Source organism: Nicotiana tomentosiformis, chromosome 1 (genome assembly GCF_000390325.3).
Source record: "Nicotiana tomentosiformis chromosome 1, ASM39032v3, whole genome shotgun sequence".
NCBI classification, from domain to species: Eukaryota; Viridiplantae; Streptophyta; class Magnoliopsida; order Solanales; family Solanaceae; genus Nicotiana; species Nicotiana tomentosiformis.
In genome coordinates, this window is record NC_090812.1 from 27,017,749 (window position 1) to 27,078,696 (window position 60,948).

The 60,948-nt window shown below is 39.1% G+C and overlaps 5 protein-coding genes and 1 non-coding gene across 7 annotated transcripts; 4 read left to right on the forward strand and 2 right to left on the reverse strand.

Annotated features, from left to right (window-relative positions):
• The first annotated feature begins 22,843 nt into the window (after window positions 1-22,843).
• On the forward strand, window positions 22,844-23,910 carry LOC138904877 (uncharacterized). Its single transcript, XM_070193378.1, has 3 exons — window positions 22,844-23,043; window positions 23,268-23,499; window positions 23,596-23,910. Exons 1-3 carry the CDS (start codon window positions 22,844-22,846, stop codon window positions 23,908-23,910), a joined length of 747 nt encoding a protein of 248 aa, XP_070049479.1.
• Window positions 23,911-33,563: 9,653 nt separating this feature from the next.
• On the reverse strand, window positions 33,564-43,032 carry LOC104085590 (ABC transporter I family member 20). Its single transcript, XM_009589662.4, has 7 exons — window positions 42,637-43,032; window positions 41,992-42,125; window positions 41,414-41,533; window positions 41,075-41,170; window positions 40,820-40,972; window positions 40,660-40,737; window positions 33,564-33,939 (listed from the first exon to the last, which is right to left on the reverse strand). Exons 1-7 carry the CDS (start codon window positions 42,803-42,805, stop codon window positions 33,703-33,705), a joined length of 987 nt encoding a protein of 328 aa, XP_009587957.1. The 5' UTR covers window positions 42,806-43,032; the 3' UTR covers window positions 33,564-33,702.
• A 612-nt stretch (window positions 43,033-43,644) lies between these two features.
• On the forward strand, window positions 43,645-43,717 carry TRNAF-GAA (transfer RNA phenylalanine (anticodon GAA)). Its single transcript has one exon. It is a non-coding gene; the product is annotated as a tRNA-Phe (tRNA).
• Window positions 43,718-43,752: 35 nt separating this feature from the next.
• Window positions 43,753-47,598, forward strand: LOC104085589 (uncharacterized). The gene is made up of 4 exons (XM_009589661.4): window positions 43,753-43,878; window positions 44,334-44,438; window positions 44,523-44,691; window positions 47,018-47,598. Exons 2-4 carry the CDS (start codon window positions 44,379-44,381, stop codon window positions 47,212-47,214), a joined length of 426 nt encoding a protein of 141 aa, XP_009587956.1. The 5' UTR covers window positions 43,753-43,878; window positions 44,334-44,378; the 3' UTR covers window positions 47,215-47,598.
• A 452-nt stretch (window positions 47,599-48,050) lies between these two features.
• LOC104085587 (galactinol synthase 1) lies at window positions 48,051-50,099 on the reverse strand. Its single transcript, XM_009589659.4, has 3 exons — window positions 49,670-50,099; window positions 48,951-49,238; window positions 48,051-48,572 (listed from the first exon to the last, which is right to left on the reverse strand). The coding sequence occupies exons 1-3, from the start codon at window positions 49,976-49,978 to the stop codon at window positions 48,204-48,206; spliced, it is 966 nt and encodes a 321-aa protein (XP_009587954.1). The 5' UTR covers window positions 49,979-50,099; the 3' UTR covers window positions 48,051-48,203.
• Window positions 50,100-52,352: 2,253 nt separating this feature from the next.
• Window positions 52,353-59,624, forward strand: LOC104085586 (AP-3 complex subunit mu). Of its 2 annotated transcripts, XR_001967171.3 has the most exons (9): window positions 52,353-52,573; window positions 52,715-52,814; window positions 52,981-53,091; window positions 53,964-54,053; window positions 55,251-55,498; window positions 57,507-57,716; window positions 58,522-58,729; window positions 59,042-59,457; window positions 59,517-59,624. XR_001967171.3 is itself a non-coding variant. In XM_009589658.4 (8 exons), exons 1-8 carry the CDS (start codon window positions 52,539-52,541, stop codon window positions 59,285-59,287), a joined length of 1,248 nt encoding a protein of 415 aa, XP_009587953.1. In that variant the 5' UTR covers window positions 52,353-52,538; the 3' UTR covers window positions 59,288-59,592. The 2 variants fall into 2 exon arrangements, 1 of the variants encoding a protein (XP_009587953.1); XM_009589658.4 differs by having other exon boundaries at window positions 59,042-59,592.
• Window positions 59,625-60,948: the final 1,324 nt, after the last annotated feature.

Consider the following 60,948-nt stretch of genomic DNA (forward strand, 5'->3'; position numbering starts at 1 on the left):
AATATCTCGTGGAATCAAAAAAGAATTCCTTTCAACTTTAAGAAAATCACAACAAATAATCAAAAGCAACCATGACCATAAATCAATGTCAACAAGGACACTCACGAGATACTGCCTCGTAGTCCCAAATCATAAATAAATTCACAAAATCTCATTTCCTTATCTCACCGCGGGAGCCTTAACAATTTATTTTAAAGAAAATAATTTTTTCGAAATAGCTTTCCACATTTTAGCCATCCTTATCACACCGCATGACTTCTAGTAGTTCCCCCTACTAGCCACGCGTATCAAGCCACCCTTATCTCACCGCATGCGTTTCAATACCCAGACCTTATACCACCGCATGCGTATCAACATCACAATATATCACAATTTGTACCTCAAGTGATCAAATAATTTAACTTGTCAAAATAATTCAACAACAATATTTTTTCACAATAAAGAGCTGACGGCTCATGCCAACATAAATCATCAATAATATTTTTTTCACAATAAAGAGCTCACGGCTCCATCATAATGAGTACGAAAATCTTACAAAAATATTCAGGAATAAATAATTCAGCAAAATAATATTTCAAAATCTTTAATACGTTGCTTCAATACCAAATTTAAAAATATCAAATACTTCATATTAATAATATTTAATTTAAAGAAAATCAACTTCAAATAATGCACAGAATAAAAAAAACCAAGTTTCAACTAAACATGTAAAACAATTAGCAGGAAAAGGTCAAGTCCCTTTAACATATAAACATTAAATCAATGATGAAGAATATATTAGAATAAAATAATTTAATTAATGCGCAACAATGATCTACACAATTTAAAAATATAATCTTTCACATTTAGCCCGTGTACACACTTGTCACCTCATGTACACGACTTTCAACACATTATAATTTATCACTTCAATACCAATCCTAGGGGAAATTTCCCCCACACAAGGTTAGACAAGTCACTTACCTCGACTTGCTCCAATTTAACCAAGTATTATGCCTTTTCCTCGATTTTTCGACTCTGATCGACTCGTATCTAGTAATAATTAATTCGATATAGTCAAATAAAATTATAGGAATCAATTTCATAAGAAAATATTATATTTTTCAATAAAATCTAAAATTAGTTCAAAAATCGCCCGTGGGGCCTATGTCTCGGAATCCGGCAAAGCTTACAAAATCCGACAACCCATTGAATTACGAGTCCAACTATACTAGTTTCACTCAAATCCGACTCTGAATAGACAGAGAAATCTCAAAAATATGTTTTTATGAGATTTCTAAAATTTTCCCAAATTTCCATCTCAATACATTAAATAAATGGTGAAAACAATGATATATTCATGTATATTGACCAAATCCGAGTTAGAATCACTTACCCCAATGTCTTTCCTTGAAAATCTATCAAAAATCGCCTCTGCTCAAGCTCTAGTTTGTTAAAAATAGCGAATGGGACGAATGCCCTCTTTTATAAATCTGCCCAGGCAGCATTCGGAACTGGGCCTCGATCGTGGCTTCGATCACAGGCTCGAGCCTGGGCCTTCGGTCATGGCATCGAGCCTGGGCCTTCAATCATGGCCTCGATCCTGGAATCAAGCCTAGGCCTTCGATCATAGCCTCGAGCCTGCCTTCGATTATGGCTCTCGAGCCTTGACTTCGATCCTCAGCTCGATTTCTGGCCTTCGATTTTTGGGCTCGATTTTTCAGCAGAAGAAAATTTGCAGCAGCTGTTTAAGTCCATATTTTGATCCATTAACCAACCAAAACTCACCTGAGGCCCTCGGGACCTCAACCAAATACACCAACAAGTCCTAAAATATCATACGAACTTATTTGAAACCTCAAATCACATCAAACAACGCTAAAATCACAAATCACACCCCAATTCAAGCTTAATGAAACTTAAAAATTTCCAACTTCTACATTCGATGTCGAAACCTATCAAATCAAGTTCGATTTACCTCAAATTTTGCACACCAGTCATAAATGGTATGCAAACTTTTGGAACTGAATTCCGACCCCGATATCAAAAAGTCAATTCCCCCGTCAAACTTCCAAACTTTAAATTCCTATTTTAGCCATTTCAAGCCTAATTTCACTACGGACTTCCAAATAAAATTCCGATCATGCTCCTAAGTCCAAAATCACCATACAGAGCTGTTGGAATCATCAAAATTCTATTTCGGGGTCATTTGCACATAATTTGACATCCGGTCACTATTTGAACTTAAACTTTTAATTTTTCATCAAAATTCCATATCTCGGGCTAGAGACCTCAAAATTTAATTTCGGGCATACGCCCAAGTCCCAAATCACGATACGGACCTACCGAAACTATCAAAACACTGATCCGAGTCTGTTTGCTCAAAATGTTGACCAAAGTCAACTCAGTTGAGTCTTAAAGCTCTAATTCACATTTTAATTCATTTTTCACATAAAAACTTTCCGGAAAATTTTACGGATTGCGCACGCAAGTCGAGTAATGATAAATAGTGCTTTTCGAGGTCTTAGAATACAGAATTAATTATTAACTTTAAAGATGATATTTTGGGTCATCACATTCTCCATTTCTAAAACAAACGTTCGTCCTCGAAAGGAGTTAGAAAAAGTACCTGAGCTAGTGAATAAGTGTAGATAGCAGCTGCGCATATCATGCTTGGTTTCCCAAGTCGCCTCCTCGACCGGATGACCCCTCCACTGAACCTTCACGGAAGCAATGTTCTTTGACCTCAGCTTTCGAACCTACCTATCTAAAATAGCCATTGGTTCCTCAACATAAGATAGATCCTTGTCCAAATGAACTGAACTGAAGTCTAACACATGAGACAGATCGCAGTGATATTTCCGAAGCATAGAAACATGGAGTACCGGATGAACTGCAGAGAGACTAGGTGGTAGTGCAAGTCTGTAAGCCACCTCTCCAACTCTTTCAAAAATCTCAAAAGGTCCAATATACCTAGGGCTCATCTTGCCCTTACTCCCGAACCTCATCACACCCTTCATAGGCGAAACTCGGAGCAGGACCCGCTCACCAACCATGAATGTAACATCATGAACCTTCCGATCCGCATAACTCTTCTGTCTAGATTGGGCTATACGAAGTCGATCCTGAATCAACTTAACCTTTTCCAGGGCATCTTGAACCAAGTCTGTACCCAATAGCCTAGCCTCGCCCGGTTCAAACCAACCCACTAGAGACCGGCACCGCCTACCATACAAGGCCTTATACGGAGCTATCTGAATGCTCGATTGGTAACTGTTGTTGTAAGAAAACTCAGCAAGTAGTAAGAACTGGTCTAAAGCACCCCCAAAATCTATCACACACACACGAAGCATATCCTTCAGTATCTGAATAGTGCGTTCGGACTGCCCGTCTGTTTAAGGGTGAAATGTTGTACTCAACTCTACTCGAGTACCCAAATCTCTCTGTACACCCCTCCAAACCGTGAAGTAAACTGTGTACCCCTGTCAGAGATGATAGATACCGGTATACCGTGAAGTCTGATAATCTCGCGAATATAGATTTGAGCCAATTGCTCGGATGAGTAGGTAGTCATCACAGGAACGAAATGAGCTGACTTGGTCAACCTATCCATAATCACCCAAACTGCATCGAACTTCCTCTAAGTCCGTGGCAGCCCAACAACGAAATCCATAGTGATCCGCTCCCATTTCCATTCTGGAATCTCTAACTTCTGAAGCAATCCACCCGGTCGCTGATGCTCATATTTCACCTGTTGACAATTTAGACACCGAGCTACATACTCCACTATGTCTTTCTTCATCCGCCTCCACCAATAGTGCAGTCTCAAGTCCTGATACATCTTTGCAGCAACCAGATGAATAGAGTACCACGAACTGTGAGCCTCCTGGAGAATCAACTCATGCAAACCATCTATATTAGGCACACATAGCCTGCCCTGCATCTGTAATACATCATCATCTCTAATAGTGACTTCCTTGGCATCATCGTGCTTAACTATATCCTTAAGGAAAAGCAGATGGGGGTCATCATACTGACGTTCCCTGATACGATCATAAAGAAAAGACTGAGAAACCACACAAGCCAAAACTCGGCTCGACTCGAAAATATCCAGTCTAACAAACTGGTTGGCCAAGGCCTGAACATTCAAGGCTAAAGGCCTCTCTGCTACCGATAAATATGCTAAGCTGCCCAAACTCTCCGCCTTACGACTCAAGGCATCGGCCACTACCTTGGCCTTATCAGGATGATAGAGAATGGTGATATCATAATCCTTAAGCAACTCCAACCATCTCCTCTGCCGCAAATTAAGATCCTTCTATTTAAACAGATGTTGTAGACTCCAGTGATCGGTATAGACCTCACAATGGACACCGTATAAATAATGCCGCCAAATCTTCAAGGCATGAACAATAGCTGCTAACTCAAGGTCGTGGACCGGATAATTCTTCTCATGTACCTTTAACTGTCTGGACGCGTAGGTAATCACCCTACCATCTTGCATCAACACTGCGCCGAGACCAATACGTAACGCGTCACAATACACAGTATAAGACCCTGAACCTGTAGGTAATACCAATATTGGAGCCGTAGTCAAAGCTGTCTTGAGCTTCTGAAAGCTCTCCTCACATTCCTCTGTCCACTTGAACGGAGCACCCTTCTGGGTTAGCCTGGTCATAGGTGCTGCAATAGATGAGAATCCCTCTACAAAGCGACGGTAATATCGCGCCAAACCAAGAAAACTTCGGATCTCTGTAGCTGAGGACAATATGGACCAACTCTGCACTGCATCAATCTTCTTCGGATCTACCTTGGTTCCCTTGCACGAAACCATATGACCTAAAACTCCCACTGAATCAAGCCAGAATTCACACTTTGAAAATTTTGCATATAACTTCTTTTCTCTCAAAGTTTGAAGCACAGTCCTCAGGCTGTTCATGATCTTCCCGACTCCGGGAATACACCAGAATGTCGTCAATAAATACAATGATGAAAGAATCAAGATAGGGCTGAAATACACTATTCATTAAGTGCATAAATGTTGTTGGGGCGTTGGTTAGCCCAAATGACATTACAAGGAATTCATAATGACCATACCGAGTCCTAAAAGCAGTCTTCGGGATATCTGGTTCCTGAATCTTCAACTGATAATAGCCTGAACGCAAGTCGATCTTAGAAAACACTCTGGCACCCTGAAGCTGATCAAATAGGTCATTAATATGTGGCAAAGGATACCTGTTCTTCACTGTAACCTTGTTCAACTGGCGGTAATCAATACACATCCGCATAGAACCATCCTTCTTCTTCACAAATAAGACAGGAGCACCCCAAGGCGATATAATAAGTAGAGATTTTAGCCTATTATTTGTTCTCTTTTACTTAGGTTTTGGGCCAAAAATGTGTGAAGGTACTCCCGGAAACTAACTTAATGTGCTTGCTTGTAGGATTTTGTTCAAAATGAGCCAAAGAAGCCATAACCAACTCATAAAGGAGTCAAACTTGAACAAAAGCCAAGTCTGGACAATTACTGTGGAACGCAGACCGCGATAGAAAAGGGCGGCCACAAAATTATCATCGCTGAGGCGGCCATTATTCTGCGGACCGCGAAATAGAGATTCAGAAAGGCTGTTTTGAGCGCTAAAATTGAGCACTGAGAGCGGCAGAAAGACGCGACCGCAAAGTGACTGGCGCGGCCGCAGTTGGCATTTAGCGAACAGTGTTTGTCGAGGTTTAGAGACTTTACAAGATGGGTATAAATAAAGAAGGCAGTCCGCATCCAAATTATGCGGCCGCAAAGGAATCTCTCGCGGATGCGGTAAACATTATGTGGTCTGTGAAACGAAGATCTACCCAGGCCCAGATATGAAGAAACGCAGACCGCGCTCACTATTACAAGGCCGCAAAAGCCCAAGCGCGGACGCAGTCAGAATTACGTGTCCGCGAAACCTCCCAGGGGTATTTTTGTCCGAAATTTTTAGCCTAGTATAAATAGATCCTTTTATCCATTTTAGGTTAAGTTGTTTTTAGTAGAGCACTTGAACGACTGGTTTTTTCCCTTTTTGGCAATTTAGAGTAGATTTACCTTCAAACTTTAGATTTTCATCTTGTACTTTAATATTATGGCTTATATTTCATCTTTATCTTTAATTTCTGCTGTAATTATGAGTAGCTAGACCCCATAGCTAGGGTTGTGACCCAACCCTAGTATGGGTATTTAATGGGTCTTGAATTTTAGGTCTTAATTGTTGATGAGTTAGTAATATTTAGCCTAATTCTTGCTAAAATTGTAGATTTAGTGGTTGCAAACACTGACTCATGCCTTTATGACTTAAGCTCTTCTTAAGAAAGGGGGACTAAGTCTAGGAAAATCAGGCTAACAAGGAATTGGGGTGAACTCAAGAGATTGATAGCCCAAATTAAAGAGTTAAACCTAGAGATAGTAATACCGACTTGAGCCAATTTCACTTGTATTATATGAACACCCATTTGGGCTTGAGAAAGCCAAATCGGGCAAAGTTACTCAAACTACCGAGAGGTATAGAGTGAGCACTTATGTGTGATGGTTGTATCACGACCCCAATCCTAAAAAGCTTGTCCTAGATTCTTGATACCCATTAGATACTCACCTAGGCGGAAGTCACTTCCCTAGTGCCTTTTAACACTTGAAAACTTTCACCAAATATTGTACTTAGCTTACACTCAGCATACAATAGTATAAAATTAGAATAGAATCAATCGCAAAAATGTTTGGAAGTGCAATTAGGAACAACACACATATCTAGATTAGTTAGATACCCAATTCCAAGCCAAATTAACTCCCTGTGGAAATCAATCCCGACCTCGTTGGGTAAAACTGCATTGATCATCCTCGCTACTCTATAGTGGTGTAGGTTTGGCCTCGATCATGACACACTAGGCCGTTGCCGGGGAGTTAGACGGTGTTGGCTATCTATCTAACTATTTGTGTGTCTTGTTTTTCTTTCCTTTTGTTTTTCTAACTTTTGTGTATCAATCGCTTTAGGTACCAAATGGCTCATAATGATGCTCTCGGACATGTTCTTCCGGGGGAGGAGGTAGATGACAATGGTAAGGAAGAGGTTAATCTAGAACCTCAAGTTCAAAGAAGAGGCCGCCAGGCTAATGACAACATTCCAAACCCTCCCCCACATCCTCCATGTGAAGCACACCAGGTGCTACCCAATGAAGGTTACGCAAGTGCAATTGTCCTGCCCCGGATTCGGGCAAGAAATTTTCAAATTACAAATGTCATGCTGACCCTATTGGAGCAAAGGGGATTTTTCACTGGAGATCCTCATCAAAACGCATACAAGCATCTAAAGGGTTTTGTAGACACATGCTGGGGGAGCAAGCAGACGAACGTGTCGGAGGACGCTCTGAGATTGAGACTTTTCCCATTTTCACTTCGAGGGAAAGCTTTATCTAGGCTCAAGAGGCTACCCAACCACTCCATACACACGTGGGATGAGTTGGCAGAAAAGTTTATAGCCAAGTTTTTCTCACTGGGTCATATGGCAGCATTGAAGGATGAGATCTTAGCCTTTAAACAAGAACCTAATGAACCCCTACATGAAATCTGGGAGCGATACTGGACAATGGTCAAGGAATGCCCAAACTATGATATGAATGAAGCAATGATTCAGCAGACATTCTATAGGGGCATCAACACGACCAACCAGTGTGTGGTGAATCAACTAGCTGAGGGAAATTTTATGAAAATGCCTAATGCCGATGCTTGTGACATACTTGATGAGATGGCTGACACATCCTCAGCTTGGCAGAGTCGGGCAAATGTTCCTTAGGGTGACCCTAATGTCATCCATCTTCACACAGAACTTCATGATCACAGACAAGCCATAGCCGAGTTGACAACTACTATGAATCAGTTAGAAAAGGCCCAGCTTTAGCAAGTTCAAGGGACAAACCAAGTAAATGCCATAGAAGGGGTAAATGTCATGGTCAACAAGAGGAGACAGCGTGGTCAACAAGTGCAAAACAATCAAGATCAATATGAGCAAAGTGGTAGTGGTTACAATCAAGACGATTTTTATGATGATCAAAGTGAGGAAGTGTTATATGCAAATAACTACCAAGGTCAACGGAGCAATGCTCCAAATCAACAATGGAGATCGCAAGGGAACAATCAAAATTGGGGCAACCAAGGCTAAGGGAATTGGAACAATGGAAAAAACAACAACTCGAACAATTGGGGGACCACAATCAGAATTGGGGGAACAACAATAACAATTGGGGCATCAATGGAAACCAAGGGGGTAGGAATAATAATAATCAAGGCAACCGGGGGTCGGGCTTTCAAAGGCCCCCGATGTATCAACAACCCAACAATCCGCCTCCATATTCATCTCAAGGGCAAAGTTCTTCAAACAATGAGATTAGGCGGAAAGAGAGTATGTTCAAACAAATGATGGAAAGGAATGTTGACTCCGATGCCCAAATAGCCTCCCATACTACCTCTATTCGAAACTTGGAAGTACAAATGGGTCAAATTTCTCAAGCATTGAATACTCTCCCTAAGGGGGCACTACCAAGTGATACGGTAGTAAACCCGAAGGGTAGGAACAATACAGGCCATGCTATGGCGGTGACCACAAGAAGCGGTAGAGGTGAAGATGCAAGTACCTCTAATCCAAATAAGATTGTGAGTGAAGATGTTGTGTTGCAAGAAGATGATAAGAATGTGAATGATGAAGTGAGGATCGATATTGATAACAACATGGAGGAGACTCAAAATGATGTGAACCCGTCTAGAGAACACGTGATAGACATACAGAAAATGGTAGTGCCTAAAGCCAAGGCCCCTTTGCCAAGGCCTCCTCCACTGTATCCTCAAAGGCTTGCAAAGAAAAATAATGAAATCCAATTCAAGAAGTTTATTGAGATGATGAAAAGTTTGTCAATCAATGTGCCCTTGGTGGAAGCTCTCGAACAAATGCCGGGATATGCCAAATTCATGAAGGACTTGGTAACTAAGAAGTGATCTATGATTGTGAGACCATCAAAATGACTCATTAAGTGAGTGCCATTGTGCACTCGATGGCTCCAAAGCTTAAAGATCCCGGTGCCTTTATAATTCTATTCACCATTGGTAGCGCCGATTTTGCAAAAGCCTTGTGTGATTTGGGAGCAAGTATTAATTTGATGCCATATTCCGTGTTCAAGACACTAGGTATTGAGATTACAAATGGCGGATCGGACAATGAAAAGGCCACTCGGTTTATTGATGATGTTCTAGTCCGGGTTGACAAGTTTATTTTGCCTGCTGATTTTGTGATTCTCGACTGCAAAGTCGACTATAAGGTGCCTATAATATCGAGGAGACCTTTCCTAGAAACATGGAAGGCATTGGTTGATGTGGAAGCATAGGAACTCACCTTCCGAGTGGGCGATGAAAAAGTTGTATTCCACGTGTGCAAATAAATGAGGCAACCAAATAGCAATGAAATTTGCTCTTTTGTGAATCTTGTGACTGAGGTGATAGTTGATAACACGAGTGCCATGATCAATGTGGAAGACCCTTTGGAAGCTATGTTGTTAAACCATGAGGATGATGAAAAGGAAGGCTTGGTTGAATGTGCAAATGCGTTGCAAGGAATGAGATCCTACTCATATGGGCCCCATAAACTTTCCTTGGACTTGGAAAACCGGAAGACTCCACCAACAAAGCTCTTAATCGAGGAGCCACCAACATTGGAGTTGAAGACTTTTCCTTCACACCTCAGGTATGAATTCTTAGGCCTTTCTTCCACATTACCTGTTATTTTTTCTGCTTGCCTAACTAACGTGCGGGTAGACTCCACCCTTGCGGTGCTTCAAAGAAGGAAAAAGGCAATTGGATGGACTTTGGCTGACATTCGGGGTATAAGCCCCGCCTTTTACATGCACAAAATTATACTAAAGGATGATTCCAAACCCTCCGTGGAACATCAAATAAGGTTGAACGAGGCTATGCAAGAGGTCGTCAAGAAGGAAATTATCAAGTAGCTTGATGCAGGGGTTGAGTACCCTATTTAGGATTGTTCATGGACTTCACCAGTACAATGTGTGCCGAAGAAGGGGGGTATGACTGTGGTCACAAATGAGAAAAAAGATTTGATCCCCACTTGTACTGTCACCGGATGGAGGGTATGTATGGACTACAAAAAACTGAACAAAGTGACTTGCCGGGCGTGCCTACTATTGCTTTTTGGATGGGTACTCAGGGTGCAACCAGATTCTCATTGCACCGGAAGACCAAGAAAAAACCACCTTCACATGTCCGTATGGCACATTTGCATTCTCGCGAATGCCGTTTGTTTTGTGTGATGCACCGACTACCTTTTAGCGGTGTATGATGGCAATATTTATGGATATGGTGGAGGACTTCCTTGAAGTGTTCATGGATGATTTTAGTGTTGTGGGGGACTCATTTGAAGAATTCTTAGATAATCTTGACAAAGTGTTGGCCCGATGTGAAGAGACCAACCTAGTGCTTAATTGAGAAAAATGCTACTTTATGGTCGAGGAGGGCATTGTCCTCAGCCATAAGATCTCAAAGAATGGTATTGAAGTGGACAAAGCGAAGATTGAATTTATTTCAAAACTCCCTCCTCCTACTTCCGTCAAGGGAGTTAGGAGCTTTCTTGGGCACGCGGGGTTCTACCGAAGATTCATCAAAGATTTCTCAAAAGTGGTGAACCCCTTGTGCAAGCTGCTAGAAAAAGATGCAAAGTTTGTGTTCAATGAAGATTGCATGAAAGCTTTTGAGATTCTCAAGTATAAATTGAAAACCAGTCCCATCATTACCGCACCTAATTGGAGCTTACCATTTGAACTCATGTGCGATGCTAGTGACGTTGCGGTAGGAGCAGTTTTGGGGCAAAGGGTCAACAAGATATTTCATCCGGTCTATTATTCAAGCAAGACGATGAATGTCGCCCAAGTCAATTATACGGTGACCGAGAAAGAGTTATTAGCCATTGTCTTAGCCATGTAAAAGTTCAGGCCATATCTCATGAGTGCCAAAGTGATTGTGCACACCGATCACGCGGCACTCCGTTACTTGATGACCAAAAAGGACTCAAAGGCTAGGTTGATGAGATGGGTTCTTCTGCTTCAAGAGTTTGACCTTGAAATCATTGATAGAAAAGAAAGTGATAATCAAGTGGCAGACTACTTGTCCCTCTTAGAAGAGGAGGGGAGGCCCTACGATGGCCTCGAAATTAATGATTCGTTCCCGGATGAACATCTCCTCTCCGTGTCTTTGAATGGTATGCCTTGGTTCTCCGATGTGGCTAACTTTCTTGTGACCGGCATTGTCTCGAGTGAGCTCTCTTCTAACCAAAGGAAGAAACTCAAACGGGACAACTTGGATTATTATTGGGACTAGCCCTATCTTTTCAAGATTTTCAATGATCGTGTGATTCGGAGATGTATCCCGGAAGAGGAGCAAATGAATATTCTTGATGCTTGCCATTCCTCACCCTACGGTGGTCATCATGGTGGGGGGAGAACTACTTCAAAGGTTCTTAGCTGTGGATTTTATTGGCCTATCATGTATAAAGATGAAAGTGAGCTTATTAAGAGGTGTGATGAATGCCAAAGAGCTGGTGGAATTTCCAAAAAGGATGAAATGCCTCTCACCACTATTCTTGAGATCGATATTTTTGACGTGTGGGGCATAGACTTTATGGGGCCATTTATGAGTTCATGTGGTAACACTTACATTCTGGTTGTTGTTGATTATGTTTCCAAGTGGGTTGAAGCTGTAGCTTTCCCAACAATGAGGCACGGAGTGTGGTGGCGTTCTAAAAGAAAAATATCTTCACAAGGTTTGGCACTCCTAGGGCGATCATCTGTGATGTGGGTTCTCATTTCTGCAACAAGGCCTTTGACACTTTACTTTCCAAGTATGGTGTCAATCATAAGGTGTCAACCCCTTATCATCCCCAGGCTAATGGACAAGTTGAGGTCTCCAACAGGGAGATAAAGAGCATATTATCAAAAACTATCAATGCAAACCGGATGGATTGGTCAAGGAAACTTGACGATGCTTTGTGGGCTTATAGAACTGCGTACAAGACTCCAATCGGTATGTCTCCATACCGGTTGGTATTTGGGAAAGCATGCCATCTTCCGGTTGAGTTAGAGAACAAGGCCATGTGGGCGCTCAAGAAGTTAAACCTTGAATAGGATGTAGCAGCCAATCTCCAGGTAGAGCAACTCAATGAACTTGATGAATTCCGGTTTCATGCCTATTCCAGCTCGTCCTTGTATAAGGACAAGATGAAGTACTTACATGACAAATATGCCCGGAACAAAGAATTCAAGGAGGGTGACTTGGTTCTTCTATTCAACTCTCGGTTATGACTGTTTCCGAGAAAGCTCAAGTCAAAATGGAGTGGCCCTTTTGAAGTGGTGCAGGTAACTCCGTTTGGTACTCTTGATTTGAAAAAAAAAATGGTGAAATCTTCAGAGTTAATGGGCACCGAGTGAAGCACTACCTCGACAAGTTTGATGACAGCCACATGGTGGCCTTGATCAATTTCACATGATAATGGTAACATGCGTCGTGCCGCGACGTTAAATCAGGCGCTTCTTGGGAGGCAACCCATGTGACGTTTTCTTTTTTCTTTTCTTTCTTTTTAATTTTCTTCTTAGATTAGGCATTGTTTTAGACTAACTAGTTGCGAAGTTTGTGTAGGAATTGGTTGTGCATTGCAGGACTTTGACAGGGAAAAATCTGACTAAGTGTGGGAATTTCGCGGACCGCGCTCAAAATTCCACGGTCTGTGTTAGCATCTCGCGGTGGCACATTTTATCCGCGGATGCGTACTTGAAGAGCCCAAAATATCAACTCTCTGAAGTTGAGTTCGCGTCCGCATTTTTAATTTGGCGGACCGCGGTGACATTCGCGACCGCGCCCAGGATTTTGCAGCAGTTCTTTGAAAGGTAAAAAGCGCGGACCACGGTAGAATTCTGCGGACCGCGCTAAGGTAAGTCAGTGGGTCCCCATCGGTTTGATATAAATAGAAAGTCCTTAGGACTTTTATACTTTTCAAACCTCAAACTTTCACCACATTAGAGCATTGTTCATCTTCCTCTTATTTGACTGTCAATCTCATTTCATATCAATCAAGAATCCACTTTCCTCTACAATTTCACAACTGGTATGCTCAAATCTTTGCATTGATTTTATCTCTTTCTTTTCTTTTCTTCTAGTTTTAATTTTTCTTTTTAGTTAGGGTTTAATACATGCCACAATATCAAAATCATGCTTAATTGATGCTTAAATTCATGTGGGTAATTGTTTTACATGCCTAATGGGGGATAGGGTTATTAACTATGCATGTTGATTGCATTAATTTTTGCACTTAGTGAAAACCCTAGGTTTCTAATGTGCCAGTGCCCGTTTTGTTTGAACTCCGTGGACCGCGGTCCATTTTATGCAGTCCGCGTTCTTTAATTTGTAAGAGCTGAGTATATTGCATGTTTGCGGACACGGTGATTTTTTCGCGGTCCGCGTTTGAACTTACGCGGACGCGTCCAAAATTCGCGGTCCGCGCTCATGAGTTTCAGATAGTTTGGAAATTGCTTTCGCGTCCATTTTTACGTGGTCCGCGTTTGATCTTTCGCGGTCGCGTCCCAAATTTCACGATCCATAGAAGACCATGATCAGAGAGTTAGTAGTCTGAGTCTAACCTCCTCGCGGCCGTGCCCATTTTTATGCAGTCTGCGATGGCTCTTCCGCGGCCGCGCCAATTTTTTCGCGGTCCGCGGTGCACTGTTTTGGGAAGCACTATTTCATTTCATATACATTTATTTAAGCATTCATTGAACCACAATACTAATGATCTTTCACTAATTGTGTGTGCAGATAATGGTGCGATCTCGTGGTAGTCCCGACAAATCAAAAGGGAGGGGAGAATCCTCCTGAGGCCGAGGCAAAGGGAAGCAGACTGCACCCTTAGCACCTCATAAGATTGTTAGCAAAAAGGCCCCACATGTGTGACCTCAGGCTGACTACTCGGACACTAGTGAATACCTCTCTTCCCAGGAGATTTTCGAGGGAGAATCTGCACAATAACCCGAGTCTCAATCTCAACCTTTCCGTCTCGCCAATCAACCCACCTCCTCATCTGAGTCGTCTGATGGCTCAGAAGGAAGTAGTGAGACTTCAGCACCATCTCCCCTACCTGCTGCAACTCCAGCCTCAACAACTGCTCCTATTGATATTGATGATGAAGAAGAGGTTCTGGATGATAGGAGAGGAGGTGATACCTATGGGGGGGGGGGTTGATTAGATCAAGGAAGCCGGCATTGTGGCAAGATGGGTTCGTGAGTGAGAAGGCCTACCACAAATTCTGGAAATAGTGGCCAAAAAGGTCGCTCACCCTTGAGCGACAATTCATAGAAAGAGACCTTCTCCCTCACAACCCGAGTGTGAAGAGACAATTTGATGAAAGAGTGGGGTGGAAATTCTTCACTAGCAAGTTGCCGGAATCAAATGAGTACCTAGTCAAGGAATTCTACACCAATGTTGCCCACATCAAAAAGGGAACCTATGTGACTAATGTACGAAATAAGAAGATTCGATTCGATGAAAAACTTTGAATACATATGTCGGGTTTGATGATGAATACATTGTTCTATGCATACAGAAGTTGGAATTAGATGAAGCAGCCCGTCCATGGATAGCAGATGTGATATCCATACCAGGGACAACACCGGCATGATTTACACCGGGAGTCTCAATTGCCAGAAACACCCTTAGCTTTGAAGCCAAAGGGTGGTGCACCTTTATCTGCAGCTGCCTTGATCCGTGCCAGCATGACAGTGATATTCCACTCTCCCGGGCGATCCTCATAGCGTCCATCATGGTGGGGTACCCAATAAATATGGGGAACCTCATGGCCCAGAACATATCTAAGGCAACCGTGAAGGAAGAAAGGTCTTACCCTTACCCCAATTTCATCACTATGTACCTAGAGGACCAGGGGGTTAAAGGGAGACTCTTTGATATTAAGGTGAAGCCAAAACGGCCCTTCTCTTAGTACAACCTTCAGGGAGCAGACAACCCGAAGTCCAAAGGCAAAGCCACTACCTCCACTGACCAGTCCGAAGAGCCAAGGGTAGTGGCCACTAGTTCCGAGCCTTCCACAACGGAGGGTTCTTCCGCTGCTATGCCACCTCCCTCATACGGGCTATCTGTCACAACCCTATTATCTGTGCCCTCATCTTCCGTATATCCTTAGACTTCACTGCTAGTCTCGCAGATGCTATCCAGCATTAACAACTGGTTGCAGGCAGCTACATCAAACCTGTCTATCTTATCTAGTGCAGTCGCAGCACAGACAGCCCCAACACAGCTTCAGGTACCTCCATCAGTGGAGGATTCATTGAAGGAGCTTCTGGACAACTAGAAGAAGCTCCTGGACAACCAAAAGATAATCCTGTAGACATTAGATACTCATGGGAAGGTGATCAAGGAGCTGGGAAAGCAGGTCAAAAAGATGAAGAAGACTCAAGCTTCAAAAGAGTCAGTGGAGCTGCTGAAGAAGGAGGTAGAGAAGTTCACTTCTACCAGAGATATTCCACTGGACCTGCTTATGGAGGAGACTTCCCCTGCAGCACAGACATCACATGCATCAGAGTAGGAGGTTGACAGAGAGCCGGTGAGAGGATTTGTGGTGCCCCAGTCAGAGGACTTGGAGATACAGTTGGAGGACCCGGAGGGAGTTGATGATCCTATGCAGTCCGAGGTCCCCACTAGTGAGCCTGACCCCATGTAGACAGAGACCACATAGGGAGTTTTCTTTACTCTCCATCCCTTCCCTAATATTATTTTTGCTTTTAGCATTGAGGACAATGCTATCTTTTATTTGGGGGGGGGGGGGTGTGTCTTATTTTGATTTGATGACTAGCATGTAATAATTATGATACTATTTTGCTTTATTTTTACTTATCGTTATTTTCACTTTCGTTATTTTTCACTTTCGGTATGTATATAACTTTACCATTCCATGTATATATTCATCTCCAGTTTGTATATATTCGGTTCACTCCATTATTGTACATATTCATTTTACTTTCTGTAGTTTACTTTATAACTTATTTTGTATTTATCCTTAATAGCTTAGCTTCTTATTTCCTTTAGTAGCTTCTTTTTGAGTTTTTAGTTTCTTTTCACATTTTTGCATGATCAATAAGCCTTTGGTTTTCTTAATGTCACGGTTCTTTCCAAAGGTGGATATTGTGTGAACCGGGTGGCTCTTCCCAACGATGGATGGCGTGACAACCTTCTTAAGGGATTGAGTTTGTTTTTATTTTTGCTTTGATATGTAGTAGTAATGAATAAAAGTGTCTCAAGCAGGCTTCACTTGGTACTAACACATTTACCTTCTACCTCATGGTTAGAAACAAGTTGATTGACAAAGAATAACTCTAGTTGTGATCTTTAGACTCTTGAGTTGACTAAAACTATCATCAAGTGGTTTCTTTGATCCATCTGTGATCTTCAATCTTAGCTAGGGTTGTTGTGGGCCCTCGACTCTCTTTAACAATCCATTAGCTTGAGAGAGAGGTGAGATATTGAATTGCAAGTCCAAGTCCCATGCCAATAAGTCTAGAACTTGCCCTGAATGTTTGTCTAGGAGAAATTCTAAGTGTAGCACGACTTGAGAAGTGATTGTAGGCTCTCATTGGTCCCATTTGAACTGTGAAAGCTTCCGTAGCCTACCAATATGATATCTCTAGTCAACCCCTTTGAGCCTAAACTTTTTTCATTCAATAGCCACATTACAAGCTTTCATATGTTTTATAATGACCCTCTCTGGGCACCCAATCTTACCTTAACATTCATGATGAGCAATTAGCAAAAAAAAAACATAATTTTGGGGGAGAGACGAGGAATTTCAAAGTGATGAAAGGTACAAAGAACAAAAAGAATTGATGAAAAGGAAAGGCAAAGAAAAGGATGAAGAGTTAAAAAAAAAAGATGTCAAAAGAAAGAAAAGGTTGAAGGGATTCAAAGAAAACAATGTTGAAAGGCATGGAATGATGAGAAAAGGAGAAAAATGATTGTCATGAACAAGAAAGAGTGACAATGTGTCTCTCCAGTTCCCTGAGAAAGAAGAAAATGACTCAAAGAGTCAAGAAAGTATGAACCGAAATGAGAAAATGGAGTGCTTAAGGAAAGATGAAACCATCATAGTTCATTATATCCTACCTTGATCTAAAAAGCCTTCATTACATCCCGCTAAAGCCCTATATGATTTCAAGTTGAGTGATCTTATATTTAGTGGTGATTTACGTAAGGGGCAAGCTTATGGTACTTAGAGCCGGACTTGTGGCATTCTTTTGAGAGTGATGAGCGCACTTCTTTACAATCATTGTTTTGAGTGTCACATTCTATAAAGTGAGATTTGCTCATGGAGAGTAGAGGAGGAGGAGTTTGGGATCCACAATGATCTACGTGAGAGAGCGAGCTTCCTTGATGAATTGGGTCAACTCTTGATTCTTTTGAGTCATATTAGAACTATGGAACTCAAAAAGTCATAGCATGATGTTGTTGATAATGTATTTGTGTTGAGGGTAATTGTTAGTCCCAATTGATGCTTGATGAAGTCACCTTACGACAGCTGAAATTTTCATTTATTTTTCTTGTGGAGGTGGGAATTACCTTGTTTGCTTGAGGACAAGCAAAAGCTTTAGTTTGGGGGAGTTGATAAGTAGGGATTTTAGCCTATTATTTGTTCTCTTTTACTTAGGTTTTGGGCCAAAAATGCGTGAAGGTATTCCCGAAAACTAACTTAATGTTCTTGCTTCCAGGGTTTTGTTTGAAATGAGCTAAAGAAGCCATAACCAATTCATAAAGGAGTCAAACTTGAACAAAAACCAAGTCTGGACCAATACTGTGGAACGCGGACCGCGATAAAAAAGGGCGGCTGCGAAATTATCATCGCTGAGGTGGCCATTATTCTGCGGACCACGAAATAGAGATTCAGAGAGGCTGTTTTGAGCACTAAAATTGAGCGCTGAGAACGGTAGAAAGACGCGACTGTGAAGTGACTGGCGCGGCCGCAGTTGGAATTTAGCGGACAACGTTTGTCGAGGTTCAGAGACTTTGCATGATGGGCATAAATGAAGAAGGCGGTCCGCCTCCAAATTACGCGACCGCAAAGGAATCTTACGCGGACGCAGTGAACATTACGCGATCCGCGAAATGAAGATCTACCGAGGCCCAGATATGAAGAAACGTGGACCGCGCTCACTATTACGCGGCCGCAAAATCCCAAGCGCGGACGCGGTCAGAATTACGCGTCCGCGAAACCTCCGCAGGGGTATTTTTGTCCGGAATTTTCAGCCTAGTATAAATAGATCCTTTTATCAATTTTAGGTTAAGTATTTTTTAGCAGAGCACGTGAATGGTTGGTGTTTCCCTTTTTTGGCAATTTTAGAGTAGATTTACCTTCAAACTTTAGATTTTCATCTTGTACTTTAATATTATGGCTTATATTTCATCTTTATCTTTGATTTCTGTTGTTATTATGAGTAGCTAGACCCCATATCTAGGGTTGTGACCCAACCCTAGTGTGGGTATTTAATGGGTCTTGAATTTTAGGGCTTAATTGTTTATGGGTTAGTGATATTTAGCCTAATTCATATTAAAATTGTAGATTTAGTGGTTGGAAACACTAACTCATGCCTTTATGACTTAAGCTCTTCTTGATAAAGAGGGACTAAGTCTAGGAAAATTAGGCTAACAAGGAATTGGGGTGAACTCAAGATATTGATAGCCCCAATTAAAGGGTTAAACCTAGAGATAGTAATACCAACTTGAGCCAATTTCACTTGTATTGTATGAACACCCATTTGGGCTTGAGAAAGCTAAATCGGGCAAAGTCACTCAAACTACCGAGAGGTATAGAGTGAGCACTTATGTGTGATGGTTGTATCACGACCCCAATCCTAACAAGCTTATCCTAGATTCTTGATACCCATTAGATACTCACCTAGGCGGAAGTCACTTCCCTAGTGCCTTTTAACACTTGAAAACTTTCCCCAAAAATATTGTACTTAGCTTACACTCAGCATACAATAGTATAAAATTAGAATAGAATCAATCGCAACAATGTTTGGAAGTGCAATTAGGAATAACACGCACATCTAGATTAGTTATATACCCAACTCCAAGCCAAATTAACTCCCAGTGGAAATCGATCCCGACCTCGTTGGGTAAAACTACATCGACCATCCTCGCTACTCTATAGTGGTGTAGGTTTGGCCTCGATCACGATACACTGGGCCGAATGAAGCCTTTATCAAGTAATTCCTGTAACTGTTCTTTTAATTCTTTCAACTCTATTGGGGCCATGCGATATGGTGGAATAGAAATGGGCTGAGTACCCGGTAATAAATCAACGCCAAAGTCAATATCTCTATTGGGTGGCATACCCGGAAGATCTGCTAGAAATACATCAGGAAAATCTCTTACTACAGGAACTGACTCCACGGTATGAGTATCAACACTAACATCTCTCACATAGGCCAGATACGTATCACACCCCTTCTCAACCATTCGTTGAGCTTGATATGGCGACAACCAGTCTAGCCGCGGTAGACCTGGCATAGCCAACGTCACTGTTTTGGCGTAACAATCAAGAATAGCATGATATGGCGACTACCAGTCTCTAAGACTAGGTAAACCTATCAATGCAGAATAAATATTTAAATCTGAAATAAATAAACTACAATTCAAACGATTTCAACTCCCAAAATCCGGTTGAAATAAGTCACAAGCTTGTAAGAATTTATCCTCAATGTCTATATATACATATATCAAGGTCTAAAGAAAATAAGGAAGCAACACAATAATGATAGAAGGGGACTCTGGAGTCTGCGAACGCTGGCAGATATACCTCGAAGTCTCCGTGTACAGGTAACTCACTGATGTCGGGGCTGGTAAGGAGTACCTGGATCTGCACAAAAAGATGTGAAGAAGCGTAGTATGAGTACACCACAGCGGTACCCAGTAAGTGCCAAGCCTAACCTCGGTAGAGTAGTGACGAGGTCAGGTCAGGCCCTACTGAAAAATAATAATTGCATGGTAAAATGTTTAACAATATAATAAAATAAATTGACAATGGAAATGAATCAAGTAGTATGTCACCATTTAATTACACAAAATAATGTCAAATAATATCTCGTGGAATCAAAACAGAATTCCTTTCAACTTTAAGAAAATCACAACAAATAATCAAAGGCAACTATGGCCATAAATCAATATCAACAAGGGCACTCACGAGGTACCCCCTCGTAGTACCAAATCATAAATAAATTCTTAATATCTCATTTCCTTATCTCACCGCGGGAGCCTTCACAATTTATTTTAAAGAAAATATTTTTTCCGAAATAGCTTCCCGCGTTTTAGCCATCCTTATCACACCGCATGACTTCTAGTAGTTCCACCCTACTAGCCACGTGTATCAAGCCACCCTTATCTCACCGCATGTGTTTCAATACCCAGACCTTATAACACCGCATGCGTATCAACATCACAATATATCACAATTTGCACCTCAAGTGCTCAAATAATTTAACTTGACAAAATACTTCAACAACAATATTTTTCCATAATAAAGAGCTCACGGCTCATGCCAACATAAATCATCAATAATATTTTTTCACAATAAAGAGCTCACGGCTCAATCACAGTGAGTATGAAAATCTTACAAAAATATTCAAGAATAAATAATTCAGCAAAATAATATTTCAAAATCTTTAATACGTTGCTTCAATACCAAATTTAAAAATGTCAAATACTTCATATTAATAATATTTAATTTAAAGAAAATCAACTTCAAATAATGCACAGAATAAAAAAACCAAGTTTCAACTAAACAAGTAAAACAATTAGCAGGAAAAGGTCAAGCAACTTTAACATATAAACATTAAATCAATGATGAAGAATATATCAGAATAAAATAGTTTAATTAATGCACAACAGTGATCTACACAATTTAAAAATATAATCTTTCACATTTAGCCCATGTACACACTCGTTACCTCGTGTACATGACTTTCAACACATTATAATTTATCACTTCAATACCAATCGTAGGGGAAATTTCCCCCACACAAGGTTAGACAAGTCACTTACCTCGACTTGCTCCAATTTAACCAAGTAGTATGCCTTTTCCGACTCTGATCGACTCGTATCTAGTCATAATTAATTCGATAAAGTCAAATAAAATTATAGGAATCAATTTCATAAGAAAATAATATATTTTTCAATAAAATCCGAAATTAGTTCAAAAATTGCCTGTGGGGCCCAAGTCTCGGAATCTGGCAAAACTTACAAAATCCGATAACCCATTCAATTACGAGTCCAACCATACCAGTTTCACTCAAATCTGACTCCGAATCGACACAGAAATCTCAAAAATATATTTTTATGAGATTTCTAAAATTTTCCCAAATTTCCATCTCAATACACTAATTAAATGGTGAAAACAATGATATATTCATGTATATTGACCAAATCCGAGTTAGAATTACTTACCCCAATGTCTTTCCTTGAAAATCTATCAAACATCGCCTCTACTCAAGCTCCAGTTTGTTAAAAATGACGAATGGGACAAATGCCCTCTTTTATAAATCTGCCCAGGCAGCCTTCGGAACTGGGCCTCGATCGTGGCTTCGATTATGGCCCTCGAGCCAGGTCATCGATCGTGGCTTCGACCATAGGCTCAAGCCTGGGCCTTCGGTCATGGCATCGAGCATGGGCCTTCGGTCATGGCATCGATTTTGGCATCAAGCCCGGGCCTTCGATCATGGCCTCGAGCCTGCCTTCGATTATGGCTCTCGAGCCTTGCCTTTGATTCTCGGCTCGATTTCTGGCCTTCGATTTTTGGGATCGACTTCTGAGCTCGATTGCTCGGCAGAAGAAAATTTGTAGCAGCTTTTTACAGCAGCTGTTTAAGTCCATCTTTTGATCTGTTAACCAACCGAAACTCACCCGAGGCCCTCAGGACCTCAACCAAATACACCAACAAGTCCTAAAACATTATACGAACTTATTTGAAACCTCAAATCACATCAAACAATGCTAAAATCACAAATCACACCCCAATTCAAGCTTAATGAAACTTAAGAATTTCTAACTTTTACATTTGATATCGAAACTTATCAAATCAAGTCCGATTTACCTCAAATTTGCATACCAGTCATAAATGGCATAGCGGAGCTATAAAAATTTTTGGAACTGGATTCCGACCCCGATATAAAAAAGTCAACTCCCCGGTCAAACTTTCAAACTTTAAATTCCTATTTTAGCTATTTCAAGCCTAATTTCACTACGGACTTCCAAATAAAATTTCGATCATGCTTCTAAGTCCAAAATCATCATACGGAACTGTTGGAATCATCAAAATTCTATTCCGAGGTTGTTTGCACATAATTCAACATCCGGTCATTATTTGAACTAAAACTTTTAATTTTTTATCAATATTCCATAACTCGGGCTAGGGACCTCAAAATTTGATTCCGGGCATACGCCCAAGTCCCAAATTACGATACGGACCTACCGAAACTGTCAAAATACTGATCCGAGTCCATTTGCTCAAAATATTGATCAAAGTCAACTTAGTTGAGTCTTAAATCTCAAATTCACATTTTAATCTATTTTTCACATTAAAACTTTTTGGAAAATTTTACGGACTGTGCACGCAAGGCGAGTAATGATAAATACTGTTTTTCGAGGTCTTAGAATACAAAAATAATTATTAACTTTAAAAATGACATTTTGGGTCATCACACAATACCTGAGTGGAAACGGGAAAGGATAACGATGGACTTTATTTCTAGACTTCCACGCACTCAAAGGAATCATGATGCAATTTGGGTCATTATAGATAGACTAACTAAGAGTGCTCATTTCTTGGCAATCATAATGGACTACTCACTGGAACATTTGGCAGAATTATACATTAATGAGATTGTGAGGCTGCATGGAATCCTTGTTTCTATTGTGTCTGATAGAGATCCAAGGTTTACATCCAGATTTTGATCTAGATTGCAAGAAGATTTGGGTTCTAGGTTGAATTTTAGTACCACTTTCCATCCACAAACAAACGACCAGTCTGAGAGGGTAATACAAATCTTGGAGGATATGCTTCGAGCCTGCATTATTGAGTTTGAGGGTAGTTGGTTATTGAGTTTGAGGGTAGTTGGGACAAACACTTAGCCTTGATAGAATTTGTTTACAATAATAGCTACCAATCAAGTATAGACATGCCTCCTTATGAAGCTTTGTATGGGAGAAAATGCAGAACGCCTCTTTGTTGGAACGAGGTTGGTGAAAAAAAATTGGTGGGTCCTGAGATTGTTCAACAAACTGAAGATAAGGTAAAAATCATCAAAGATCGCTTAAAAATTGCCTCAGACAGACAAAAGTCTTATGCTGATCTTAAGAGGCATGAAATTGAGTATAAAGCGAGTGATAAGGTATTTTTAAAGGTTTCTCCATGAAAGAAGATTATGAGATTTGGCCAAAAAGGTAAACTTAGTCCACGATTTATTGGACCTTATGAAGTGCTTGAGAGAGTTAGCCCAGTTGCTTATAAACTAGCTCTTCCACCAGAGTTAGACAAGATCCATAACGTCTTCCATGTTTCTATGCTTAGAAGATACCGCTCAGATCCATCTCATGTTCTTCCTATTGAATCTATTGAGGTCAATCCTGATTTGACATATGGAGAAGAAACATTCCAAATCTTAGCACGTGAGTTAAAGGAGCTTAGAAATAAGAGCATCCCCTTAGTGAAAGTTCTTTGGAAAATTTATTCTGGCGAAGAAGCTACCTGGGAGCGAGAAGAGGATATGCGAGTTCAATATCCACATTTGTTTAGGGACTAGTACCAGGTAAATTTCGGGACGAAATTTATTTAAGGGGGAGAGAGTTGTAACACCCCAAATTTTTACTAATATTTGCATTTTCGATTGAGAATCTTTATAATGAGGAGATATTTTTACTTCGCACTTCCTAAACGTGAAATTGACAATACATGAAAATTCCTTACTCTAGGTTGTTTTAATATTGACAAAGAAGTTCCATGGTGTTGCTATGTGTAACACTTAATATTATTTTTATGAATTACCGTTAAATATTTACCTGAAAACTTCATGAAAACAACCATAAATTTCCACTAAACCAACCAGCAAAATTCGTTCTTGGTGAAGCTCAAGTTGCTCCTCTCTTTTGTGGTAAGTTACTAAACCCTGTTTTACACTAGGTAGCTATTAGTGTTTTCTTCATATATTTTCGTATAGAGCTCTGTTTTAAGTGATCTAAGACTTTATGGAAATCTATTTCATAGATCTATAACTCTTATGAAGGAAACAAAACCTGTTTTGTCTTTTATTTACCTGAAAATAGGTGATAAAGTAAAGGGCAGGTGCTGCCCAGATTTTCTGTTTTACAAACCCTCCATGTACTACTGTTAGTAAGTTTAGCATAACTTTTTGTAAAAATTTGATATGGGGGTGATTCAAGATATTCTAAAACGCTAAGACACATATCTACAACTATAAAGAAGACCACACAGTCTAGTTTATCCTTTTTCATCTTCAAATCTGAGTCACAACACGAGACAGTGATACTGTCCAGAATTTCTGTTTCAAACATTTTGGGTAATTTTTACCAATATCATGTTAAGTTTGACATGTTATATCACTGATCTTATATAGATATTTTATTATGTATTTGAGGTATATATATCCTTGTAAAAGCTAAGGGAAGTTTTTGAGGAAGTGGACGGATTTGGTTTGTCTAGGGCGTAGATGATTCGAACGTACTCAAGTTGTGGTTGAACTATTTTGTGGTAAAACACCAAGGTTTGTGTATAAACTTTGTACTCTTTTTACTTGCTAGAATATTTTGAAATAACCTGATATTTTGTTTTTCTTCACTTCAATTAAGAGCATTGTATTCGTGTTATATCAGGTATTGCAAGATATTTGCTAAATCACCCACTCGTACGGATTGTTTGATCATTTTGCATTCTTGTTGGGACTTTGTCCTTCTTGTGGCAGTGTGTTTGTCACTCATCGTGGCATGCCTATTGATTTGGATCTTTTGCCATCTTGACTTTGGATTTGTAGTTCGTCTTAAATTATGGAACTTGCCCGTGTTAAGTACGAACTAGGAAGCCATTTTTAATATGGTTCTTGATTTTCTTGACTGTTGGGATTTGACCCTACTTGATTTTGGGCTTCGATCCATCTTGATATCTGATTTTGCTTAGTGTGATGGCATCACGTACATATTGGGCAAAAAATGGATATTTGACAAGCTTTCTTGGATTGATAGTATACGCTTTCTCAACTCTTGAATCTTGAACATTATTATAGATATTTGGAAACACTTCAAGGGTTGATATTTGATACTTTTGATATATTTGTTCACTTGTTTTAAATTATGTTTCATTTGAGCTACCTATGACTGAAAATGAGAATTGGAAAAGTTAATGGCTCCAAGCCCAAAATTTATACGCCACTAAGATTTATGCTTAGCGATAGTTGTTTTCTATCGTAGGTAATCTACGAGATGAAATTTGAAGACGGCCTTATGAAATAGTCTTTTTGGGAGCACTTATGGAGATCACATTTGCATATGCACCATGGTTTTATATAGTTTTGGGACTTGTACATGATATATATGTCACACTTATGTATGTTATTTGGAGGCTTGGATATTAAGACCAAAATGTTGTAACTTGAATTTGGTAACTTATTTTGCCGTTTTAAGGTGTGTTAATAACTCAAGTCTTGTAATATGTTGAATTTACACTTTGTCTTATATATATGTACAAAGGAGAAAACTAGTTTTCCTTTTTATACCTGATAATTTAAAATTTATGTACAATACAAACTTGCAGTGATGTTGATTATTCAAGAAGGGTTATATCACCTTATTTTGATATTTTGACATTGTATTTTATTTTTAAAAATTAAATTAAATTATGAAGAGTATTTTAAAAAAAACAAATATTGCACTTTGGACCTCATCGCATGGGCCTATTTCCGCTATTAAACTATTCTGAATATTTTTTTTAATTAATGTCTTCTTAATGTTGTAAGTAGTAAATTAGATTTGTTTCGTAAGTAGTACCCTCCCAAAGGGGTTGCTACACCTAGCTTAATTATATAATCCACATAGTATAAAATTCGGCCGGGACCCACAATTGTGGACCTCGAAGAGTGCCTAAAACCTTGTTTTTGAGGTAATTTGAGCCCTTACACAATCTTTGGTGACACGGACTTGTTAAAACAGAGTTATTTGCAAATAGGTTCCCTAACACAACTTAAAATCGTTAGGTGGCGACTCTTCTCTTTTAATACCTCATTTTAAAGAGTTGTCACACATAGAAACCTGCTTTCGAGAGAAAAAAAGGGGAGTGACATTATCCATCCTCGAGTACTTGCGCAAATGAAACTCAAAGATAAGATAGTGCCGCTTTGCATTACGTTAACTGGTTTTAACAATGCAGTCGAACGGACATCTGGTGAAATCACCCTCCATGTTCTGGCCGATGGCGTCACTCTGGAAACCACATTCCACATCATGGACCAAGACACAACGTACAATACCATAGTAGGGCAACCATGGATACACACCATGAGAGCCGTCCCTTCCAGCTTATACTAGGTCATCAAGTTCCCGACCGTGGGGAATATTCAGTATACAAAGGAAATACTTTAAGTCAAAGTATGCGAGAACGACGCCATGACTACTAATTCATTGCTCGACATCTCAAGTACTCTCCAGGTGAACCAATGAAGGGACTAGATAGACGGGGACTGGGACTGGAACGCCAGCCGACACCCGAAAAAAATTGTAAATTTCTCAAAGTATGTAATCAAAGAAACAATGCCAAGGCGATAAAAATCACGATTATCAGCATATCTTTCTAAAATGTAGGTCATGTTCGACCTTGTTTGAATTAACGCCTACTGGCCCTCAGCCATAATTATATGTAGGTTATGTTCGACCTTATTTGAATTAACACATACTGGCCCTCGGCCACAATTAAATGTAGGTTATGTTCGACCTCGTTCGAATTAACACCTACTGGCCCTCGGCCATATTTAAACGTAGGTTATATTCGACCTTGTTCGAATTAACACCTACTGGCCCTCGACCATAATATAGGTCATATTCGACCTCATTTGAATTAACACCTACTGGCCCTCGACCATAATATAGGTTATGTTCAAACTTGTTCGAACTAACACCTACTGGCCCTCAGCCATAATTAAACATAGGTTATGTTCGACCTTGTTAGAATTAACACTTATTGGCCTCGATCATAATATAAGTCATGTTCAACCTCGTTCGAATTAACACCTACTGGCCCTCAATTATAATTAAACATAGGTTACATTCGACCTCGTTCAAATTAATACCTACTGGCCCTCGGCCATAATATAGGTCATATTCGACCTCATTCGAATTAACACCTACTGGACCTCGACCATAATATAGGTTATGTTCAACCTTGTTCGAACTAACACCTACTGGCCCTCGACCAAACTAAATTCAAGCTATAGACGACCTAGCTCGAACTAGCATGTATCGGCCCTCGGCCGCAGTCTTGACAAAAGACCATGTTTGATCTCGCTCGAATAAGCACCTATCAACTTTTGAACGCAACTCGCCATTGAGTGATCACGTCCAATAAAAGAAACAGGGTCGATCAACCAACAGAACTAAAAAATACACAAACACAAAAACAAACCACAGGAGGAGAAGAAGATACAAAAAACGAAGTTGGCATTTCATACTTGAAACATTATTTACAAAGGCTCATGAAGAAGCCACCAACAACACGACAAAAGTTAACAAAAAAGAGAATAAGAGAAAAACTACTAGTCACCACCATCAGGGCCTTCCGCACCTCCATCGTCCTGACTACCGACATCCTCACCACCTTGATTACCCCCACTTACACCGCCCACACCGTATCATACCAAGCATCCTCTTTAAGATGGTCCACGATTCCATCATCTCCCTCTTCATCATCCTCAGGAGTAGCAGGCTCATACCCGTAAACAACTCAAGATTCATGGGCTTTAACGCGGACTTCCTCGAGAGTGACCTCAGTAACGGATCCTGCCTTATACAAATCTCGATATACATCCAATTGAGCTTCAGCGTGAATCCATTCCTCATACGATGCCCCAGGAACGTTGGGAAATTCCGAAGTATAGGAAGAAGAGGGATGTGCAAGCAGTTGAGCCTTATCAACTTCCAATGCTACCAATTGACCACGAAGGGAGGCGTTATCTCTCTCCAGCTTTGCGACCCTCCCCTCTAGTCGCTCCTCTATAGCTTTCGCCGCGGACCGGTCATTTTCCCCCTCAGCCCGAAGGGTGTTGTTCAGTAGCTCAAGCACCTCCAATCTCATCTAGGCATCCACACAAAGAGATTCTGCCTTCTCGAGCTCGCTTTGTTTCTCAGAAACTTCACCCATAAGGCCCTGCAACTGAAGACGACAATCTTCCAATTGCCTATGCAGCTCGACTACTTACGCTTGAAGATCGCTACACTGGGCCTCCACGCCCTTGCTGATTTCAAGCTCATCCTCCTTACTTCGCAACGTCCCCTCAAGGACACTACACTTCTCGATGACTCTTACTAACTCGTCATCTTTCTCCTTCAATTCATCGCGAAGGGTCTGCAAATTGACCCCTTCACCAAACTGCCTGCGAAACTCTTGGTACTAGCTGAGATATTCAAAATATTTGCGTTGCAACCTCGCAAATATTACCCTACGCCTCTCCTCCCTTCGAGTACTCTCAATCTCCAATATCATTGTCTGCGACCAAAAAAAGAAAATAAATGAGTCAGAAATAAAAGCAAGGATAAAAATAAGAGAGAGAGAGAGAGAGAGAGAGAGAGAGAGAGAGAGAGAGAAAAGATCGCCAAAAACTCACTCTAAGGGCAAGACCAGCAATACTCCTCGACAGAGTATCGTCATTCAACTCTTTCAGGCTCTTACCCTCCGTCTCGGAACAAAGGGGGGCGAGTATGGGGACTACGTCCTCCGTATTCTTTAATATGTTCCTCGTGGACCCCTCCAACCTTACCTCAAGTTGGGTGAAACCTTCCTCCATCATTCGCAGGTTTCCGACATTAATATCCGAGCCGGTCGCGTAGCCTTTCTCAGCAACACCTTTGCCAATTCCAACGAAAACCAAAGAAGTATCATCAGCCGGCTGTAAAGTCGACGGCTCATCTTGCCACAAAGTGTCTGAGTCCCCGGTGGCCGGTCTTTCTGTATCCATCGTCACGGGGGAAGGCATGTTGTCTTAGGCCTCCCCCAACCCCAGAATCTCCGATAACAATTCATCCTCATCTTCAATGACTATAATCGCCGTCTCGCGCAGCAAAAAATCACCTCCCTTCACGTCGACGGCACGAGCGATCCCATTATTAGTATCCACGTGCCTTCTCTTGCGGGGCATCAAGTCTTCCTCGCCGGCTGCCATCTCCTCCTCGTTTTCATCTATGAGACGGTATAATGAGGCGGTCGAAAGAGGAGTAGACCAAGACGTACCAACAGAAGGAGCTGAGGCACGAACAACGACATCAATAATCGAAGGGGGAACCGGGGCGTGAGTCGAAGATGACACCATCGAAGAAGGAGTAGAATCATAGTCCTTGGCATTCTTACTCTTTTTGAACGCGGGGGCGGGGGCTCTCGATCTCGTTGAAGGCCTCCTGGCTGAATTTAAGGAAAATACAGAAAAGAGCGAAAGTCTGCCGAAGAGAACCCAAAGAGAAAACTAATCAAGAAGTTGATAATAAAGATAACTTACTAGTCGGGGGAGGATGATGGTCAAACCTTTTGATGAAGCCCGGCCACTCGTGTATCCCCGCAATGTGAGGAAGAAGCCGACCCACCCAGGCAGAAATATCGTCGACCAGATGGTCACAAATAAAGAAGTCATGAACTTACGAGTATGATTCCAAGCCTCGGAAAAACTGTCGACATCAGCCACCATATCATCGGTTTCACAAAGAAGTAGTTGAGCGAGAACTGGCGATTAGCCTTATCGTCCATCTTCACCACCAAATATTTGCCTCCTCGATGGCGAAGATTCAACATCGTCCGCCTGTAAAAGCTGGGGGCGAACAGGCACGCCATATGGCGAAGCATGAGCTTGACCCCGGCCAGCTCCGCGAACTTGGTAAGAATCCTGAGGAGTTTGTAAACATATGGCGCGAGCTGAGCTGGGCAAACGCCGTAGTGGCGGCAGAACTCCTCCTCCAGCGGAAGGATAGGAAAACTATAGCCAACGTGGAAGGGGTAGGCATAGAAAGTGCAGTACCCAGGGCGATGAAACTTCACCTCATCCCACCTAGCGGGGATCAACTCGACGTGGTTAGGAATGCCGTATTTAGACCTGAGCTCTGTCAAATCATCCTAGCTATTTCATCAACGATTTGAAGGTTTTAGGGACGGCTTTGAGAAACTTCGAGAAGTCAAACCTAACATCGGGATTTCGAGGAACTATTTCCTCCACCGTTGGGAAGCCTTCATCCTCAGCGGTGGTGGTAGAGAAGTTCCCCGCATAAGAAGGAAAAATCGTCGATAAAGGAACCGCATCGCTCACCTCGCTGGATTCAAAAGGTACATTAGACATATTTCCACAAAAAAGAAGGAGGCGCCGAACAAAGAAGAATTAGAAACGGCGAGGATCGCTAGAACATGAAAGAAAGCTGCACAGCAATAGGGGAAAGAGGAGAATATAGGGTTTCGATATGGGAATTCTGTAAACTTTGAAATCACATCCTCATACCTCTATTTATACGGAATCGAGCATCAAAATTGAAAAGCCACCTTATCATTATCTGGCACCGAAATCGAAAAGGCACGTCCAATCAGGAGTCACACGTAAAATGAAGCAATGCCTATGGAACGCGCGTCATAATGACGCAAGATATCATGACATCATCCTGAATCATGGATAGTATGATATCAAAAATTTGCTGCTTGCAAAGGGCCACGTAGGCCACTCTGCCTCAGTCATTACGACTTACCAGCTCACCAAATTATTTTGACCGCAATGAATATAATCCGCTCATCAAGCCCACCCAAGGCCGGTCTAAATAAGTGAAGGGACTAACTGTATGGGTCAAAATCTGTCTTTAGGATATTTGGGTCAAAATAACACTGCGAGAAGGCTCGACAAATCGCCATTTAAGGACTACCATGAAGTCACATTAGCCGAGGTTGAGGAGTCTAAGAAAGCCGTAGTCATAATACCGATGAGGATCGTGGTCAAACAGTCGAGGAGGGTCGTGGTCGAATAGTGACGAGAGAGTTGTAACGGCTAGTTTTCAAAATGGAATCAGGAAGGGAATATTCTAGTGAATATTCCTTACATTTGTACTATTAAGATTTTTCGGGAAAAGATCCCATATAAATAGAAGGAAGAGAGAGAGGAAAGGGATGTGAAATTCATTTCTTGTAAGAACAACACTTTGAAAAAGATTTATTCTTCATTTAATACAAGACTTTACTTTTCATTAAGATTCTTGCCTGATCCGAGGAATCCTCGACTATTTGAGGACCTGTCATCCAATCATTGGCAGGTAGAAGTTTCCTTTGTTTCACTTTTTAATGCTTAAATTATTTCCCTTAATTATGTGGCTGTCACCATATTGACACTTATTGAATATCTTGCATATTGTTATTGTTCTAGGTAGTTGTAAAAGCAATCATTATAGTCTTCATAAATGCTTTTCAACTACCTCTTTGATATCAAGATTTGAAGAAATTATTATTAACTAAGATTAACCTATGTTTAATTAGAATTAATTATTTGAACCGAGATTTATATTTTTGGATCAAACAAATATATTATCCACTTAGAAAATGGACAACCAATGAATAACCAATAATAAGTTTAACTTTTACATTTGTAAAGACTCAAATTGGGGGTTCTCAAGCTTGGAAAATTAGGAATTCTTCCAAAAATGATCATATTCTAAAAGCCATGGATAATATGGTTACCCATATTATCCGTCAGTTAACCCATTTTTTATCCGTATTAAATATGCGTCAGGTTGAATTCGTTTTGTATTACCTAGTTTCGACCCATCCATATTCGACCCGACTCGCCCGTTTTCTACCCCTACCTTAGATGATTGAAACCTATTAGTATTAAATTACCTCATCTGCTGAACTTATGACTAAAAAATCTAGTTATCTTAATGATTTTTGTTCTCTGGATTAGTATGCTATTGTTTGATTTTTGCTAACTATTCGTAGCATTTCACATGGGTGTGGTTTATTATTTGAAGTTTATAAAAGTTTCTTCAATGGGTTGGACACAAGATAATTTTGTATTGGTTGAACTTGAATAAAAACTCCATCGAAGCTTCAAGTTCAAAGAAGAAGATGCCTTTACTTAACGAATTTTGGGTCATGGGGCGGGTATGTTGTGTTAGGGCGAGTTTAATTAGAGGAAAAATGTCAGGGTGGTGGGTTTAATTTCGTCCAATAGGAATTCACCACGTAATAAATAATTTTAAAAAAGCAAAAAATAAAAAATTATATGGGCATAAATGAGCCAGGAAGGTAAGCATATGGGTATTTTTAACAAAATAGGTAGATGAAGGGTATATTTAGACATTTTTTGATAGTTTAGGGATATTTTTGGCCCTTTTCCATATTTTTTTTAACTCAAACAAAAACTTTTATTGGACTTAATCAGCAACCATCAAGTTTACAATAAAACTAGGAGTATACTCCCAAGATATATTATTTGTACCTTCTGTTGGATTTGATTATTTTGTAATATTGTATGATGCACATCAGTCTTTAACATCGATATTTTTACAATGCCCTGTAAGAAATATATATAAATGTAAACATTTTGGATTTTATGACAGTCCATAAATGCAATTGTCCTTGCTAATTCAAATACGTACTTAGTGTTCTATATTGTGTTTGTAATCATGTATTCATGTTTGATCCTGGGTTATATTGTATTAAAATTCTTGCACACTCATCTTGTTTGTAGATACGTTGGACCACTAAGCCCCATTTTTTACTCTCATATATCATTGATGTTCTTAAAACCATGTTACAAATTTTGCATTTACCTCGACAGATATCTTCGATGACACCACACTCCTGCAATATTCCAATTCCAATCATTCTATTTTCATCTTCATCTATCATGATATTCTAGTTGAATGTTTGAATTGTTTGCAATTAAGTACCACAATCCCCTCTAATCTCACATTAACTTCGTTTTTCTTACGCTGAGCAAGTGTACAAATACATATATCTGGTCTTACCATGCTTTTCCATAATTCTAACTTTTTAATCGACTCGCATAATTAACATAATTTTGTATGCAAATAGCACATACTATGGTGTTCTGTAGAAGCTTGAGACTGGATCTTAACCTGGAAACATTTGTGCTCTAGTCTTAATCGAATTATAAAACCGCACTATTCTTCTTTTCCAGAAGAATACATAGAGAATAGGAGATACGTAAACAGATCAAATAATATAGATATTTCTATTCTACAATTTAACAAACTTTAAAAGCACTAATTTCATGATCATCTGACCGGCAAGAATGAAAAAGTTGAAACACCAGTTCCCAAAAAGTGTTCATCAGTTCTCTTTATCTTAGAACACGGTTTGAGCTTAAGACAAAATTTTCTTCACCAGCAATAGTAGAATTTAGCCTTCCACCAGCCCAACCGTTGTTTAACGGACGAGCAGCAGCACGAGCTGGATCCCCAACCACTCGACTGCCCTCAACTTGTTTTCCATACTCTGGAAGGCCCTTTGCCTTTCTCTCTTTCCTTCTTTTCCTCTCCTCGTCTCTTTCTTTCCTCAGCCAACTCTCTACTGTCCTCTGCATATCCAATTAGAACAACCATGCAAAATCCATATGAGAAAAATATATGAATACAAGGGGCTTAAATGCCCCTTGTATTCATGCTATGTTAACCAATCAGGGGATGGTTAACATGCTATGATGGAATACAAGGGGCTTAAATGCCCCTAATAAGCAAAAGGATTCGAAACTCCTTTGCAATGAAGAGCAAGTTGGTTTAACATGTCTGTTGGAAACAAAAATAAAGAAAGCTAAAATAGACCAAGTAGTCCAAAAAATATTTGGGGGATGGCAATATATTACAAACTTAGAGTCTCACTATAATGGGAGGATCCTGATTATCTGGAGGCAGGATTATTACAAGGTGATACCTGTGCAAATAACTGCTCAAATGGTAACATGTGAGGTGCAATTCATTCCTCAACAAATGACCTTTATGTTATCAGTGATCTATGCTTTTAACACCAAGGAGGAAAGGAGGAAGGAGGAAAGGAGGAGTTTATGGGAGAATATCATGGAGCAGTGTAAGGTGCGCACAAAACCATGGATGCTTGTAGGTGATTTTAACTCGGTGCTAAATGAGGATGACAGAATAGGGGGCAACCTTGTTACATGGGCAGAAATAGTGGATTTCCATAATTGTGTCGACACTTGTGGACTAATAGCAATGCCTCATTTAGGGAATCATTATACATGGAATGATAAATATGCTGACCAAAGGATTTTCTCAAAGATAGACTGGGTGTTTATAAATGGGGATTGGCTTGAAGATATGCCTCCATGCAAAGTAAGATATTTGCCTGAGGGTATTAGTGATCACTGTCCAGCAAAGGTATTACTAATAGCAGAGAAAGCCAGAGTAAAAGGTCATTCTAATACTGCAATGTTTGGGCTCAACATCCACTCTTTTTAGAGAGGGTAAGAGCAGGATGGGAAGTGCAGATTCAGGGGTGCAAAATGTGGCAGGTAGTAAAGAAACTCAAAATGATGAAAAGAGGTTTAAAGCAGCTGAATTCTCAATATTTCAGAAACATAGTGACAGAAGCAGATGAAGACAGGCAGAAACTTAAAAAAGCTCAAGAGAAACTACAGGGGAGCCCTGTGAATACTACAACAGGAGAGAGAGGCATACAAGAAGTTTAGGGAGTCTTCTTACTTGGCAGAGTCATATCTCCAACAGAAAAGCGAGGCAAATTGGATAAGATTAGGAGATGAAAACACAAAGTATTTTCATTCAATAATCAAGCACAAGAGGTTGAAGCAGGCAACAACTCAACTAAAAAATGAACAGGGAGAGTGGCAAAGTGATCCAGATGTAATTGAAAGCATTTTTGTGGACTACTATAAAGAGCTACTGGGGCAAAATACTCCAACTAGAGTTAAAGCAAGAGAAGGATTCTTAAAAATGGGACCAGTGCTTATCATAGAGAACCAGGTAGACTTGCTAAGAGCATATAATGCTAAGGAAGTCAAGGAAGCAATATATCAGATTGACAGCAGTAAAAGCCCAGGGCGAGATAGTTTTGGAAGTGGTTTTTTTAAGGCAGCGTGGAGTATAGTAGGAGAGGATATCACTACAGCAATACTGGAATTCTTCCATAATGGGAAGTTATTGAAGCAACTGAATGCAACAAACATAGCATTGATACCAAAGGTGGAGGTCCCAGAATATGCCAGTCAATACAGGCCCATATCTTGTTGCAATGTAGTGTATAAAGGCATATCAAAGATGTTATGTAGCAGACTTAAACATGCAGTTAGCCAGTTAGTAGCAGACAATCAGACTGCATTCACACCCAGGCAGATCCATGATGCACAATGTTCTTATATGCACCTATTGAAACACTATAGTAGGAAAACTTCTGTCAGATGCTTAATGAAGATAGATTTGAGAAAAGCCTATGATATGGTGGATTGGGGGTTCTTGGAAGAAGTACTGAGAGGATTTGGATTCCCTGAGAGGTTCCTACAACTGATCATGACTTGTGTGACATCAACAAAGTTCTCTATCAAGATTAACGGAGAAGGTCATGGATACTTTGAAGGCAGAAGGGGGCTTAGGCAAGGAGATCCCATGTCTCCTCTACTGTTTGTTTTAGTGATGGAATACTTATCTAGAACATTGAAGTTCATGAGTAGTTTACCTGACTTCCAGTTTCATCCTATGTGTAAACAACTTCAACTAACTCATTTGATCTTTGCAGATGATCTTATGATCTTTTGCAAAGGTAACATTGCCTCACTAACAAGAGTCATGGAAGCACTATCACACTTCAGCAAAGCATCTGGCTTGATTGCAAACCTAGAGAAGTCAAGCATTTTTATAGCAGGGGTTGATGAGGTTACTAAGGAGAAGTTGCTAACTAGGACAGGATTCATACAAGGTACATTTCCTATAAGATACCTTGGGGTGCCTCTATCATCCAAGAAATGGAGCAAATTAGAGTGCTATCAATTGGTGAATAAAATAACATGTAGGATTAAAACTACATATGCCAAGCAGCTGTCCTATGCAGGAAGACTTCAAATAATCAACTCAGTGTTGTTCTCCATTTATAATTTCTGGGGGGGGGGGGGGCAATTTTATTATGGACCAGAGTGTGGTTAAGTAAGTTGACAAAAGTTGCGGAGATTATCTATGGGGGAGTTCAGAGGAAAAGAAAAAAGTTTCCCTTGTGTCTTGGGTCGACCGCAGGTGGTTATGGCGAGGTGCACGGAGGCTTCGATTTTGGGGAGAGGAACGGAAGAGGTACATCGTTGTTGGACTTCGCTAAAGCTTTTGGGTTGGTGATTGCGAACTCTAGCTTTCGGAAAAGGGAGGGGCATTTGGTTACTTTTCAAAATGCGGTGGCGAAGACTCAGATTGACTATCTCCTCCTCAGGAGGTGTGACAGAGGGTTGTGCAAGGATTGCAAGGTGATTCCGGGTGAGATACTCGCGACGCAACATAGGCTCTTGGTGATGGACGTTGGTATTATGTTAAAGAGGAGGAAAAGGTCTACTCGAGGAAGACCGAGAATCAGGTAAGGAGCCTTAACTAAGGATAAAGCCCAAGCGTTGGAGGGGCGGTTGTCGGCTATGGAAGCTTGGAGGAGCAGTGATGACGCGAGCACTATGTGGTCAGCGACAACAGACTGTATTATGGAGGCTGCGAGAGAGGTGTTAGGGGTCTCGACGGGCGTCTCTGGTGGGCACAAAGGAGACTGGTGGTGGAATGAAGTGGTCCAAGGTAAAGTGGAAACAAAGAAGGCGGCGTACCTGAAGTTAGTGGGGAGCATAGGCGAGGAGGAAAGGCGAGCGTGCATTGAGAGGTATAAGGCAGCTAGGAAGGAGGCTAAGCTGGCGGTCACGGAGGCTAAGACTGCGGCTTATGGTCGTATGTACGAGGAATTGGGGAAAAAGGGTGGGGAGAAGAAGTTATTCCGGCTGGCCAAGTTGAGAGAGAGGAAGGCTCGGGATTTGGACCAAGTGAGATGCATCAAGGACGAAGATGGTAGAGTATTGATGGAAGATGCCCAGATTAAGAGGAGATGACAGACTTACTTTCATAAACTTCTGAATGAAGAAGGGGATCGGGATATTGTGCTAGGCGAATTGGAGCATTCCGAGAGTCACCGTGACTTTGGGTACTTCAGGCGTATCGAAGTTGAGGAGGTCGTGGGAGCTATGCGTAAGATGAGTAGGGGCAGAGCAACTGGGCCAGACGAGATTCCGGTGGAATTTTGGAAGTGTGTGGGGAGAACAGGTTTAGAGTGGTTGACTAGGTTGTTTAATGTTATTTTAAAGGCGAAGAGGATGCCGGATGAGTGGAGGTGGAGTACGATGGTTCCATTGTATAAGAACAAAGGTGATATCCAGAGTTGTAACAATTATAGGGGTATTAAATTACTGAGTCATACCATGAAAGTGTGGGAGAGGGTGGTGGAAGCGAGGGTGAGGATGACAGTGTCTGTATCCGACAACCAGTTCAGGTTCATGGCCGGGTCGTTCGACTACAGAAGCTATACATCTTGTTAGAAGGTTGGTGGAACTGTACAGAGAGAGGAAGAAGGATCTGCACATGGTGTTTATTGACCTAGATAAAGCGTATGACAAGGTTCCTAAAGAAGTTATTTGGAGATGCCTGGAGGCAAAAGGTGTGTCGGTTCCCTACATTATGGCGATTAAGGACATGTATGATGGGGCTAAGACTCGGGTTAGGATAGTAGGAGGCGACTCTGAGCATTTTCCGGTTGTAATGGGGTTACACCAAGGTTCTGCGCTCAGTCTGTTCTTATTCGCCCTGGTGATGGACGCGTTAACACACCATATTCAAGGGGATGTGCCATGGTGCATGCTATTTGCCGATGACATAGTTCTGATTGATGAGTCGCGAGCCGGTGTTAACGAGAGGCTAGAGGTTTGGAGACAGGCTCTTGAGTCTAAGGGTTTCAAGCTGAGCAGGACGAAGACGGAATACCTGGAGTGTAAGTTCAGCGCTGAGCTAGGGGAAGTGGGCGTGGATGTGAGGCTTGAATCACAGGTCATCCCGAGTAGAGGCAACTTCAAGTACCTTGGTTCGGTTATCCAGGGGGGAGGGGAGATCGACGAGGATGTCACACACCGTATTGGGGTAGGATGGATGAAGTGGAGGTTAGCATCTGGAGTCCTGTGTGACAAGAGAGTGCCACCGATACTCAAAGGTAAGTTCTATAAAGCGGTGGTTAGACCGGCCATGATGTATGGGGCTGAGTGTTGGCCCGTTAAAAACTCACATATCCAGAAGATGAAAGTAGCAGAAATGAGGATGTTGCGGTGGATGTGCGGGCACACTAGGATAGATAAGATTAGGAATGATGATATTCGGGAGAAGGTGCATGTGGCTCCCATTGATGACAAGATGCGGGAAGCGAGGCTTAGATAGTTTGGACATGTTCAGAGGAGAAGCCCAGATGCTTCGATACGGAGGTGTGAGCAGCTCGTTACAGATGGCACGAGAAGAGGTAGAGGGCGACCTAAGAAGTATTGGGGAGAGGTGATCAGGCAGGATATGGCGAGGCTCCAGATTTCCGAGGACATGACACTTGATAGGAAGATGTGGAGGTCAAGTATTAGGGTTGTAGGTTAGAAGGTAGTTGAGTTGTGCCTTACTTCGTACCATTGTGGGACTAGGCATGTAGGGTTTTTGTCTAAGATAGCTAGTGGCAATGTTGTGTCTTACTATTTCGCTTTTCAGTGCAGGTCCTATTTACTAGCTATCGCTTTTGCTTTGCATCTTTCTTCTAGATTTCATGGTGTTCCTATTTTTCTTATGATTGTTGTGGTGATACTAATATTGTCTCCCTTTGCTTTGCATCGTTCTTCTGGATTTCATGGTGTTCCTATTTTTCCTATGATTGCTGTTGTGATACTAATATTGTCTCCTTTTTTTTCCTTTTGTCTTTTTGTTTTTTTTGAGCCGAGGGTCTTTCGGAAATAGCCTCTCTACTCCTTCGGGATAGGGGTAAGGTCTGCGTACACACTACCCTCCCCAGACCCCATTAGTGAGATTTTACTGGGTTGTTGTTGTTGTGTCTTGGGGAAAAGATATGCTTTCCCAAGAAATATGGAGGGCTGAATGTGCAAGGAAGTAGACTTTGGAATGTAGCATCTGTTGGAAAATTGTCATGGCAGCTGATTGATAAGTAAGACTCCTTATGGGTGAAGTGGGTGCATGGAATCTATATGAAGACTATCAATAACATTTGGAACCACAAGCCACCTTTGGATAGCAGCTGGTACCGGAGAAACTCAACTCCTTAAAAGATGATATGCATGCGTGGTATGAGCGAGATCACTATTCTCGGAGGAGAGTACTCAATAACTAGAAGTTATACAGCTCTACTGGGAGATATGCACAGATTGAACATAGCAGACTTAATATGGAGTGCCATTGCACAACCAAAGCACAGGTTTTTTATGTGGTTAGGAGCACAAGGCAGAGTATTAACAAAGGATAGGCTTCGAAAACTGCATATCCAAGTTGAAGATGGAAGTTGTTGTTTATGTGATGCAGGAACAGAAGAAGACAGCACTCACCTGTCTGTAGCATGTAGCTGGATCACAGCACGAGGAGTAATTACAGCTTGGACTGGTGTTCAAATACAGGATGGAGACATTAGGAAGACCTTGGAGAGTATAAAGAGGAAGAACTGGAAGCAGACCAAGAAAGAAATAGTAGCAGCAATATTTGGATCAATGTTCTACCATACATGGAGGGCTAGAAACTGGAGAATGTTTAAAGGTGTCAATGTAAATATAGAGGATGTAGTAAGACAGATAAAGCAGGATGTTATAGAAAGAATAGATACATCAGGTAGATCAAGAAAGGCCCATACATGTAGAGAGTTTCTGCAAAAGATCACTACATAATTGTAAGTAGTATTTGTCTAGAGGCTTAGTTTCCACAGCACCTTCCTAGAAGGTGGTTGTGGTATTAAGTGCTCTTTAGGTGTAAAGATTTTGTTATAAATGGTAATATTCACAGTTGTTACCAAAAAAAATATATGAAGTATATCATGTATAATCCATTTTAGAAAAAGATATGATAACAAGTTGTCCTGTTTCAGCCAAATGTCCAGGAGCTTGATGAAATCGAACAGTTCATCAACGAACCTCCCAGCTAAGCAGTAGGATGGGGAGCATGTTTGAACTTTCCAAATAAAAACTGAATGAGGTTCTACTTTGGATCTTATATTTTCTAGTGACATCAGAACTTACCATTAATGACATATTGCTGATCTCCTTTACCTTGTCCATTGGCATTGCTAATTGCAACTTCCCATGAGCCACGTATAGCTTCAAATAATATAATTATTTTAAGTATCACTACTTTCTTCAAAAGATCCAAATAAAGCAAGACGTAGGATTCAGCTCTTACCATATGAGAAGGCCAATTCTCAAGACCATCAAAAATGTGTGTTGCATAAATTATTGTAGCGCCTCGCTCTTCACATTCTTTGCTCAGAAATTTCAAAAGATCAGCCCTCGCTAGAACATCTAGGTCAACTGTAATCTCGTCAAGAAGAAGAACCTACACAAGCAGGGGGATATCTTATGTCAACATTGTCTTCAAGCAATTTGTGACAGTTAAACCGTAACTGCTTTTACTCCGTGAAAGTATTTGCAGGTGTACCTTGAATGGTTTCAGAAGACCCATACAGATCTGCACTCTTCTTCTTTGCCCATCAGATGCTTTGTGCATTCTCCAGGATAGATCAATACCAAGAACCTGCATCAACATATAATTTAAAATATCTAGTTGTTTGAAGATTAGATATGTTCGCACAATCAGATTTTTTAGAGATAAATACGGTTAACACCTGCTGAGCAAGTAATAGACAATATATATTCCTTTTGTGTTGCCTTGTGTAATAGGGCATAGTGATAACAATCAAAAATCAAGCAGATCAAAAGCCCCATGGGACTTCAAAAATTTCCACAAAGAGAACTTTCGTGCATTTTCCATTCATACCTTAATTAATTCATCTCGTCTTTGTGGATCAGTTCCTGGAACCCCAAAAATCATTTTCTCAGCAGAAATATCCATTTGAATAGGCACCTCAAATCCAGCAAATGCAACTTCTCTCCTCCACTGCAGAAAAGAAAGCACAGCAGAACTTAATTTTCTACTTTAATGATCAATTCTGAATTCACAAGTTCATTAAAAGATGTGGTACATTTATGCTTTCACGAGACAGATCTATCAAGCCTAAACAAGATGTTTACACTGTTATAACATATCACCTTTATAACTAAAGCCTTCTTGTAATGTACCATATTACAGGTTGAAACTACCAACAAATAAATGAGAGAAACCATGTTAAAGAGAATTTTACAACTGATTCCAAATAAATCTCCAGCATAGTTGACGCCATACTCTTGGTAAACATAACAGAAAAAAACTTGGTTATGCTTGAATATTGAATTGGACATAAGATGAGAACTGCCCAATTCCAATACATGCATTTAACAAAATAGAGAAGCAAACAGTCCTAAAAACATAATAACCCATAAAAAGATGGTCGATGAATAGAGAAAGAGAAAAGATACCTCTCCGCCAAGATAACTGAGGTCTCCAGAAGAGGTTAAAGCAGTGTCATGAAATGCAGATCTTCCAAGCACTCTGACCATGTCTGGTTCTACCATGTGCTTTCCTCCCAATATCTTCAGAATTGTAGTCTTTCCTACAAAAAGTACATCCATTTACCCAACACAAGATGTCTCTCAGGTCTACTGGTAGGGCGAAAAATGCCTATTCTGTGTTTGGTTAGCTATGTTTTCTATATTTTCTACCAAAAGGTGGAAGTCATTTCCATTTACAAATATCACACATCTTACTCCATATGATTACTTCAATAAACATTTGAACATTGTTGTAAACCTTTAATACTAAAAAGTATGTCAAAACACTATCCTCATAGCTTATCTTGTACATTGTACAATTACCCTGTGGGTTGTGACTCCAAATTTTATATCTCAAACAGCTGAAACATGATCCAGCAAATGATTTCCAACTAAAACATTTTCCACCAAAAATACAGAACATTTTCATCTATACCAAATGCACACTAAATTTCGAAATTGGACGTTCAAAGCAGCAAAAAAATAAAAATTCTAAAGCAACCCTTTTGATTTCTTAATTATATTAAAGAGGGCAATTGTAATTCAATGTCAAGAAGAGCAATAGAATAGAACCTGCGCCATTGGATCCAACAAGAAGGCAGCGATCACCAGGATAGAGGGTAAGTGAGAAATCTTCGATTAAGGGCGTAGATCCGGGAGGCGGGTGACCATCGATACCAGGGTAGGTGAATTTGAGCTTGTTGATCTCCACTGATGGCTTCCTGTCTTCTTTCACAGCCATGTCTATCAAGTGTTTGGTGAAAAGCAATAGAGAAGTAGAGTAGTAATTGTGCTTTTGTGAGTTTAGTTTAATACTTTATAATAGAAAAAGACAGAAGGAATGTGAGTATGTGAGGATACTCAAGATTCAGCCATGGACACGTTCTTCACTTCCTTCCCATACATTGCTTCTTCAACTACCTCCAACCGCCCACCGTCAAGTTAAATTAATCGAAAAAAGAGTTATACTAGCAAATTTGATCCTCCTACTATTCCAAAAGTAAACTTTGACTTCTGTATTTTTAGTTGTTTCAAAATAAACATTAGTTTACGTGAACTTGCTTCACTGGTTGCATAATTTAAATTTGTGAACTTACATGACATAATATTCTTATGATTATAAAAAAAAATTAAACTTGTATTATTAAAAGTGTAACATAAAATTATCATAATGATAAAATGAGAACTTTAAATTAAATTATTTTAAAATATTGAAAAGAAAAATTCTTTTTGAAATTAATTAAATAGAAATAGGAATATTACTGAAATAGAACAAGTAGTAGTAATTGAATACTTATGGTCTTTATCTCATTTACACGAGAAGATAAAAGAATTAAGGAGTAAAAATTGTTCTCTTATCATCTTGAGTTGAAAAGACGATCTTTCTTTTCTCCCTACTCCCCAGTTCACAAACACACTAAATAAAATTCCTTTAATTTTTCCTCTTTAATTCCCTTCCTCTACGGTTTTGCCCACAATTTTCAGTTTAGCTCGTTTTAGGACCTCGCATTCAAGGCAACAACATGGAGATTAATTCTGATGAGATTTATAAATTTTTTGAAGAGCGGAACCAGTCAACAAGCGGGGATAGCTCAGTTGGGAGAGCGTCAGACTGAAGATCTGAAGGTCACGTGTTCGATCCACGTTCACCGCATTCTTTTTTTTTTTTGGCTTCAAAATACGTACTGTATCCTATTCTTAGTACTTCTCTACAAAAGTATTTTACTATCTTCTTTTCCGACTTCCCCTATTTCAACCCGATTCGTCGCTGATCAGGAGGAGCTCTCACATCGATCACCGAACCCATCTTTTCAGGTACACTGTGTCTCATTTCGACCCTCATCCCTAACTAGGGTTCAACTCAATCCCACTATTTTGTTTTACCCTCCATTACTCAATAGCCCAAACTCTATCTTGTGAACTGAATCACACTTAGAGATCAACTCTATAAAATTATACATCAGGACCAATTCCTTTTTCTTTGTGTGTGTGTGTGTGTGTGTGTGTGTGTGTTCTTTCTTGTTATTGTTGGTTTTTTTTTTTCCGGGTGCTATTTGTATCAAATGCAATATTGTTATGATTGTTTCCAGAAATAATTGCCTGTAAATCTTCACTTGCTAAATTTGTTTACTAAATCCACTGAGATCAAGATTTCTTTCTTTCTTTTTGGTTCTTTTGGGAAATTTGTCTCAATTGCAAACTTGACTGTTCTCTGGAAGAAATAGCTTGAGACTTTCAATTAACTGAGCTTATTAAGTTAATCCATTCAGATCAATTCGCTGGAGAGGCCAATAAAGAGAAGGGGTTTAATCTAAATGGCAGCTATTTACAGCCTTTATATCATCAATAAATCAGGAGGGCTTATTTTCTACAAGGTGAAATTCAATTTCTCGCACTTTTCAGCTTAGCTTGTTTTTGTTTATCCTAATTTGTTTTAATGAGTGTCTAAAAAACGTTAGGATTATGGTTCTGCTGGAAGAATGGACACAAATGATAGTTTGAGATTGGCTAGTCTTTGGCATTCTATGCACGCTATCTCTCAGCAGTTGTCCCCAGTTAATGGTTGCGCCGGTATCGAACTCCTTCAAGCTGATAACTTTGACCTCCATTGCTTCCAATCTCTTACTGGTAATTCTTACATCTCCACCATTTTTGGCTTTATTTGATTTATTTTCAGAAGCATTTTTACTTTTTGTGATTTTTATCAGCTTTAGCTTTTGAGATCCTTTCCATCATATATATTGGGTTATAGGTTGCACAATTTATCCTTTTTGTGAAGGAAATGTGTAGTTATAATGTGCAGCTATAAGCTAGAAAGGAAGTAAAGCTTACTTAGGAGCAACAAAGTTAACAGACTGAAATCATAATCGTTGGCCCAAATTTTTTATGAATTTTCTCCATATGCTGGAAAGGGGGAAAGGGTAACTTAATGAAAAATGATTTCCTGCTGAAGCGTTGATATCGAGTTCTATGTCAGTGAATATGGTGCAGAACCTTTAAGTGGCTCATGCATCTCTTCTCCATTTCATTTGTTTTATTCACTTAATTTCCGTTATCAAAAAATTTAACTCATAAAACCAAAAGATTTTCCAACTTCACAATTCAGAAAAGCTAAAAGTATTATCTAAGATACTAGAGGATGAAAAGCAATTAGAACCTAATCCTCTCTGTCAGACAGGGTATGGAGGGCTTAGATCGTCTTGTCACTGATGTGTAATCTTAGTTTCTTTACCTCTAAAGCCAAGAAAAAGGTGCGCCAGCAGTCCTAGTGCAATCAATCAGCATCTCATAACAGCTTTTTGAGATTTTATGCACCAGTGTGGCAACTCAATACATTTAAGATTAAATGATAGACAAAACTAAGCTAGGTAAAGCATCATAAGGACTTAGTGAAGTGAATACGGATGCACAGGATCTTGTTGCACAAAACAGCACCCCAGGTATCTACCGGAAACATCATATAAGTTGTTGCACCTGCAAATTTTCTCATTTACTTTGGACAGAAGAAACTCAAAAGACTACTAATATGGTGATCCTTGAATATTTACATGTTAACTTGGTCAGAAGGACTTGCATTCTAGTTTGAGTTAATGATGAACTTAATTTTATCAATATGATTGCCAATTCATATGTATACCAGTGTTTGTACGGTATTATTCTTGAAATCTATATACTCTTATGGATATTTGAGAATTTAACTTGGCTAATCATTTCTGTTCTATGTGGGGCTTTGTTAAAGAAAAATAACTCTTTGTTTCTATCTTGGTCCTGCTTGTCAAGAGATATGCTGAATCTGTTCAAAAGTTCCTTCTACATACACAAGTCCAATGCGCAACACAAGGTGAAAGGGTAGAGAAAATACAGGCTAATAATATTCTTCTCTTTTTGATTTGTTATAGGCTAATACGGAGTAGTATTCTTTCTGTAATAAAAAACAATGTGTTGACTAATTAGGGTTGATCAAGCTGCTTGATCTATTTTATGATGAGTTGTGACTTGCACGTGTTGCGGTTTCACTTTCCATATCTTTGTTGAAGTTGTCTGCTTTAAGGCTAACAGGCTAGAAAACCTTACATGTAAGGGCTAATAGGCTAAGAAAGATGACTACTGGGGTCTACCTAACACTTGATGAATACATTAGTGTTATTTTTCAAAGATAGGTGTCTATTGTTCTTTAGCTTGGGGTGTATAAGTTCAAGGCTAGTGAACTGATAGTCTTAGAAATATAACTACAACGTTCAACTAGTGGTTGGCTGTTGATTTATTTGAAGTGCATTATACTACACTCTTCAATCTTTGCAGCATAAATATACCAACACCCTTTTTGGACAGATCAAGAAAAAGAATGAGATTATATATTTATGAACTCCTCCTTCCTGTGTTGCCTAAATCTACCAAAACGTGAACCATAAGAAAATATCCTAAAAATGCACTATACTCAGAAAGAACTGGAAGATTTTGTGGTTCTTCAAGATATCTACTGTCTAATGTTGGGTAGATGACATTCTCTTCTGGGATTTATCTGTAAACTTCACAGGAATAAGTTTGTCCTTTAGATGATAGTAAGTTGAAATGAAGTGAAATATTTGAAAACAGGAAAACATATTTGGGAAAGATGAAGCTGTTTGCACCTATCAAAAAGAACAAAGATGGAAGATGTTTGCTTGTGTAGTTCAGTCATGAAATGGTAGTGAACTAGAAAGAGACAGAAAATGATACTGCAACGGAAAAGGTGAAATACTAATCAATAATGAATGGGAAGCCACTTTAGTAAATATTTAGCAGACTAGTTCCGATGTTTTTGTGCTTCAGCCAAACTAGTGCCTGAGTTAAGAGTTCCATGGAACATTTAACTTGATGATATACAATCTTATATCTTTTTTCCCCCTTAAATCACTGTGTCAATTTATGTGATACTCCAACCCATTAAAGAATTGGACTGATTTAATTGCAGGAACGAAATTTTTTGTGGTTTGTGAACCTGGAAGTCTGCATATGGAATCTCTGTTGAAGTATATCTACGAATTATACACTGATTACGTCTTGAAGAATCCTTTCTATGAAATGGAAATGCCAATACGGTGTGAGCTCTTCGACATAAATTTGTCACAGGCAGTTCAGAAAGATCGGGTTGCCTTATTGGGGAGATGAGCTTCTCAAGCTCATATGCCGCAAAATATTGGTTGATCTATAATCCGCAAAATTTTGCGGACGGGTTCCATTGGAACATGGAATGTGTGTTTCTTTGTTGTTTCGGGATAATGGCCTTGTAATATACATTTTGAGAACAGCAAGCCCATATAGGATTTGTTATGCAAGGTTGTCATGGCTGATGCCCTTTAGTGTTGTTGAGTTACACGCCCTGCCTGATCTCTCATAGAAACGGTAATGGGACAGATGTGGCAGGCAGCATGTGTTGCCTTAAAAAGTCAAAATGACGTTGAACATAAGGATAAGCGACAGCAGTAAGTGCTATGATTGTTGCATGAGAAGCTAAATGACTGAAGACTTTCCAGCCCTGCTGCAGGTTCGCGACTTTGTCTTACCCTAATGCCTGAACTATTTTATCTGCTCTTATGGTTCTCGCGTATTTTTTTTTTTTGAACCTTCGATCCTGCCCCATTGCTATCAATATCAAGAGGCGTTGTTTCAGCTTCCGTTATCTATAAATGATATAGTAACTCGGTGCTGCCGATCTGCCATTATCTCATTTCAAAAGCTCGAAGAGAATGATTTCTTTAATAACTTTGGACCGTGTAAATGATAGCGAAAATGGATTAGCACTAGATGTTTTCTTGATGCAAAACCAATATTTCATCATTCCACCTTGTCGAGAAGATAGGCAGGGTGTCCAATCTGACGGCATCCAATCTGTACATCAGAATACTTTTAACCCACTTTCATACGTTGACTCAAATATAATGTTTGCTGTTCTAACTTCTATTGATAGACTTCGTAATTACTACAAACATTTAAGGACACGTAGATAAGTTGCAAACGTACAAAAAGCCTTAGTTTATTGGGCACCAAAACAAAACCTGCTGAGAAATAAACAAGTGGCAGTATCCCTGTAGACTGTCCAATGTAACATAAAGATCTAATTGATCACTTGAAGCTTCATCTCCAGAGCACTGCCATTGCTAAGCAGCAGATGGGCTAGTTACATATAAGGTACTGATGTTTGCATCAGAAAAAGCTGCTGCCATTACTCTGTTTGCTTCAACTTCGCCCTCAACTCCAGCAATATGAATAGAACTCTGCTTATGATCCAATGTCTGGTCATTATAAATATCCCACCATTTCTTGACTAGCATTTTTATGTCTTCCCGATCCATATTTTCTTCTTTTCCAGTGTATTTCCACGGCTTAGCCCCTGGAGAACAATAATGAACTGCTTTCGCTTTGCTGAGCTCGATTTTCTCCGGATGACGCCATAGCATTGCTAACAACAAATTGTATACATAAGAAATTGGCTTATACTTGTCTTTGAAGAACATGTTCAGAAAATCCTACAAAAAAAAAGTAATAAAAAATACATTAATAGCAAATCATCATAGAAAGCATAGCAATTCTATTGATGGTCTGAAGTACATTAATATGGGACGTTTGAGAAGACAAAACATTATTCTTAAAATCGATGAGTCTATGTCATATAGTAGGAAAAAAAAAATATCAAATCACCTAAAGATGGCATTAGCCATCCATAGTAAAATGATCAAATTAGCTAAGGCACCTGCTATAATATTTTTAAATAAATAGATAGCACTTAGCAGTATGAGTTAAATTATAGTAATATATACCTAACTGCCTGCATACACTACCTTGTATAATATATACAGCCACAGGTATATATTATTTTGGGGTTCAATTACTTATATATGCAATACCTGCTCGGCAAATTGGGTGGGAGGGGTAACTTTGAGAGTGTTCAAGAGATCAGCATAGATGGAGAGATTGGGCTGAAAGACAAACATGCCTGCGTTGAAGTAGATAGGTGGCCTTGAGCCCAAATCTTTGGGCCAAGGTAGAACCTCGGGACATGACTGCCCATACATCTCACATATGCAATCGGCGACGGCATAGAAATGGTTGTCAGGTAAGTTGAAAAGATGGTCTATGTTCTCAAAAACTTGCATGTCCCCGTCCAAGTATACCATCTTACTGAACTCCACAAACTGTAATAGCAAAGTAACAAGAATTCATGAAACAAGAAATTTTAACATAGTCAGGTTTGTTAAAATGTAATTAAAGATGACTCTATTTTATAGTTAACTAATTACCTAAACAAAATATTAGAACTACATAATATTAATTAGGAGAGTTAATTTGATCGAAGCAGAGGAAGTAATATATTCTTAGTTAACTTACCATTGCTGAAAGCATTTTATGAACTTGAACTCGAGCAAGTTCTGGGACATCCAAAACGAGTTACATAACAGTTAAAGAAACATTTTTTTACTACTTAAAAAAACATTAAAAAAAGCTAGAGTTTCTGTTCCCTCCACAGTCCACACCTTCTAAAAGATGATCATTTAAAAGAAAAAGGAAAGGAAAGCAACAACAGGAACTTTATCAACTCTTGCATGTGGTCTCAGAGTTTAATTACCTGCCAAATACGAAGTTTGGAGTAGTTGAGAACGTAATAAGATCTAGCATACTTATTATCCGATGATTGCAATGAAGGAGAAAGTGGCTCAATCTCCCTCACTATGCAACCATGGCTTCTTAGTAGTAACCGGTGTTCCTCCGGCACATCCGGCAAAATCGCCACCACCAACGGATACAAAGATTTAGCTTTTATCAACCCCTTTGCCAAACCCACCACCCCTTTCACGTAGTCACCTTTACCAGCCAAGAAAGTCACATAAGCACAGCTCCGTTTTTTTGTACCACTCACAAGTACTTCAGGAGCCATTTTTCAATAAATTTTTAATTATTACTAGTAGAGAAGAATATTCAAGAAGAAGCCTTTGAAGTATTTTGAATATGAGAATTTTCACTTGAGTTATGGCAACATATATACATGCATGTATATTAGTGTTGTTGCATGAAAAGTGGGCTACTGTTATACGGCAAATAGTATCACCGACCAAAAGACATGAAACCGATAACGTTAAGAGTTAGCAATGGGGATTGTAGACAGCCACGTCTCAGACTGCGATGCCATTTTAGTGTCGTACTACGCTACGTGTATTTCTCGTACTATGCATCGACACGCGGCCGAAATATACCATTTGCTTTCAAACTGTATACTATATAGGAGTATATATATAAAACTAAGGTTTTGTAGTTATGTATATTTCTACTTAGTTCCAGTGTGTATTAATTCTTTGTCCTTAATTGGTGATTAATCTAGGCTAGATGCAGCTCCATCAAGTTCAACAAACTTTATATTATAGTTAAGTAGTTGTTGAGCTCGAACTCTACGTGAGAGGATATATAATAGACACGCGTATAAAGAAAAGAACTCAACACTCGTTTAAATCCTGAATCATTACTGCTGTTTACTCTCAAAATCAAATTGAATTTGTAAGTGATTTTAAGGATATGCGGATTAACTTGATACAAAGTGATAAATTAAATTACAGTTGAAATAAATAACGATAAAGTAAATTCAAACCACACGAATTGGACAATTTCAGTCTTGGAAGACCAGTCACCCTCGAACCGGATGTACTTCGATCGGTCTTAAGATACAGATGAATAAGAGCTTAAAGAGAAAAATAATAATGTATTGCTTTTGAGTGCGTGTTACAATGTATCTTATGAATTATCAGACCCCCTTTATATAGTAGAGGAATCCTACTGTAGGTACAATTCTATAAACAGTAAATAAATCTCTTGATTTACTGATTGACGATCCCTTATCGATACGTGCTGTGATTCCCGTCGTAATATCCGACCGATCACGGATATTTCGGCCTTTTGTTGGCTATGCTAACAATGTTTCTTCGAACTCGTTCGAGGCTAGGACCGATTCCGGGATCACGGTCTCGATATTCTTCGAAGGCAGGCGTTCTGCCCCCGGGTTCTAACCCGGTGGGACTTGGGATCGATTTTCAATCCTTTATTGCCACGTTTCGAGCATGATGTACCATGTCGCAGACGAACTCGATTTTGATCGTATACAACTACTATTTGTCCGCTCTTATTTCTATTTTTCATATATTTAATTAGTACAAAATGAACATCTAAAAAGAATATTGCTCACAAATGCTCATTTAATTTCAGCAAGCTATTTTTCGTAGTGCCAAAATTGAATCAAGAAAGTCAACTTTAATATTTGATATAGCTTTTGCTTTTGCAATAAAATATTAAAATCAGATGCACGTATAAAATTTTGTATTTCAAGAGCATAAATATATGGAATTGGAGAAAACAATCTAGAAACAACTGCTCCATAATTAATAATTAGAAGCAATTGTATATTGACCAAAAAAGTGAAAAACTTTTTTTGTGATAATGTACATAACTTCATATATGATGATAAATTTTTTTTCTTTACCCCTAAAAAGGTAAAAATAACGATAACAGGAACAATTCTTCTGTTGTTTTTTTATCCTTTCCGATTCATTTTAATTTCTCTTTGTGTTATTACTCCTTTGGTGATTCGAACCCACAATTTTAAAGTTATAGGTGGGGTATTGGCCTCTTGAGCAACCCCTCTTATTATTTTTCTGTTCTTCATGAATAAAAAAGAGAAATAACTTCAGACAAAAAAAAAGGGAGAAAAATAGCTTATAAAAATAAGATGTCCACCTATATCTTACAGAGCATTGATCAGTATGTAGCTCACGCGAGTTGCATGTTACAACTGTTGTCCGCTCTTAGATTTGAAATTGTCTTTTCATTTCAAAACATAATTTGCGATTTTGCTCCAAGAAATATAGTCATCCCTATCCGTTCGCGTCAATCCGGCCCATGAGCCTCTTACCCTTCTGGCCTTCTCATTGAACAACGAAAGCCATAAATTCAACTAGAAAAATTCAATATGAATAAAAATAAGTCAAAAGAAAAAAGAAGAAGTTAAAATTAACGGTTTGAACTTTAGGGAGCTAATAGATTAACGAAAGAATTGTGATAGTTTAGTGGTATTTTTGGCCTTCTTTTTGTTTTATTTAGTTTATTCATTTCATTTACGCTTGTTCATTGTAATTCAAAATTATAACTTCAGAATAATATTAAATTTAAGGAACCAATCGAATTTACCGATAACAATTACTTATAAAACAAATCTGATAAGTTGAGGGCATTTCGCCCCCGTAGTTATATGTCAAATGAGATAAAGAAAAATCATTTAACTTCCAATTGGGGAGGTGTGTGTAAATTCAGAAAGCCATAGGTGCGGTTTTTCCTTTTTCCTTATTCCTATTAAGAACAACAAATAAATAATTAGGGGAAAAAGAATTGAGAAGAGAAAGTGTGAGTGAGAGCGCAGCTTGGACAAATTGGTTCCAACTCCATTCCAGAAAGTTATGTTGCAATGCATTTTTCTGCTCTCCGATTCTGGGTATCCCTTCTTCTATTATTTTCTTTTTATAAATTTCGTTGAAATCAAACTCATATTCATCGGACTTGAAAAAGAGTTAATTTGTATTTATTGGGATATCGAATCACTGGAGGTTTGATCTGCTTATCACTGTGAATGTAGGGAGGTGATGCTAGAAAAACAGCTGACCGGCCACCGGGTTGACAGGTCAATTTGTTCCTGGTTTTGGGATCAGTCAATTGCTCAAGGTGATTCTTTCAAGGTAGGCACATTAAAGTAATTATTATTCCGAATGTTAAAGTTAAAATTGCTATATAACTCATGGTATTGGTAAAATCAAGATGCTTGATCTTTTTGAGTTTACATAAACTTGTAAATTTGCTTGTTCAAGTTTGAAGGTTTTGTTGTGTCTTTTTGGCTTGTTACAGCATTTGCCAGTAATCGCTTCACCAACCCATTACCTTTTCCAAGTTAATCGTGAAGGTGTTACATTCTTGGCTTGCACCCAAGTGGAAATGCCACCTTTAATGGCTATCGAGGTAAAAGCACTTGTTGATTTCAGCTCTTGCTTGGTTATTATGTTGTTACTGCTAGATTGCATCTCTTCTTGAATAAGATTATGAGACAAGATTGGTTTAATAGAAATGTTTTCAAACTGTCAAACAATTGATTGGAATACGTTTAGAACGATATGTCCGATTCATAGGTGTAGTGCCTGATAGCATGATGGCTTATCAGTTAGAAACTTGAACATCCTAGCATATCCAGGAAACTTGCACTACTGTCGATGTGTATCTCAAATTTCCGTTTGATGAGTCTGTCCTGAGAATATTGAAGGGATTTGAGCTTAAAAAGGGGCCTTGGTCCAATGGTAAGGATGCAACACTGGATGTCTAGATAGAGTGCACATCACGATCTTGAACCCTACCATTGGCTGGAGCTTGGTATTTATGTGAAAGTAGAATAGCGGGGCAGCCCATACTCTCCCTTGTTTTTAACCAATATTAATTAAATGTATGTCACACATGCTTTTGCATCAGAGTTTACTGCAAGCTTAATGTTTGCTGTCACTAAATTTGCCATGCCCTATGTGTTAGACAAAATTTTGGCATCAGAGATTATCTTATTTTCTGAATTCTTCTTTTGATAAGTTTTTTCTTCCATGCCTTCGCCATATTTTGTGGGCTTCTGTTTTTAGGTAAAATGATTAGAAATGTAAGACTTAAAAAAAAGCTATATCGAAAGTCCTTACCTGGAAGTTAAGTTTTAACTGATACATTCAATTGATATGGCGAAGCTCTAGTTCCAGTTATTGTATTCGGTGAAAGTAGGGAGGCTATATTCTGCTTATTAACTGTATTGTCTCTGCAAATAATGACTTTTATTGATCATTTGACTATTTACTTTCTAGTTCCTGTGCAGAGTGGCTGATGTCCTGACAGAATATCTTGGAGGGTTGAACGAAGATCTGATAAAGGATAATTTTGTAATTGTATATGAGGTATTTGACATCTTCAAGCCCTTTTTTGGAATATTTTCTTCAAAGTATCTTTTGTTAAGGAAAAACAAACATTTAAAGAAATTTACTATGATGCTAACCGGGTTATGTTGAATATTCTTCAAACTGTTAAACTAAGAAGTTGTTAGAAAGCTGTCTTTAAAGTTGCACAACAGTGTACTTTCTGATTAACAATTAAAAAAATATGTGGCTTCTGATTTGAACTCCGTAGTTCTTTCTTTCATTTTTATTTTTATTTTTTCGCACTAAGTGCTTATCCACAATTTCCAGATCGCAATGAAATATTGGCTGTTAGCTTAAACTGTTGAAACGGTCCTGTACAATTTTGTGTTACTATTAACCAGCGCAAAAATTGTTGGATTTTGGTCAAAAACCACACTGTGATGAGATGTAAATTCTGGCCTAGGTTACCGGCAGGCCAACCATCAGCGACGGTAGAGGCTTTTACCATGACATCTATAGATGCACAAAAGAGCCAGTTCTCCTCTTTGAGAAGTCCACAGGAGCAAAACCACTGCCAGATTCTGGCTTGTAAAGATACATAAATGCTCTTCCATTTCTTTTTAGTCGAAATGCACCATTGCTAACACTGCAAAACTTTGGCTAATCTTTCCTTTCAAATCCCTAAAACCTGATGCGTGTCATTCCATTTACTGAAGCTTGAATATCTGCTAGACCCTTGAGACTTCAAAGAATATCAGTTAATAATACCAGCGCCAGAGAACACTGCTAAAACAATTCTAGAATTTGGTTTCCTGACTTGATCCTTATTAAGTTGCTAGATCAGTTCATCTAATTCACTGGAGACTTCAAAGAATATCAGTTAATTATACCAGCGCCAGAGAACACGGCTAAAACAATTGTAGAATTTGGTTTCCTGGCTGGATCCTTATTAAGGTGCTAGATCAGTTCATCTTTAAACATGGTGATTTTGCAGTACTGAAGAATAACTAGAGAGAAGCTAAAGTTGATATCTGATTTGGAACATAAATAGGTGGTTGATTAAGGCTCCTCTTGACTACTTTAATTAAAGGAAAGAGTACTAAACTTGTATGGACACAGAATCAGAAAGTTTTTCTCTTCCCAAGTGTGTCCTGTTAAGATTTCCTTCGACACAATGATTAGATTCTGATGGACTTCAAATTAACTTTGGTCTTCCTACATTTGTTTGATTTTCAGCTTTTGGATGAGATGATAGACAATGGTTTCCCTCTTACTACAGAACCTAACATACTGAGGGAGATGATAGCTCCTCCAAATATCGTAAGCAAAGTATTGAGTGTTGTAACTGGCAACACTTCCAACATGAGCTACACACTTCCAGGTGCAACAGGATCTTGTGTTCCTTGGAGAAAAACAGACCTGAAGCATACAAGCAACGAAGTTTATGTCGATCTAGTTGAAGAAATGGATGCAACTATAAATAGGTAATATCTTATTATTACTTAACCTCCATTTGGTGCTCCACGCATAGCGGGAGCTTAGTGCATCGGGCTACCCTTTTGTGTAAATATCTTCAACGTCTTAAATTTATCATTGAAGTCCTCTTGTTTGACATAATGTGACTGTGACCCATCCTATCATAAGTGTAGGTAAGCATAGTAATATGCTATTTTAAAGCAGTAGAGGGTCTAACCTAGAGGTTAAGATTTCACATAAAAACATCTAGAGGTTAAGATTTCAGAACCCTGTTTCATTTTATCAATGAGATCTTAAAAATATTGTGGGAAAGCTGCCACAAGTTAATTATGAAAGTTTACTTGTGCGTTATATGTTACCTATGAACTACTTCCTCTATTTCAATTTATATCATCTTTTTTTTTTTGTGATATCTCAATATGTACCACATTTTTACATTATTATATTGTGCAATTTTCAAGATTTCAAATTCATTTAACCAATCATTTTTTATAGTAGTATCATTTTGCTGTCATGTTTTTTTATACAAGTGATTTTTTAACTACTAGTTTAATATTTTATTCCACTACGACAAATTTGATATGTCAATCAAATTAACGTTTTGAAGACATGCCCAATCAAATGGTACCACATAAACTAGGATGGAGATTAAAAAAGATTATTAGAAGGTAACTGGGTTCGGCTTGTTCCCTTTCAGGTCCATCAAAAGGTTATAATCATTACTCATCCCAGGAGGAGGGTAACTCTTACTAGCCGTGTCTCCTATTGAGAGACACTGCTTCTCTTGATAAAAAGGGATATTACCAGATTTCTTCATCTTAGAGATATGGTTTAAGAATGAAAAGGTGTGAGATCCGTACAAGATATGGTCAACCGATTTTGGATACTTTGACCGAAATCTACGGAGAAATTCGGGACAGATACAATGACTTTTGTAATCAAAACAAAAGCTACGGTCAAATTGAAGAAAATGAAATACCTTGCATATAGAAATTTCTTAGTCAACCCTTTTCCTTATATCTCCTTCTTCTAGGATTCTCCTTATCAATATTTTCTCCTCGGAATACCTTGTAAGTTTTCTACATGATGTCTCATAATTTAGACATATAACTCTACTTTTAGATATTTAAATTATTTTTTGCGGAATTCCCGCACCCATATCCGTACCTGGATCCGTACCCCCGAATCGTAAAATTTCGATAATGAAGGATCCAACCCCTAGTTCCGCACCTGTTTCGCACACCCGCACTCGAGTCCGAGCAACTTAGGTTAAGATCTGCTTTTGGAACATACAAAGATATGGATTCCTGATCCAGTAGGGATGCTTTTGTGCACCACTGCAAAGGGCTCTTCAAGGGAATTTGGCAGCATCACTTGAGATTTGAAGTGCATTATAGTATACACACTCACACACATATGTACGTGTGTGCACATCTGTTTGCAACTTTGCCAAAGTATATAAAGTGGCATTCCTTTTACTGTATTGATGACCAAGTGTCTTAGCTTTCAATCTGCTAGATCATAGAAATGAACTCCTAGACTTTGTCTGGAAGTCGAGAAAATTGCTAAAATTGTATTTCTCAAGAAGACTGCAGTGAAGTAAAGTAAAGGTAAAGGCATTTATTTCCTTGTGTGTTTCTTTGAAAGGAAATTATTTTTCTTTTATGTCCTCTGATTTTTGCAGGACATGTGAGAAAGTTTCTAACTCTTTTCTTGACAAACTATCCTCCATATCAAACACACAAAAACTGCAAAAAGCTTAACTTGCAGGCACTTTCCTTTTCCTTTCATGGGCAACAAGTTGATTTCATTTCCTTCTTCACTCATGAATATGATACTGCCGGATAATGGATTGTTTTTCTATATTTTGGCTACTAAGTTTGAAGACGGTTGACCCTTGGGTATCTGCATCTGCAGCATCTTTTTTGCTTATTTGGCTTTATGTGTTTGAACCGGGGTTTACAGGAATAGTCAATTACTCAAGGCTTCTCATTCTATTTGTTTTATGCTTCTCAGAGACGGGATTCTGGTTAAATGTGAGATCTATGGCGAAGTTCAAGTGAATTCTCATCTTTCTGGTCTTCCTGATCTTACCCTTTCATTTGCAAATCCTTCCATCTTGAATGATGTGAGATTCCATCCTTGTGTTCGGCTGCGACTGTGGGAATCAAACCAAATTCTGTCGTTTGTTCCTCCTGATGGACAGTTTAAGCTCATGAGCTACAGGTTTGTGTTGTTGATAATTGGCATTGCCTTCATTCATGAGTAAAATTTTATAGTTTGACTTTATCTAAAGATTGTTCTAATCTTCTGTTTACACTTAGTATGTACTTGCACATATATAGAGTTACTACTCCTTATCCCCTCTAATATTGAAACCCATAACATTAACCCCCTCCTTCTTTGGCAGGATGTTCCAAAACCCCTCCCCGCAGCTCCCTCCAAATAATGAAAGTTGAACTGTTAATAAATGCATACTGAAAGTTAAACTATTCGTAAATGAACTCCATGTACAGAAGGAAAAGGTTGTCTTTTCTTCAAAGACTACTCCCTCCGTTTCAAAAAGAATGAACCTTCTCGGAGTATGAGGGTCAAATTGACTAATTTTCGGTGTGAATTTGGACAGAATTTTCAAAATTTCTGAAATAAAATTTATATATTTAGAAACTACATAAAAAATACTATAACTCTATAAGTCACAATAGTTTAACAATTCAAAATATTTAAAAAGTATTTGCAAAAACGTGGTAAAATAAAACCTTGTTTGACTCCCCAAATAGTAATAGGTTATTTTTATTTTAAACAGAGGGAGTATTGATTATAAGATTTATCCATAAACAGTGGCAGTTAGTCCATTGTTGATGGGGTTATGGCTTGAACTACGAGGTGCATAGCACAAACATGAAAAACAGGAAAATTCACCTGTTTGCTGTATTTTCCATAGGCAAAGTGTATTAAAGAATTCACTTGTTTGCTTTTTTGACCTTCTCTTGGTAATCTTGTCTTTTCCCCTCTAAACTATCCAATGCAGAATAAAGAAGTTGAAGAGTACCCCGATATATGTAAAGCCGCAAATTACTTCAGACTCAGGGACATGCCGTATTAGCTTGTTAGTTGGGATACGCAATGATCCTGGGAAGGCAATTGATGATATAAGCGTGCAATTTCAACTGCCGCCTCGTGTTTTATCTGCAGACCTTACATCAAATTATGGAACAGTAAACATCCTTTCCAATAAGGTATTTGGTACTTCATCACATTCTCAGAGTTGGCTTGTTCTTGGTGCCTTTTCTTAATGGAAGTGTAAATGTGTAATATATTTCCTGCAGTTGATTAAGAATAACCGAGTAAAGATATTTTCTACGCTAGTCAGTTCTAACTGTACCGTAAAATGACAAAAAACTTGTAAATGGATGCCAAACTTAGTTTTTTTTTCTTCTTCTTTTGCTCTTCTTTCATTCTTTTTCAGTCCGACTCCATTTTTGTATTATGTGATAGGATCTAATCTATCTTGTCTAGTTGGATCCTGACACATTGCTTTATTAGTGCAGACCTGCACTTGGTTCATTGGCCGGATGCCGAAAGACAAAACTCCTTCAATGACTGGAATGTTAGTGTTGGAAACCGGCTTAGAGCGGCTTCATGTATGCCCTACATTTCTTGTGGGATTCAAAATTATGGGTGTTGCGCTGTCAGGTTTGAAAATAGAAAAACTTGATTTCAAGAATCTACCTACACGACCTTATAAAGGTTTTCGAGCTCTAACCAAAGCTGGGGAATATGAAGTCAGGTCATAATTGTTACAGTTTGTTGAATATGAAATTCAGAGTTCTGGTGCTGCGTGAGTGTTGAGCAGTTCGTTTTGTATTATGGATACCGGTATTAGAATTTCTCTTACATGATTTTTTATCCAATCTAGAAAAAGTATCTTGCTATTTCAGAAAGAGATTTTTCTGTAAATTATCTTGTCATTCCTTAAATGAAACATGCTTTGATAGTGGCTGAGATTGATCATCAATGCATAAGCTTTTTGTAAACTAGATTCTACCACTTGGAACTTTTGTCTGCTTGTATTGAATATCCCCCTTATTTGAGGCCAAAATTTGTACCTGGAGAAAATTGAATTTGGAATCATTGGCATTTCCCTTGCCGTCCCCTCTTTTTCTTTTTGGTGCCAATCAAGCATCAAATAATTCCTCAAAGGGGGGACGATTTCCCAACTTTGTAGTTTGGTTACGGATTAAAAGGGGCTGATGAATATGTGAGCTAGCAGGAATTGTTGGAAGCTTTGTCTAGATCTCAGAGGACACGTTATTCAAAGTTAACATCAGTTCTTTAGAATTTGAGTTTTATGTCACGTCCTTAGTCTTTGACTAAGTACATGTGCGGCACTTGACAACTCGCTCACGATTTTGCATAACTTGCTCACATTCTTGCTATGCCAAGTCAATCTTACTACACTAAAGATCGCTAATGGAATGTTAGAACACATGAGAATTGCCAAAGGAAGCTTTTGTATTAAAGAGAACTTGATTGTTTTACTTGGTGAGTTACAAATGAATGCCCCTATTTATACTAATCACTTAACTAATCACTTAAGGGCTAGTGTGTAAATAATAATTGTTTTACAAGTCCTTCCATATTTATAAATAAGTATACCTTCTTGAATTTTCTACATGACTAAAACATTCCAAGACTTTCCAAAAGAGTCTTCCTACTAAGTTCATAAATATCTAAAGCTTTCTCAAGGAAATTCTCCATAGTTCTAGAATATTTCACAACTAGTCCCTAACTTATGTAACCCTTCCATATGGCAAAAATATATGTCAAGTGGCACCTACATGGCATGATGATGTGGTGGGCCATGACATTTAGATGTAGTTCTTTATCTAGATCTCATTACAAGTAGATTATGGAGGGACCATATTTATCTTCTTTGTACAGTTGTAACTTGTAATATTAACAAATGTCTTCAGAGGGACAATTTGTGGAGTAATTGTATGACTTTATCTGGAAATATCTGTGTGGGGGAAAATTGATAAACGACATGTGGATGCTCGACGAGTTGACACGTGAAAGTAAAGATGGGTAAGATATGATGAGTCAGCAAATAGTTGACACCGATTACAAATATGTGACCGCTGTTGAATAAGTTCCAAAGGCGTTGAAACCGAAAACAAAAGTTTGAAAGGAAGATATCGGTTGGAAAAAATAACATTCAATGAGCAGTCGTTACAAATAATTTATGTATTAATGTTCAATAGTTATGCAACCATCAAGAGAAGTTTTATTCATATTAAAGAAGGGTTTGATTTGAGGATTTTGTCTCCCTGAATAGAACTAGAAATAGGAGAATTTGTATTCATTAGAGGACATGAAAATCATCCGTATGCAAATGTTAAAATCTGCTCTTATTCTATTAAACTACTCTCTTTTTGTTCTTAATATTGATCTTATT

Bases quoted from the DNA above. Each gene is read 5' to 3' on its own strand.
- LOC104085590 (XM_009589662.4), bottom strand. From the start codon at position 42,805: ATGGCTGTGAAAGAAGACAGGAAGCCATCAGTGGAGATCAACAAGCTC. The intron at 41,534-41,991 runs GTATCTTTTCTC...TCTTTTCTGCAG, and splicing joins TCAGTTATCTTGGCGGAGAG to TGGAGGAGAGAAGTTGCATT. The intron at 40,973-41,074 runs GTACACCTGCAA...CTGCTTGTGTAG, and splicing joins GTCTTCTGAAACCATTCAAG to GTTCTTCTTCTTGACGAGAT.
- LOC104085586 (XM_009589658.4), top strand. From the start codon at position 52,539: ATGTTGCAATGCATTTTTCTGCTCTCCGATTCTGG. The intron at 52,815-52,980 runs GTAGGCACATTA...GGCTTGTTACAG, and splicing joins CTCAAGGTGATTCTTTCAAG to CATTTGCCAGTAATCGCTTC. The intron at 54,054-55,250 runs GTATTTGACATC...TTTGATTTTCAG, and splicing joins ATTTTGTAATTGTATATGAG to CTTTTGGATGAGATGATAGA.
- LOC104085587 (XM_009589659.4), bottom strand. From the start codon at position 49,978: ATGGCTCCTGAAGTACTTGTGAGTGGTACAAAAAAACGGAGCTGTGCT. The intron at 49,239-49,669 runs GTAATTAAACTC...TTGCTATTACAG, and splicing joins CCAAACTTCGTATTTGGCAG to TTTGTGGAGTTCAGTAAGAT. The intron at 48,573-48,950 runs GTATTGCATATA...TTTTTTTTGTAG, and splicing joins CCACCCAATTTGCCGAGCAG to GATTTTCTGAACATGTTCTT.
- LOC104085589 (XM_009589661.4), top strand. From the start codon at position 44,379: ATGGCAGCTATTTACAGCCTTTATATCATCAATAAATCAGGAGGGCTT. The intron at 44,439-44,522 runs GTGAAATTCAAT...AAAAAACGTTAG, and splicing joins GAGGGCTTATTTTCTACAAG to GATTATGGTTCTGCTGGAAG. The intron at 44,692-47,017 runs GTAATTCTTACA...ATTTAATTGCAG, and splicing joins TTGCTTCCAATCTCTTACTG to GAACGAAATTTTTTGTGGTT.
- LOC138904877 (XM_070193378.1), top strand. From the start codon at position 22,844: ATGGACTTTATTTCTAGACTTCCACGCACTCAAAGGAATCATGATGCA. The intron at 23,044-23,267 runs GTTTACATCCAG...TTACAATAATAG, and splicing joins GTGTCTGATAGAGATCCAAG to CTACCAATCAAGTATAGACA. The intron at 23,500-23,595 runs GTATTTTTAAAG...GAAGTGCTTGAG, and splicing joins AGTATAAAGCGAGTGATAAG to AGAGTTAGCCCAGTTGCTTA.